Here is a 72089-nt window from a genome sequence, read left to right on the forward strand (position 1 = left end):
TTCATCGAGTACTTCGCAGATCTTTCGAGGTTAGTTTTCGCCTTTATTTCTTGTTTTTGTTATCCTCTCGTCATTTTTCTCTTTGTTAGCGGCCGACCTCTTAGTACTAGGTAAGGGTTTAAAGGTTTTATTTAAGATTTTTCCGCCGTTCATCTTTTGTCGGGGCGGACGTCCAATCGCGTCTTTTTCTTCATTGTTGGTCACCCCTAAGCCGTGCTTCGTTCACTATGCAGAAGGCATGGCTAGAACCAAGCAAACGGCAGATCCTACGCGTCTGCGCTTGCGGGAAGAAGCATCGACACCTCCTAGGGAGAGATATTCTTCCACCGCCCCGGCAGTCGACGAAGAATTTGCCGAACTCTTTCAAGAGATCGACGAGTATGTCGAGGCGGGGGAGCAGGCGGCAAGCTCGTCGGAGGGTACAGCGAGCCAGGCAGTGGGGGAGCCAAGCGTCGCTACATTGTCATCGGCCGCCGAGGAGCAAGAAGCTGCTCCCCAGCTTATTAGGCCCAGAGGACGGGAGGAGGCCCAATTGCTTCCGTCAGAGATTCACCCAGACGTGGGCTGGATGCGGTGGCTAGACAGGCACGGAGCCAAGATGAGGGATGACCTCTGCGTGGGGGAAGGGTACCAAATGCGCGTGCCGGCCGGTCTGGACTCGACCGTCAGCCTGCTTGCCGAGGGAGAATTCCCTGTGTATGCCGCGTCCATCAAACTCAGCATGAGATTCCCTCCACACCCCTTCGTTGTGGAGGTGTTAGATGGTTTTAATATTGGGGTGGCCCAGCTGACCCCCAACTCATGGGCGGATATCTTTGGCTATATTGCCAAATGTGCGCTGAACGACGTGGAGCTGTCCTTCAACGCCTTTCTGCATCTGGTCTCCCTCTCTCGTTCCCCCAGTGCCGCCAAAGGGTGGTTTAATCTGAGCAGCCGTGGTACCTACCAGACAGTGGTCGGCAAGCTCAGCAAGTGGCATATGTGGAGGAAGAGGTGGGTCGTGTTTTACACGGACGACCAGGAGATGTATGAGAGAATGAGCCGCTGGAACTGCAACGCCAACTTCATGGATCGTGACGAGCCCCTTCCACCCCTTACTGCCGAAGAGTGGGATCAGATAATGGTCCTGTTCAGGGCCAACACTTACCACTTAACAGTGGATAAGAGTTTCCATGTGCCGGCCGAGTGGTTGCCGCACATTAGCCAGTTTCGGAACGAGGCCTTTCTAGCGGCCGTAGGCTTAGGATATTCCATGACTCGAGGTTGTATGCCAATTTATGTGCCGCTCTGCCTTGGTCTTATTCATTTTTCTAACTTTGGATTTCTTTTGTTCACAGAGGAAGGAATGAGCAAGTTGTCGGCGGCGGATACCGGGAAGGGCGATATGACCGATTGGATGGAGGACATCTATGAGGCCAAGATGCAGAAGGCCAAGGCCGAGTTGGAGGAGAAGATGAGTATTCTCTTAGGTTGTTTTTGCAAGTTAAGCTTCCCCCGTCCATTGTCTACAGTGGACGTCTTTTTAGTGACGAGCCGATATCCTGACATGTGACCCGTGTTTGCTAAGGTTGGCCTCGTCACTTTTTAATGACGGGCCCCTTTGTTAGTGTTTTTCCTGTGGTTGCCAAGGTGCGCCTCGTCACCTTTTAAGACGGGCCACCCCCACCCCTTTTTTTTACAAGTGACTCGTGGTTGATAGGGTACGCCTCGTCATTTTCGAGACGGGCGTCCTTTTTAATGACGGGCCACTTTTCTGTGAGTGTCTTGCACTTGATAAGGTACGCCTCGTCATTTTTAAGACGGGCGTCCTTTTTAATGACGAGCCACTGTTTAGTGACTTGTGATTGATAAGGTACGCCTCGTCATTATGGAGACGGGCGTCCTTTTTAATGACGAGCCACTATTCTGTGAGTGACTTGTCATTGATAAGGTACGCCTCGTCATTTTGAGACGGGCGTCCTTTTTAATGACGAGCCACTATCTTGTGAGTGACTTGTGATTGATAAGGTACGCCTCGTCATTTTGAGACGGGCGTCCTTTTTAATGACGAGCCACTATTCTGTGAGTGACTTGTGATTGATAAGGTACGCCTCGTCATTTTGAAACGGGCGTCCTTTTTAATGACGAGCCACAATCTTGTGAGTGACTTGTGATTGATAAGGTACGCCTCGTCATTTTGAGACGGGCGTCCTTTTTAATGACGAGCCACTATTCTGTGAGTGACTTGTGATTGATGACGAGGCCCAATATTTGACTGTCCTTTACTTTCTTTTTTAGCAAGCTAAGGACGCGGCTAGGGCGTCAGGGAAGAAGAAGGGGACGACTCTGTCCCAGCTGAAGAAGAGAGCTGTGCCAGCTGGCTCGGAGACTCCGAGTACCTTCAAAAAGCCAAAACCCCTACCCTGCCGTCTCATGAAGAAAGACGAGTCGAAGGTTGCTGAGGGGGGATGCCCTGATGACGATGAGATTGGCGTGGACAAGCCGTCTCTAGTGGTGGACTTGGTGTCCAAATCGAGGTCCGGTGGGCATCCGGACGAGCTGGAGGACCCTCTTTCTGGAATCCCGGCCGACGTCCGCTCTTAGATACCTGCGGAGGTGGCCCGCCGAGCTAGGTCATCGGGCGGTAAGTATTATTCGAACGTCGTTCAGACGTATCGAGCCTCCTCTGGCAGTTCTTCTTACTCTCCGCGTCATCCTAAGGCCGTTGTTTTTCCTATAGCCAAAGACAAAGGGAAGGATGCAGCTGCTGCAGAGGACGAGAACGTACCTGCTACTCCCCACTATTCGTCAAAGGATAGGGTGGCTATATGCCGCAAGGTTTTTAAGGCCGTCCCCGCAGAGTATGTTGCTTCTCTTCCTGGCCGCAAGACTGACGCCCAGTTTGGTGCGATCCAGGCCACTCTTCTCGACGTAAGTCTATTTCCAACTTGCTTGTACTTGTCTTCTCTTTTAGTCATTTACTAACATGTAGCTCCTTTTGCAGTTGTTCTGCCGCATGGAGTTCTGTAAGAGTTGGAAGACCCGCACTGCTGAGGAGCTCAAAGCTCAGGTGGCTGAGTCCACCCACCATGGCGACTATGCGTTCAAATCCATTGAAGAGGTCCGCCTGCAGATGCAGACGACCATAGACCTTCAAGCAAAGGAGGTGGCTGCGTTGAGATCTGACAAGGCCGAGCTGCTTAAGAAGATCTTGGCGCAAGATAAAGACATGGTGGCAATGGTCGAGGAGGCCAAGACAGCGGCGGCGGAAATACGGACGCTTCAGGACCAGTTGCGGGAGTACCCTCAGGTCAAAGAGGCGGCTGAAGAGGCCGAGCATCTTCGTGGGGAGCTAGAGACGGCCAGATCGCAAGTTCGCACGTTGCGTGAGCGTCTCCTGGAATCCTATGATCAGGGGGAACAAGCGACCAAGGACGCTGTTAAGCACGCCTGGGAGAGCCACATGTCAGAGTATGATCTTGCGTGGTTCCAGCGGCGAATGGAACATAGTGCCGCTGTGTTGGCTGCTGAACGTCTTGGTCAGCCGCCCCCTGAGTTTGTATCCTCCGATGACGAGGACGATGCGGCCGCTCCCTGATTTGCTTCCTTCTGTATTATTCCAGCAAAAAATTTATTTAAGTGTTCTCATGCCTAAGGGCAAAAACAATTATTTTGTTATGTTTTGGCGCCGCTGGCGTCTGTACCATTGTGCCTGCTGAGCACTCAACAATTTGTTTTGAATATTTGGCCACCTTTGCACGCCTCTTGCGCGCGTTGTTCTATAAATAGGCTATTTTTGTTCTTTTATCTCGCATTTATTTGTTCTTCATAATTTGATTATTCCTTAGTCTATAGGCTTAATCAATAGGTATGGTAGCCAAGGTGCAACTGAGTGTACACTAAGCACGTTGGTGCCGCAGGCAACTGAGCATGCGCTAGGGACTACTATGGTCGTCTCTTTCTTTGGCGAGTATGTCTATAACGTTATTGATTGACGCGAGTCAATCAATAGGTATGATTGCCGCTAGACATGCTCGTCAAATGGTCTGGACGGCCAAATATTCGTGCCGCCGAACTTCTGAGCAAACAACCCCTGTTTCGAAGTTGTTGGTGCCGCAGGCAACTGAGCATGTGCTAGGCCTCACTGTGGTCGTCGCTTTCTTTGGCGAGCGTGTCTATAACGATATTGATTGACGCAAGTCAATCAATAGGTATGATTGCCGCTAGACATGCTCGTCAAATGGACTGGTCAGCCAAACGTGCATGCCGCCGCACTTTTCAGCAAACAATCTGTCTCAAATTATTGGTGCCGCAGGCAACCGATCATCTGCTAGGCACTACTGGGGTCGTCTCTTTCTTTGGCGAGCATGTCTATAACGTTATTGATTGACGCAAGTCAATCAATAGGTATGATTGCCGCTAGGCATGCTCGTCAAATGGACTGGACGGCCAAATATTCGTGCCGCCGCACTTTTGTGCGAACAACCTGTCTCAAAGTTATTGGTGCCGCTGAGCTTTTGAGCAAACAACCTATGTTTCAAAGTTGTTCATGCCGCTGAGCTTTTGAGCAAACAACCTATGTTTCAAAGTTGTTCATGCCGCTGAGCTTTTGAGCAAACAACCTATGATTTATGGTTTATTTGTGCCGCTGGCACTTACTATGCCGTACTGGTCGGCCAGCGGCTTGCTATACTGGGAAGGGAGTTGGATAGGTGATCAGCCTACAACTTGGTGCTAATCTGGGCCACTTCTTAGGCTTCAAACAATTAGTCTTGCCGAGAGTTTTTGCTAATCTGGGCCACTTCTCAGGCCGTCATACAATTAGGCTTTGGTTATGCATTGGAGTGTATATTTTTATATTCATTGTTCGAGCAATAAATATTGTGAGACAAATAGAGTAGTGTTATTTATAACTTTGCAAGGCGAATTTAGCCGGTTACAAAAGTAATTACTACCCTACTATGAACATTAGAGGCCGCCCCTTGGGCAATGGATCGTGGTAATTAAGACAAGGCTTAGCACATATCTAGAAGAAATACTTCTTGAGATTGTCGGCATTCCAAGTGCGCAAAATAGGGCGGCCTTGCATGTCTTGAATGCGGTAGGTTCCATCTCTAACCTCATCATAGATCTCGTAAGGTCCCTCCCAAGTGGGCGTCAGCTTACCCTGTTCATTTGCTCGTCCTGTGGACTCCATTTTCCTGAGGACAAAATCTCCCACTTTGAGCACTCTATTAGAGACTCTCTTGTTGTATTCTCTTGCCATCCTTATCTTGTACAGCTGTTGTCTGAGCGCTGCATTTCCTCTAACCTCGGGCAGAAAGTCCAAGGCTGCTTTCATTGTCTCCCAGTTAGCGTTTTCGTCGTACAGCATGACTCTCAACGTCGGTTCACACATTTCTATGGGCAGGACATCCTCGGCGCCATAGGCTAGCAAGAAGGGTGTTTCACCTGTTGAATTCTTAGCCGTAGTGCGGATGGACCATAAGACATTTGGCAGCTCATCCGCCCACAGACCTTTGGCTTCGTCGAGCTTCTTTTTCATTCCTTCGGAGATAATTTTGTTGAACGCCTCAACCTGACCATTGGCTTGGGGTCGTCCGACTGATGCAAAACAAGTGTGTATACCGTGTATGCCAGCCACTTTCTCAGCTTAGGCGTCTCAAACTGGGGCCCATTATCAAAGACGATAGCCTGTGGAATCCCAAAGCGAGTCATGATGTTCTTCCAAATGAATGCTCTCACATCAGTAGTTTTTATGTTTTTGAGCGCTTCTGCCTCCACCCATTTGGTGAAGTAATCAACAGCAACGATGACATAACGCCTTCCTCCTGGTGCGGTCGTAAATGGGCCTAGAAGATCCATCCCCCATTTAGCGAATGGAATTGGGCTTGTAATGGGCGTCAGAACTCGTGCTGGTTGGTGTATTAGGTGAGAAAAGCGCTGGCATTTGTCACACCTCTTGACCAGTGAGATTGCGTCCTCCTTAAGAGTCGGCCAGTAATAGCCGGTTCGAAGTGCCTTTTCAGCCAAAGCCCTTCCACCAATATGCGAGCTGCACAACCCCTGATGAAGGTCTTCTAGAATTTCCTGCCCCTTCTCAGGTGTTACACATCTTAACAAAGGATGGGAGTAGGCCTTTTTATAGAGGGTGTCGTTCCACATTTCAAACCAAGAACATTTCTTTTGAAGTTTTGCCGCTTCCCTTGAGTCTTCGGGCAAGACTCCATTCATTTTGAAGTTCACTATGTCATCCATCCATGTGGACGTTCTGTCAAGAGTTTCCACCTCCATTTGCTCAACACTTTTGTGCTCTTTTACCTCCCAAAACACGTGCCGAGGGGTATCACAAGACGCGGAACTTGCCAACTTTGACAGGGCATCAGCTTGGTTATTTTCCGAGCGAGGGACTTGCCTTACTTCAAAACTTTTCAGTGACTCTACTTCCTGATGGACGGCCTGCATGTATTTGACCATAGTCGGATCCCTAGCTTCGTAGGTCCCATTAACTTGGCTCACAATCAGTTGGGAGTCAGATAGTGCTACAATATCCTCGGCGCCTGCCGCCTTACACATTTTAATGCCACAAAGCAGAGCTTCATATTCGGCTTCATTATTCGACGCCTGGAAGTTAAATCGCATAGCATACTCAAAAGTATCTCCTTCTGGGGAGTGACAGATTATCCCTGCTCCACATCCATTCTGTGTGGATGAGCCGTCTACATACACTGTCCACACCGTGTTTGTATTCTTGGCAAAGTCTGGCCTCGTCATTTCAACAATAAAGTCGGCACATGCCTGCCCCTTGACAGCTTTCCTTGGCTCATAGGTGATATCAAAGGCGTTCAGCTCTATTGCCCAATTTAGCATTCGTCCTGACGCCTCCAGCTTTGTGAAAGGCAATTTGAGCGGTTGATCTGTGTAGACCACTATTTTGTGAGCTAAGAAATAAGGACGGAGCTTTTTGCTGGCCATGAATAGAGCTAAGCCAAACTTTTCCACTGTAGGGTATCTAACTTCAGCATTTTGAAGAACATGACTGACAAAGTATACCGACATCTGTATTCCCTCCCTTTCTATCAGTAGAACGGCACTCAACGAGTGCTCGGACACAGCGAGATATATGTACAAAGTCTCTCCTAGCAAGGGGCTAACAAGACGAGGCAAGGTATGTAAGTGCTCCTTTAATCTGACCAATGCCGCCTCGGCCTCGTCCGACCATTCAAACTTGGCCTTCTTTCTGACAGACCTGAAAAAGTAGTGGCACTTGTCTCCAGCCCTGGAAAGGAATCTGCCCAGGGCGGCCAAGCAACCTGTGAGCCGCTGGACCTCCTTCACTGTCTTTGGTGAGCTCATATCAATTACTGCCTGGATTTTGTCTGGGTTGGCTTCAATTCCTCTTTCATCAATCAAGAAACCTAAGAATTTGCCTGCCGTCACCCCGAACACACACTTCTTAGGATTCAACCTCATGTTGTAAGCTCGAATAGTCTCAAATGTCTCCCTGAGATCAGTTATGTGCGCCGCCCTCAGCTTACTTTTTACGATCATATCATCAATGTAAGCTTCAATATTTCTGCCGAGCTGCTTAATGAACACAGTGTTAATAAGACGCTGAAAGGTGGCCGGTGCATTCTTTAACCCAAACGGCATCACCTTGTAGCAGTAAAGGCCTTGTTCAGTAACAAATGACGTTTTTTCCTGGTCGTCAGGCCACAACGGAATCTGATGAAACCCTGAGTAGGCATCCATAAAGCTCATCATAGCATGCCCTGCTGTAGAGTCGACGAGCCGGTTAATCTTGGGCAATGGGAAACTGTCCTTTGGACATGCCTTATTGAGGTTGGTGTAATCAACACACATTCTCCAGGTACCATTAGATTTTTTGACGAGGACCACGTTAGCAACCCAGTCGGGGTACTTACTAGGCCTGACGAACCCAGCCTCCATCAGCTTTTGTATTTCCGCGGCTGCCGCTTGATTTCTATCTTCCCCATGGTTCCTTTTCTTCTGACGAACCGGTTTAAAGTTTGGGTCCACATTCAGCTTATGGACGGCCAAAGCAGGGTCAATACCCGGCATTTCGTCCACCGTGAAAGCAAAGATATCTTCAAATTCTCTCAAAAGGTGGACCAACTCTGCCGCCAGCGGGTCGTCAGGAGAAATCCCGATGGGCACTACTCTGTCAGGTTTATCTGTGTTTAAAACCACATTGAAATGGGCCCCAACAGGCTCTGGGCGTCTCTCTTCCATGTGCCCTGCTGAGATAGTTAATGTTTCTTTGACGACCTTGGGTTGCGTGTCGCCACATTTTCGTTTGATGCTCGATGTCCCTTTCTCTTCACCAGTCCCCCATGCTTCTGGACTTAAGGTGGTTAGGTAGCAATCTCTAGCTTGTTGCTGGTCACCATGTATAGTGCTGACACTCCCATCGTCACAAATGAACTTAAGAAGCATCAGATGAGTCACAATGACAGCCTTTGCCCTATTCAACGTAGGACGCCCCAAGATGATGTTATATGCCGTCAGATCTTTCACTATGAGAAAACGGACATCCATTTGCCGAGATTCCTTTTTATTTCCCATCCTCAGAGGAAGGGTAATTATGCCGACTGGGTGGATGACACTACCTCCGAAGCCTATAATGTGATAGTGGATTTTCTCAATCTTTGAGGAATCATGTTGCAGCCGATTCAAGCACTCTAGACTAACTATGTCCGACGAACTTCCTGTATCAACCAAAATACGCCTAACCCTCAGGTTAGCAACTTTTAACTCAATTACCAAAGGATCGTCATGCGGGGTGGAGATTTTCCCACGGTCGGCCTCGCCGATTTCAACTTTTGGAAACGGGTCAACTGTGGCCTTGCCGGACAGCATCACTTGCCCCAATCGCTTGGCATAATCCTTCTGGCCCCTCATGGTCGGCCCGCCGGCGGCCAATCCTCCGGAGATGACTGCTACGCACTCTGGGTCGGTACGATTCCCATCTTCCTCCGAGGGAGGGGATTTGTTTTTCTTGTAGAAGGGTTTGCCATAACCTCCCGTGTTCCTGCTGATATAACTCTTTAAGAATCCCTTGGTGGCTAGGCCGTCCAATGCCCTTTTCAAGCTCTTACATTCATTGGTGTCATGCCCAATGTCACTGTGAAAGTGACAGTACAGTTTGGGGTCCCTACTTTCTGGTGGCGACTTCATGGGAAATGGACGATCAATGTCATATTTGGACCCGACGTCCATCAGAATTGTGTACATGTCTGTGTTATACTCAAATCGCTCCCGATCATAAGTTCTGGGCCGTTTCTGACCTACCGCTCCGGGGGCCCTGTCTGACTCTTTTGCAATAGCCCACGTCCCGTTAGGCCGGTTCTTCTTTTCGAATTTCTCCTTTTTTGCCGCTAGCTCGGCGGTATCACTTCCTCTGGGATCTTTCGGGACGCTGCAAATCTTTGTTGCATGAATGAAGGCCTCGGCCTCATCCAGCACTTCTGCCATTGTTCGGACGCTTTTCTTTACCAGATCAAACTTGAAAGAGCCCTTTTTAAGCCCTCGAATGAAGTTATCGAATGCAACACCATCTGGCAAATCCGGAATTTGCCCTGCCTCTAGATTGAATCTTTTCACATAACTCCTTAGGGACTCGTCCTTCCCTTGCTGAATCCTACTCAGATGCATGCTCGTCTTCTTCTCTTCCTTGTGAGCCATGAACCGAGTAGAGAACAATAGCTCGAGCTCCGAAAAAGAGCGAATAGTTCCGGCTGGAAGTCTCTCGAACCACTTAGAGGCTACTCCTTTGAGTGTGCCCGGAAAATACTTACACCAGGTTGAGTCAGTTGTTCCTTGGACATACATGTGATGCCGGTAAACCAAGAGGTGCATGTCCGGATCTGTGGTACCATCGTAAGCATCAATGTTGGGCGGCTTGACTTTGGGTTCCCTCGGGGCTCTCATGATGGAGTCTGCAAAAGGGGTGGTGTGCCCTAGGGCCATGTTGGACACCCCCTCCTGAATGTGATACACAGGATCTTGACGCCTTGAGTAGGGTAGCCGTTGGGAAGACTCGCGTCCGCGAGTTTGACGGGTTGGACGGGTGACCCATGGACGCGCCTGGCTCAGATGCGTATAAGTTGGATGAGTGAGAGGTCTATCCGGCATGACGGGGGTTGACCCCGTGTCAGAAAGTTCAGACTCAGAGTCAGGTAGTTGCTCTGCGCGTGGCTGCTCACGTCCTCGGGACGTTTCTCCGATCAACCGCCGTGGCACTCGGCGTGGTAGGTAAGACATTGCCTGATTGGGCTGACTTGCTGGCGGCTGTCTCCTCAGGTCCTCGCCTGTCAGCCTAGTCCAGACATTTGGGGGGCCCAAAGAAAGTGTTGGCCTATTGCTTGCCGGCCTCTCATGATTTGCAGCCACAGCAGTGGTGTAGATCAGCATACTCTTCTGTACCTCAGCATTAACTGTCTTTCCCACATCAGCTTGGAACTCGGCCAAAATAGCCCGAAGAGCACCCACAGAGACAGGCATATCAGGGTTCTCTTCTATTATCGTATCCACCCGAGGGTCCAGGTGTCCTCCAGGAGGGGTGCGATTGGCCTGGTCGTCCTCCTCGCTGATCACCTCTACCTCGGCAGTGTGACGAGGGGTGTGCCCGGCCGCAAATATACGCGCGGCATCTTCGGTGATTCTTGTGGCCGGCGTATGATGCTCAGTCGGCATTTCTCTTTCGAGGGGTGGCCGCTCTACTCGCGTAGGCCGCCCAGTATCGTTGTCCTGTCGTTGATCTTCCATGTTACCGTACCTCCCCACAGACGGCGCCAAATGTTGTGGGGTTTTTCCGGTGAGATACCTTGGAGGTTTCTTGGTAACTTTTAAAGATTAAACAAGATTGTATTTTTATAGAGAGAGAAAGTAGAGAGAAGGCAGAGCATCAATTGCTCTAGAATGTATTGATTGTGACCCCTTTTTCTAGGGAAGTGGGAATATTTATAGTACTAGGTTTTTGGGGGAATGACCTAATATTCCCCTTACATGATTGGCTGGGGAATGGGAGGAGGACACGTGTCCTTTCTCCTTACAATTCTCTGGTCCCTTTTGGCAATAGTGGGCTGTTTGGGCCTATTGTGCTTAGTCATTCACTTGGGATACATACTAATTAAGCCCCTTTCCAGGTATAGGTTTTATACATACATTTATACACACTTAAATACATACATTGTAGATACCTAGATTAATACTCATGCCTCGGAGTAGACTTCGTATGATTTCTGCTTAGGGGGCGCAATACGTGCCATGTGTCACGTCCTCATTGGTACACGAAGGCGCGGTAATTTTGCCCACAACACATGATACAATATTTAAGGAATTGATGATGGAAACACTTAACCTGATTCATGATCAACACTTGACAATCATGCAAATAAAAATAAAAATAAATCGAATTAGCTAAAAGAGTTTGTAATAAACAAAGGGATGGGGGGAAAAATTGGAACAAAAATTACACCAAAAATGTGCTATCATTCGGCTTTTTAATATAGAATAGACATATCTTCTTATTCCGGTTAATGTAAAAATAATGTTATTATTTTGAAAAATATTTTTTAATTGCGAAATTTAAGCAAATTCCGTAACCCTTACTTTTTCACAAAATATTCAGAAAATAAAATAAAATAAAATAAAATAAAATAACAAATATTGATGGTTTTTAAATTGAGTCCTTAAAACAATATCAACGGAAGAGTTGAGACCTTCAAATAATATCAATGGAGGAGTTAAAGGCTTAAAACAACTTCAATGTAAAAGTGGAGAATTCAACATCTGACGAATATTTATGAATGGATTTTTTGGATAAAACCACCTTTTAAAGTTCAACTTTTTGAAATAACAACCTTATATGTTTTTTTTTTTAAAAAAACCACCTTAAACTTCCAAAGTTTAAGAAATCACCACCTTCTGTTAACTTCCGTCAAATATTCTGTCAAATGTTCCGTTAACTTCCGAATGTTTGGCCGTTGGATGTGGGCCCACTGACGGAACATTTGACAGAAGTTAACAGAAGGTGGTGATTTCTTAAACTTTGGAAGTTTAAGGTGGTTTTTTAAAAAAAGAAACATATAAGGTGGTTATTTCAAAAAGTTGAACTTTAAAAGGTGGTTTTATCCAAAAAATCCTTTATGAATACATAGAAATCAATTTTTGAAGTTAGGTGTAAATCGGAATATTACCAGATAAATTAATGGAGTTTTATGTTATAAACTGATGAAATATTAAGGTTTGTGTCCATTTGGGTTTGAACATTGTACACGTTTCTTAAGTTATAATAACAAAATAACAATGGTTTGATAAAAAAAAATGTTTAGTAATGACAATTGACAATATTGCCATAAAAGCTTCTTTGAAGGTTCTTCAAAATAATCTTCAGTGATCGTTTAACTTTGGTACTGTTTTATTTTAGTTACATTATTTACAGAGAAGAGGTTTTATATGCAATTTATAAGAATAACAGGTAACAAAGAAAACAAATTAATTTTACCCACCAATTATAAACAAACAAGCCTTAACTCACAATAATAGAATGAATGGTCAAGATTTAATTTACATCATCTAACGCTCCATATTTAAGCTAAGGTTTTTAGTAATCGTTGGTCGACGACCTTCGTAGAATTTGTGGGTTTGAGAACATCCCCGTACGTTAATATCAGACAATTCGCCCCAAATTTCTTCAAGATAGTCTCGGAACAAAATTGTTCTTTATCCAACAAACCTAAAGGCAAAACTCGTATAGAAACCGAGGCCGATTCTACTAGGTTACGAATTTGTACAGGTTTTTCAACTTGAGCCATAGAAAAACGAGAGAAAGAAATTGGGAATGAAGGATTAAAGAGAGCAACTAGTTAGAATATTGAAGAAAATGAGGCATTACCGTTAAGATCACATTTCATAAAATCGTTTGTGAGAAAAGAAATATGCAAACAATCATTAAATTTTTTAGGCTTTCAGTAATGAAAACATTAAAATGGTGTACCATTATCATCATAGCTTTGGAAATGTTGCATTCATCAGGTTCACATTTGTGTTTTTGATTGTGGAGGGCTGTATCTAGAGCTTCTACATATGAAAAATCAATTCAAGCTATTCTACACATTGCTCCAGAGCTCCAGAGAATAAGCAGACTTTTCTGTTTAGTCCCACTGGCTCTCATTAAAGTTTTAAAAAATTGTAGCTCATATGTTTCTTAAGCATAATTTTCCTTCAATTTTTCCCCGAAAAAGTAAAAATAACGTCTTATGTTTTACACAAATTTAAAATTTTAATATATCGTTATTTTTAATTTGTATCTCATATTTAGATAACCACACATAACAACTACAAATAAATTTTATTTCAATAAAAGTATTTCTCAATTATAAATTATTGTTTACGAGTAATTCAAAATATTCCGTAAACAATTTTAGTAACATGCATATGTCATAAATCAAGCGAATTAATCTAACCTGTTTGAAGACGTTGTCACTTAAAAATATTACAAAGAAACATACTCCTTCCGTCCCATATTTATAGTCTCGTTTGACCCAAAATACGAGTTTTAAGAAAAATGTAATATAATACATGTAAAATTGGAATGATGATTGAGTTGCATGGAAGAGTGGAATAAAGTACATGGGAAAGAGAATATAATACATAGGAAAATGAATACAATACATGGATGAGAGAAAACTATTGTGACCCAGTGGTTTGTTTACCCACCTGATATGTGGCAGGAGGTCTGTCTAATCTTTGTACCCAGTTATTTCCAAGACAAATACCCGTGCGATGCAAAGATTATTTTTTCTTTCGTGTTCTATTTGGCATTATTATATATTTTTTGTCTAATTTTTTTTTAATCCATCTTAAATATATGTAAGACGGGTGGTTCAGAATTTAGATGATTGTCAACATCAATTCTATCATTATTATTAATTATGTGGACTATATATACACTATATTTAAATTGTCTATTTTGGAATATACAGAATCCACACACCATGTAAAATTCTTCAATGAGGACGATGTCAAACAATTCTTTAAATCTAAAGTTTTACGGAATGAAACCTTGATTATATGGAGAGTATATTAGGGTTGTTTTTTCTAATAGTTGTTTAAAAAAAATCATGAAACCATACCTCGATCATTCTTAAAATATATTTTGTATACGTTAATACCCTACACGATACACGAAAATATTAATACAATTTATTAATTAGTGCTATAGCAAAACCAAACAACAAAGAACAAATAAACCAAAAAAAAAAAAGTAAACATAGTTACTTAGGGGCGGGGGAGGCCGGGAGGGGGAGGGGATGTGAGGTTTATAAATACACTTATATATACAACTCTTACCAACTTCGATGCAAGTCTAATATCTTAGGAATCATAATTATTTTAAACCGAAAATTATCTTTTCAAGATATTTTCAATTTTATCTTATATTTTTCCAGATTTTTTTTAACGAAAAATTTCAAGACTTATCTTAAAATTTTGTGTTTTTATCTTATTATTTAAGAATGGAATTACCATTTAATTTTGTGACATGAAAATCATATGTGGACGCTCCCATTACTTTTGTAGGTGAACACTTCATCAGATTTTTAACCCATAATTTATTGAAAAACTTGATGAAAATAATTGTTATAAACTTTATAATAAGAGCAAAAAAATATTATTGGTCATGACTTAGGTAGGTAAAAATTGTCTATTTCGGAAAATACAGATTCTACAATGAGGACAATGACAAACAATTCTTTAAATCTAAAGTTTTACGGAATGAAACCTTGATTATAGGGAGAGTATACCACACCTGGATCATTCTTAAAATATATTTTGTATGCGTTAATACCCTATGCGATACACGAAAATACTAAAACAATTTATTACTCAATGTTATGCATTAACGTACCAAGCAAAACCAAACAACAAAACATACCTCAAGAACAAATTGATAGAGTATAAAACTAATCTTGGGGCTTCAACCATCATCTTAAGCTTTTGGTTGAGTTGGTCCTTTGACATGGTATCAGAGCCAACGTGACGCAAAGGTCACGGGTTCAAATCTCATCCACCCCTCCTTTCAAAGTGGAATATTTCGCGCTAGGTATGAAGAGGCCTATGCTGCATCCACACTTTGGGTTTTCATGTGAGGGGGCGTGATAGAGTATAAAACTAAAGGGAAATTTCTTAGACATCAAAGTTCTGAAATCGTGCAAGTTTTATAGAAAAACACCATATACCTAACAAAATTGTGTGGGCGACGACGACTATATTAGCCTCAACATTTCTCCCGTTAAAGATCTAACTCGACATGGTGCACATAAGTCTATTTGAATTATATCCATGATGACAGCGGTTGCATGGAAAAGTATAGTATATGATTAAGTTTAGGTGTATTTGGTGAAATAACTGCAATATTTATGGTGATGATCCCTGCCAAAACAAAAGCAGAGAAGAACAAAGAATAAGCAACATATTTCACACAAATAGCTTTATGAACCTAGATTTTCACCCTTCATTAATCGATTGCAGTGAATTTTAAGCAATAGTCGTAGGTGCTAGCTATTAGATACTTTTTTTTTTTTTTTTGACACTGGCAAAACACTAGCTATAATCTATTACGAAAACTCAACCCTTCCTTCCTGCACCTGTTAGCAATATTATGAGCACTTTTCACTCTGTCCCTGTCTGCCTTTAGAATTATGCATGTGTTGAACGTTGCTGCTAGTCTCTTGATTTCGTTGATATCCCAGATAGCCTGGACGACTATACCATCCTTGTTCAGCTTCAAGTTCATCACCAAGTTGTTGGAATCTGTGAGTAGCATAACCTCATTAATGTTCTGCTCTTTTACCCATTGCATAGCGTGTAGGCAAGCCTTGACCTCTGCTTGGAAAGCTGTAGAAGTACGCCCGTAGCTCCCTCCTCCATCCCTATAGCAATTATTGTCTTCCGCACCATCTTTGTACGCCCATCCCCAGCCAGCCTTCTTTGTTTTCTTTGCCCACGAGCCATCAACCTGCAAAACAAAGTTAGGAAAAAATTCCTTGTTCCTTCCCAAACTGACCAAGTGAAAGCCTGGGGGATGAAAAGGGTCCTTATCCTTTGACTGATTGCCCATGCCCTCCCATCTATATCCTTGTTGGAATGATCGCAAGAGTTTTATTTCCTCTTCAGTTTGAACTAAACAGACCTTGCATGACCCCCCATGTTTCGAAAAACCCTTCCATTCCTAGTGACCCACAAGCTCCGAAGCATGGCAACAAAGGCTTCGAGCTTGGTGTTCTCTGCTGAATCCTTGCTATAATAGAGCAGGATATGTCTCTGAATCCACGTAGTAAAGCTTATGGATTCATTATCATTTGAGTGGACTTGTATTCGGTAAACTGACCATACCAATCTAGCCACACTACAAGTCTGGAAAACATGATGCAAGGACTCGTCCTCACACCCACAATAGCCACAATGATTGCTAACATCAAAGCCTCTCCTTTCCAGGTTATGATTAACAGCTAAGCCTCCGTACATAAGTTTCCACATGAAAACCTTCCATTTTGGCAGAATATTAATTTTCCAAATTATACGTAGAGCCTTCAAAACATCTTCAGAAATTCTATCTTCCTCCATGATCCTCTTCTCAACTAACATAGCGTAACCTGACCTAACCGTGAAATTTCCTGAAGGATATCCTTTCCAGAAGATAAAATCTGTAGCAGGTGTATGAGGTAAGTCCATCGCCAAGATATCCTTGGCGTCCTTCCATTCAAAACATTGCCTGATTAAAGACACATTCCATGTGTTGCTATGTTGGTGAATGAAGTCCTCCACCTTCCATCTTCTAGAGCGTGCCAAAAGTTGATTCGAACGAACCATTGGGATTCTTCCCTCCACCCATGCCATACTAGCTGCTAGCACGTCTTTTCCATTTCCAATCTTCCATGCTAGACCTTTCTCGAAGATTGAGGAGGCATTATAAAGGCCTCTCCTGCCCAGTGAGCACCTAATCTTTGTACGTCTTTGGAGACCCTTCTTGCAAACACAACACCCGCTAGTCGAGAAAATTACCTTAGAAACCAAAAGGTTGTGATCTTTATGGAGCCTCATAGCTTGTTTAAATAACAAGCTATCGTTCAGAAGCTCAGACGATCGAATACCTACTCCTCCCATAGCCTTTGGCTTATTAACCAAGCTCCTTTTCACCCAATGCACACCCCTATCCTTAGCACCCGCCCACCAAAACCTACCAATGAGAGAATCAATTTTATTCGTAATTGAGGGCGGAACTTTTAGGCATTTCATAACGTGGGAAGAAATAGAAAGAAGAATGGTCTGGATTAGAATTAACTTGGTTGATTGGGAGAGGTATAGTGTAGACCAACTTAAAATCTTCCCCGCAATTTTATCCACAACAAATTGGAAATGTGATGATTTTTTCCCCTGAATGTCAATAGGGACTCCTAAATGGTTCCCTAACTGGGAAACTTGCGGCATTTTGAGTATTGCCCGAAGACTCGTTTTCTTTTCAGTGCTTGTAGATGGTGAAAATTTAACAAAGGACTTATTTAAGTTTAGTTGCTGACCTGAGATTTTACCAAACCTAACCAGATTCTTCATTACTGCACTACATGCCCTTTCATCCGCTTTGAAAAATAACATGACATCATCCGCGAAGAATAAATGTGAAATCGACGGTGATCGTCTTGAGATTTGAAGCCCTTTGAATAACTTTATATCCTCTGCTAATGATAGCATTCTAGATAAAATATCCATGCAAAATAGGAACAGGTACGGAGAGATAGGATCACCTTGTCGAAGGCCACATCTGGGCTTGAAAGGAGATGAAGCCTTTCGATTAATCAGAGTTCTAAACGACACCGTACTAACACATTGCGAAATAAGTTGTATCCATTTTGCTGAAAAACCATATGCATGAAGAACCTTGAGAAGGAAGGTCCAATCCACCCTATCATAGGCTTTGGACATATCTACCTTTATAACTGCCATATCCGCCTTTCTTGAATTAACCATGTGAAGAAGTTCGTGACTCAGAAGGACATTGTCCTCCATATAGCGACCCGGAATAAAGGTGTGTTGGTAATTGGAAATCAAACTTGGCAACACCTTTTTTAATCTGTTCACCATACATTTTGAAATGCATTTGTATATTGTGTTACATAAACCGATAGGCCGAAAATGACTAGCCAATTCCGGATTCGAATTCTTTGGGATCATAACTAAGAGAGATTGATTCCATTCCTTGAGCAGGTAGCCCGTGTGAAAAAATCTTAGAACGCTCTTAGTTACTAAATCACCAACCGTCTCCCAGTATAAAGAGAAGAATTCCGCCGTTACTCCGTCTGGTCCTGGTGATTTCGAACTATGTATACTCAGCATGGCTTCCTTGATTTCAGATTCTGAAAATTCTTTATCCAGTGCGTCCTTGTCTCCACTACTTAGACACGGAAGCGCTAACTGACGTAGCGTGAGATCAATTTCCTCATTGAGATTGTTATCTACAATTGGATTAAAAACATCCAAAAGAGATTCCATGATCACCTTTGCCACTTGGTCTTGGCCTTCCACCCACACATCCTCTTTATCTTTAATCGATGTGAATAAAAGTAATGAAATTCAAAGTAATGACCGAAGAAGAGAATAAAAGTAATGAAATTCAAAGTCTAATATCTTAGGAATCATAATTATTTTAAACCAAAATTTATCTTTACAAAATTTATCTTTTCAAGAATTTTCAATTTTATCTTATATTTTTCCAGGTTTTTTTTATAAATTTCATTACTTATCTTAAAATTTTGTATTTTATTTTATTATTTAGAAATGGCATTATAATTTATTTTGTGTTATGGAAATCCTACATGGACGCTCCCATTGCTCTCCAAAAAACTCCCATTAATTTTCCTTGCAATTAATCTAATATATATATATATATATATATATATATATATATATATATATATATATATATATATATATATATATATATATATATATATATACAGATTAATTGCAAGGAAAATTAATTGTAAGCAATTCGTTATGTTTTCATGGTTGATCATCCTGAAAATTTATCTTGTGAAATCGAAACCGAACAAGTTTAGCGGAAACGAGAACTATAACAATGTCTTTGAATATGTTTTTTGAAGTAAATGAGCATTGTGAAAGGGATCATGTCAAGTGGACCGGACTATTTAACAGTACGTTGTGAAACCGAACATGTTAGGTGGAAGTGAGATCTTTAACATTGTTCTTTAATTGGAAATGAAAAATCAATAAAACCATATACAAATTATGAAGAAACCATTGTGATAAACTTTCCATTCATTTGAAACCATAATGGTTTGATTACAAACAAGCCATCACACCGAAAGGCAATACAACGGATAATTACTAAAACCTAGCTTCGTACTTTACTAAAACACCAACACCCTATCATCCTATTATCTACCCAAATAGCTTCGTGAGGGTGAAGTTCACTACAACAGACACAATTGCACATACACCGATCACCCCTACTAGATTATTTTGAACCAAATCAGATTTCATCAACCCCCATTCATTCTTGTACCATGAACCTTCATCATGCCCTTGTTCTTCTTCAACCTTTCGACCTCTTCAGCAAGCCTAGCCTTCTCTTGCTCAATACATGCCATTCTGTTCCTCATAATGGCAAGATCAGTTGAAACCCTATGCTTTTTTACTACTAGCACATTAGTAACATCCCTCTTCCAGTCAAGTATACCTTCATCAACCCAATCAAATTTATCGCAACCCCTTTGTCCAGTTTCGGGATTGTAGAATTTGCAAGCCACGAACTTCCTTCTCGAGGTTTCATGAGTCCACGCGGTCCTCTTTGCTACAGGAAAACCACAACTACATCTAACTTGCTTCAAAGGTGTCATGGTCCTGCAATTCCATCAACAAAACCGAATCAATTCACAAAATTGTGGTTAAAAACCCTAAGTTTCCTACATTAAAATTAGGCAAAATTAGTGAACAAAACTTACCAAAAATTAGTGGCAGAGTGTCGAAAATCACTTAGTATATAGCAGCAATCTACCAATTTCATGCAAATGATAAAGCAAGAAGAGAGGAAAAAAAAAATTGGTGGATGATGAAGAACGAGGATGAAGAACAGAGAGAATGTTGTAATTTTTGGGTTTTATTTTGGATCCAAATGGGTTTAAGTGAGGAAAATGGAGGGAAAGTGGGTGCAATAAGTAAAACCGGCCAAGTCAAACCGGAAAAATGAAGGTCAACACCTGAAAATGCAAAAAGGTTGCCTTTTGCAAATTATTTTTACTTTTAGGTCTGTTTTTGCAAAAAAATTTATAAAATTTTGTTTTTTGCAAAAAAAATGGTTATAAAAGGTTGTTTTTGGCAAATTTGCCTATTTTATTTAAGAACTTATGGAAACTTATAAGACCTTATTGGAACTTATATGACCTTATTGGAACTTATAGGATTTTATTGAAACTTATCTGAACTTATCTGAACTTATAGGACCTGAAAATAAGGTCCTATAAAACAAGGCCGTAGAGTTACGTTGTGCAAGTGTCGGCAATGTAGGCCACATACCAAGCCTGAATGATCTTACAAGAACTTATGAAACTAAAAAAGTTATAGAGATGTCAAAAATATGTAAATAAAGATGTTTTTGAGTTTTATTGCCTTACTCCGTATTATAGTATAACTCATACTAAGGCTCTGTTCTCTTCATCTTATTTTCACTTATTTCAGGTCTGATAAGATAAAATAAGATAAAATAAGATAAGATAAGTTCAGGGTCAATAAGATAAGATAAGATAAGATAAGATAAGATAAGATAAGTTCAGGGCCAATAAGATAAGATAATATAAGATAAGATAAGATAAATATCACATAAGGTTACACTATAAGTTTCAATAAGATAAGGGTCAATAAGATAAAATAAGGGTCAATAAGATAAGATAAGATAAGGGTCAATAAGTTCAGATAAGATAAGATAAGATAAGATAAGGGTCAATAAGATAAGATAAGATAAGATAAGATAAGATAAGTTCAGGGCCAATAAGATAAGATAAGATAAGTCAAATTCAGGTGAAGAGAACACTACCGTAGTATGATTATATGAATAACATATAGTACGTATATACTATATTAAAAGGCGTTTCTAAAGAAATTTATGTGACACGTGACACTCTGTTTATAAGTCATTCACTTTATGCGATATTTACATACATGGAAAAAATGGGAAATACTTCCTCCGTTCTTATTTAAATGACACAATTGTACTTTTGGCACTATTCATATAATATACTTTGACCATCAATTGTGATTTATACTTAACAAAAAACATATTCATGTGGGGTCTTGTTATAATCGTCTCATCCTATAGTTTTATAATATCAAATTTTTATAATTTTTAACCATTGATAATAAAAGGTATTAATGGTTGAAATATTGCATTGGCAAACGTGACAAAAAAAATGTGTCATTTAATAAAGAATGGAGGAAGTATGATTTGCATAAGATTTGAACTCCAAACCTCGTGTTTAAACAATAACGTCTTTATCACTATAAGACATGACATGTTTCATGTTATCATTACGAAAATAAAAATAAATAAATGCAAATGTTATTAACGTAATAACCCGGGGCATCGTCCGGGCCCAAATACTAGTTAAAAAAAAAGGCGAAATTCTCACCTCAAGCTGCCCATTTGGCAACCTTATTATTCATCATAATAATGAATTATTGAATTATAGTATAAATATGAAATAATTGAAACATAACCCTTATGGGCCTTATTGATCATGCATAGACAACACTTAATTAGTATTGTTAACAATTTACATGCTCATGTAATTATTTTTAGTTAACCAAAGTGCATTGTTTCCTAATCTGCCCTTGACGTCCGGTAAGCACACCAATGGCTCCCATCTTTTCCATAGACGTAGCAAACTCATCAAAGAACCTTTCCGAGTTAAGAAACTCTTCGGTGATTTTACGGGCGTTAGCATCGTCGAGGAGGGCGGCGTCGGACATGAAAAGACCCTTATGTTCCTTTAATATTTGGAAGTAATGGTTGTCGAAGGAGAGGGAACTTTTAGGGTCTAATTCAAGAGTGGTTGTGGCATCACTTGGTCCTTTACATTGGGTCCTTAAGAAATCAGCATAAGATGGGTTTAATGAAGGGTCTTGATCTCCCTTTCCAGTGAAGTTAAATAGCCTTGAGCTCACAAAGTTACAACGACTTACTCCAATTGTATGCGCACCTTTAATATAATTCACCACAATAAAACAAAATATAATGTAGGTACGTTAAAAACTCAATTTGCTTTGCTGGACAAATAGTAAAAGTTAAATAACATAATTAGTGAGTGGCGCAAACGATGTCTAAATAATTTGTTATTTTTAATAACGTAAGATAAAGTCAAAACGTGGTGAAGAGACGGATTTGTGTCTTGTTATTTTATTCTTTTAAAGAATGTACCAGACTATTTTAGATCTTAAATAACTTTGCATTTTAATTTTCCGTTTTGTGTCCATTTCATTCACATGATTTTCATTTAACGTAATTAAGTGACATACCTGATAATGCCACAAGATCACGAACAGATAGGCCCTTTATGGCGAAGTTGTTTAAAAGGACAGGGAACTTAGAGAATGAGGAAGGAAGATTTGCTTCAGCCTCCGATGCCAATGATGTTGTTCCATCTCTTCTGCCGGTGGGCACCTCCCACAAGGGCCTCCCATACTGGAAAAAGTTGAACACAAACCTTGTTTATTTATTGATCTACTTAATCGCAGATAAGGCTACAAACGAGTTGAGTCATGTTTTAATTTGTTCGAGCCAACCTGGAGTCGTCCTTGTTAAAAAAGATTATCAATACTACATAGTTAAATAGAGATTAAGCTACGTATTTAAATTTCTTAGAGCTATAGAATCTTGTTAGATTTGTCTTGAAACATTTAAAATATCAAACTTTTATGTTTTCTTACTAATTATAATCAAATATATTAATGTTAAAATTTGTGTATTGTCATCGTGAAATCTTAAACGGTGCAATTAAAAGAACGGAGTAAGATATAATTTAGTTAAACTTACTTGGAGAGAAACAGCGTCCCTGGTAGCAAGAGCCAAGATATCAGCACAAGACACAACATCTGGGCACTCTTTCTCGATCTCCTCTTTAATATCTTCAACAACTTCGAAACCTGCTAAGTTTCGGTTGGCTGATGCTTCTTTCTCTGATTGAGAACCTTTTGCTGAGTTTAATAACACTGAACCATCACAACCCTGCATGCAAAATTATTATTATTCTAGGAACTGATCGATGGTGTAATTTATCCAAATAAAAGCAGGGTGATATAATAATTCGTCCACCATCGTAATTAACTAATTAACCATAATGTTATATTATCTACACAATTGTCTCGTACATGACTATCGAAAATGATAAAGGTCGCAACATGCGATCTTTAAGCCGTGTCACAATGATGACATAACATGCTTATGTGTCATGATTTAAATTGGAAACTAAAATATTTAACTTATATAATTTATTATACATGTTTCAAAAAAAAGTAGAGAAATCTTAATATTCTAATTTGTTTTTTTTTTTTTTTTATCTCGAATACCTTATTTACATATTTTCATAGTAAAAATATTGAATTGATAGTAAAAATAATTTGATGACGCATACCCTACGTGACGCCTATGTGTACCAATTAAATTCCGACACGTAAGATTGCGCAACTTGCGACCTTTATCGTCACCCCATGACTATTACTAGATTGATCTCTATTCTTCTCCTCTCAACTCATGGAACCACAAATTGAAAAAACTTAATTATGGCAAGCTTCTAGTTCAGCTGAAAAAACTCAACTTATGCGTATACGCGCGAGATGAAAAATCAGAGTACGTATTAAGTTACATGCAAACTAATCATGTATATATAAATAAATTTATCAACTTGTTTAGTTAGTTTAATATAAATAAATTGATAAAGTAATGGTATGAATAACATAAAATATATGCGGTTATCATTGATAAATAATAAACAAAATACACATACCCTGACAAAACAATCATGGAAAAGCACTCTCAGGAGCTTTGCAGGCAAGTCTGGGTTACTAGAGACATGTCTCTCAGTAACCGTCTGCACAATCTCTTCTGCACGAGGACAATTTTCTCCATAAAAATTGATCGCTAGACCGCCATTGTTTTTGTGTTTATCCTTTCCATGACCGTTACCTTTACCTTTACCTTTATCTTTGTCTTTATCGTCATGCAATTTTTTCTTACCATCAGAAATGACAAAAGTAGTACAAATCGCTATGATAAATACCAATAACAAAACCTTGTTAGCCATCTTCAATCAAATATTCGATCAGGAAAAAAAAATCCTCTCGAAAATCAACCCTAAAAAAAAAATTATGTGTACAACTTCAATACTTTCGTAGCTTATTATTATGGTCTTAATAATAAAACTACGTTGAAGTTGCATGGTTCTATACTTCCATTAGTGGCCTCCTTATATAGCACTCAGATGGAATGTTGCTCAATAAAAAGTCACTCTAAAAAAATTGGATTTCTTGAATGTGAAAAATGATTTCATATACGCATCCATTGTGAACTTTATCGATCACTTTACAACTATACCTTACTTATACGTGAATTAGGCAACGTCAACGCCGAATGTTGGTTGACTTTAATATACTACCATTCAATTACTTCCTCCGTTCCACAATAGATGCGTCGTTTCTCATTTGCGCACTATTCATCAATCAACTTTGACAATCATTTTTACACTGTTGTGTAAGAAAAAACATAGTCAAGTGAGATCTTGTTAAATTCGTATTAATGCAAGGATTCCAAATATCAACTTTTTATAACTTTTACTTATACGCATTTAGAGATATTAATGTTCAAAGAAGCGTATTGGCATACGTGCAAATAGAAATGATGCATCCTTTGCGGAACGGAGGAAGTAGATAATACACTGTGCATATCAAAATAATTCCTCAGATAGTTTAGTGGCCAAGGTATAACGGCTATCCAAGTTGACGGTTTCTAGATTAAAAAAAATCATTCTAATTAATCCTACATGGATGGTAAATTTATAATTAAGTTTCACTATGATTTATACAGGGAAATAAATTTTTGGTAGCGAAACTACCGTTAATATATTAAGACCTACCAAGGGAGGTGGAATGTGAGAGACATGACGGTTTGGAATAAAGCAACAGTTTTCTGGTAATCAACGGTTAGCGGTAATTAACTGGTTGTATTAGCTGGTTTGAGTAATTGTTTTTATATTAACTGGTTTGACTAGCTGGTTGTATTAGTTGGGCGTACAAAAAAATGTGTGGTACGAAATTATAATGTAATAGTGGTTTGATCGCGTAAATGACAAAAAGGAAATTGGGTACTTTTCATTAGGAAGGATCGAGTGAAGGACTAGATTGTTATTTGGACGCACATACGAGTAATCTCAAGTGGGATTGTATTGTCGAGTGCGTCGAGGCGGATATCGGGCATGCAACAACAAACACATATCAACTAAAAGACAAATAGCTAAAAGACAAAAAAGGAAGTACCATTCATGTAAAAAAAGTATCATTCTAATACCATTCTGTAAAAAAAAGTACCATTTGTGTTTAGAAAAGTACCATTTAATTTTTTTTTTGTCCTTTTTCCTATTTTGTCTTATGTTCTGATATGTATTTGGACACACATATCAGATATGTGTTTTTACTTCCTCTTGTATTGTCCCCCTAAGTTCTCCAATTGTGGGCATGAGTGGAGGAAGTAAAAACACATATCTGATATGTGTGTCCAAATACATATCAGAACATAAGACAAAATAGGAAAAAGGACAAAAAAAAAAATTAAATGGTACTTTTCTAAACACAAATGGTACTTTTTTTACAGAATGGTATTAGAATGGTACTTTTTTTACATGAATGGTACTTCCTTTTTTGTCTTTTAGCTATTTGTCTTTTAGTTGATATGTGTTTGTTGTTGCATGCCCGATATCCGCCTCGACGCACTTGGCATGAGTGTAATTTGACAATTGATATCAAATCATTCAGTTAGAAACACTAGTATTACAGTATAAGACTATAAGGTGCGTTTCCTAAATTAGCGGGTTTAGCCGAATCCGCCATTCCTAATTGCTAATCACCAAACACCCCAAATTAGCAGATTCACTGGTCAAATCTCTAATTTATCTAACTAAACACTCTTTAATCCTTTCATTGCCAAACACAACCTAAATTTCACTCTGAATTAGGCAATTACCCCATATATTAGTTTTTCTCACCCTTCTGTTCCTCACATATATTCACACCATCTTTTCTTACAATAAATAATTGACCGACTATTAATTAATTACAATTAAGAATTAAGCACTTATCCAACACATAATAGTCTTTTCGTTTCCCCTCAAAAAAAAAAAAAAAAAATACTCTTTCCGTTTCATAAAGTTCTGCCTATTAGGAATATTGACATTATTCACATTAGAAGATAATCTATTAAATTTGTTATAACATATGAAAAAACATAGTCATGTGAGATCTTGTTTGATCGTCTAAATGAATACTTTAACAATATCAAAATTTTAATCACAAAACAAAAAAGAAACTTTACCAAAGTTTTACGGGTATAATTTTTACTAACATGTACTTTGAGATGTTAACTATACATAATGTGCATTGGCAAAAATGTGAAGGAAAATTGGCACTTTCAGGAAAAAAAGAGAGTATATATTACAAAGTGTTTTAACAAATTCAACTCAAACCTGAACGGAGTAGATTTTTTATAACTAAACGTCCCCATAATTTTAGTTGTTAGTCATCCAAAAAGACAAAAAACAATTAAAATAAAATAAAAAATCAACACAAGATTCCAAGAACAATTGAAGATTTTGAACATGGGTCATGATAAATTGATCCAAGCTTAGGCCCAGATTTAATTAGTTGCCTGCTCAAAATCATGAAAGTTATAAAGGGCAATATAGTAAATAACAACTAAAGATAAAAAAAAGTAGGCCCCTCCCCTCAAAATTTGAAAAGCGGGTGTCCGTTTGAATCCCACCTCCCAACAAAAGCATCCCAAGTTTAAAACAACAAACCAAAAACAAAACTTCCCATTTCAAACCACACTTTCTCGTCTCGACTCGACTCCCATTCTCTCTCCTCACAATCAACAACTAACACACAAACAAACCCCCATATGACAGGCCTTATAATGGTTACAAAAGGCGGAGGTTGCGGCGGAGGCGGTGGCGGTACAAAAAGTCCAGCACCAACAAAAGGAATGACAGACGAGCAGAATCAGCTGTCATTAGTTGCATTCCTCTTAGCAGCATTGAGGAAATCAATGGTTTCTTGCCGCGTAGATCGAAGAGAACAAGTTATCTCAGCTGTTCAACAAATGGAAATTGGTTGGCCTACTAATGTCAAACATATTACTCATGTTACATTTGATCGTTTCCAGGGGTTTCTTGGTCTTCCTGTTGAGTTTGAAGTTGAAATCCCTCGCAAAGTTCCCAGTGCTAGGTAATTTTATTGTTCATATTATCCAACCCTAAATCTTGATTTTTATTTGTTCATGGATCTGGGGTTTTTGCAATTAATTAAGGGGTTTAATTAATTTGTACTATGAATTTGAATTTGGGTGCAGGTTTTTCGTGTGAGTAATAAATTGGGGTGTGAGATTGAGGGCTCAAATTTCTAAGTTTGGAAGAGTTGTTAGGAGTTTTCCTCATTTATGACTTTTAATGAATCACTGGCCCCTCATACTTTGGGCACAATTTCAAAAAACTTAACTACTCCTTTTGTTAATTGTACAATTCATTTTAATTGTTTAGTTAAAGGTTGCTTTCTTTTACGAGTAGTACATTACGGTATTCTAATTTCTACATTACTGTATAATCGTGGTACTGGCCTTTAAACCCGTGTAATACACATGATCAAGAACGATATACTGCATGTATAACGTTTGAGATAACAAACGGTATATTATAGCCTCGTTTTATACTTAGACGTAGTATATAAGCTCCTTTATTCATGTTAGCTTTAGACTGAAGTATGGTATAATGTGTAGTTTCCTTGAAGTGTTGGGCTTATCATAATAAAGTAAATATTGTCAATTCATCTATATGGTAGTTTGCTTCAATTGTTGAATTGCCCACTCTTGCCGTAGTTTCGAATAAAGGGTTTCATTAGCATTATGACGCTATGTTATAAGAATTTGTTACAAGTTCCCGAAATGGTATGAATATGGTGAAGAACTTATTACAAAATAACGAAAATGGTATGAATATATAGTGAACTAAGTGAAGAATTCATCACAACAACATATAACGCAAATACCCTTTTGAACTTGTTTAACGATAGTATAAAATGTAACGTTCCCTAATTTTTAAATTATAATGTAGTACTTCCTTCGATGCTTTATTGTGTAACATACCCCTCTACACGATATTTAAGAAAGTGGTACTTGAGTGGGACCACAACCACTTTCGTCACATTACTTATTTCATATTAGGTTTAAAAGTGTAACTTTGGGTAAAAAATGTTTTCATTTTAGATGTGTTGCAACTATTGTGACATTTCCATTTTTGGGAAGTGTTGCAATTATATAGAAATGGAGGAAGTACTGATTTTGGCGGATGGAGAAAAATGACGAGGTTCTATAGTTGTTTCTTGGAGTGAATGAGCGATTAAATAAAAAATGATTGATTAAATGGTTCTTTGATTTATATGGTCCTATATGTAGATGGTATGTTGATAGTTGCAGAGAACAAGTCTGATATTCAAAAGTTGAAGATCTCCTTAGTACAGAGTTTGAGATGAAAGACTACTATGATAATTTTTTAGTGTCATATCACTCATATGACACAATGCTTCTAAGAAATTGTAAGATGTTGTAGTGAATTCAGCCCTTAGGATTTTATGTTATCGTCAAATGAAGCATTTTATCAAACGAAATACTTTTGCATTATAATTTGCTTGGTACTTGATCTGGTTTATACCTTCTTCAGTGTAATGTCAACTTGATACTGTTATTTGGATCGATTAGAAAATAATGGTATGATAATTTTGAGTATCATATCATCCATATAGCATAATGCTCCTAGGTGTAAGTTTAAGATGTTGTAGTGAATTCAGCCTTTAGGTTTTTATATTTTTGTCAAATGAAGCATTTTATAGCACACAAAGTATACTACATTCTAATTTGCTTGGCACTTGATCTGGGTTTGAACCTTCTTCAATGTAATGTCAACTTGATATTGAGTCTGCATCTTTGCAGTGTGAGCGTATTTGGTGTTTCAGCAGAATCAATGCAATGTGCGTATGATACCAAAGGAAATAGTGTCCCTTTTATACTACTGCTAATGCAAGAGAGGCTGTACTCACAGGAGGGTCTCAAGGTACGAATTTGCTAGTTATACTAAGTTCATTTCGACTTCTTTTTTTGTCATCTGGCTTGAGGGGTTTGTTGTGTTTGCAGGCAGAAGGAATCTTTCGTATAAACCCAGAAAATGGTCAAGAAGAACAAGTTAGAGATGAGATTAACCGGGGCATTGTGCCAGATGACATAGATGTGCATTGTCTAGCTGGCTTAATTAAGACCTGGTTTCGGGAGCTCCCTTCTGGAGTATTGGATGGTCTTTCACCGGAGCAAGTTCTTCAATGTAACAGTGAACAAGATTACTTCTTGCTGGTAAAACAGCTTAAACCTATGGAAGCTGCACTTCTCAACTGGGCTATTGATCTTATGGCTGATGTGGTCGAGGAGGAGGAATTCAACAAGATGAATGCCAGAAATATTGCAATGGTTTTTGCTCCAAACATGACTCAGGTATAAGAAGCCTCTGTGTTCTGTTCATTTAGTCTAGCATATTGGACCGAAACACTTAAAAAATAAAAAAACTCAAAAGTACAAAGAAACTCCACTAATCCACTCGCAATTGCTAATCATGGAAATTGAACTCATTTAAGTTTATTATCAAGCAGAACAGTAAATGGTGTACAATGTATTTGTTTGTTAAAGTTATTCTAGCTGATATGTTATGATTTGTTTGATGCAGATGTCTGATCCGCTTACAGCTCTAATGCATGCTGTTCAAGTCATGAACTTGCTCAAAACCCTCATAACTAAAACTCTAAGGGAACGTGAAGAGGTTGTTACTGAGGGTAACTATTCACCTATGTCATCCCATTCTTCAGGCCAGGAGAGTGATGAGGAGTACAACAGCCAGCAGGAAATGGATACAAGTTGTGAGTCAAGAGGGCCTGGTTCTGATTGTGATGAATCTGCTGATTATAATCACAATGAAGAGTATGAACATGAAGATGAAGGTGATTCCTTGAGAGAAATAGGCGGTAATACCTTGAGCGAAATAGGTGGTGGTTCCTTGAGAGAAATAGAAGAATGTTTCCTGAGGCAATTGGATAGAAACAAGATAATTAGCAATCGGCAGGATGAGGCAGAAACAGTAAATTCTGACAGTAATTCTGACAGTGGTGAACGTAATACATTTGACTCAAAAAGCTTATCAGAAAGATACGAGAGTGTAAAAGACGTGGAGATGGATCAGCTAGTCGAGACTGCATCATCGATGCCCTTGCTCGTGAACAGTTGACACGAGCATAGACGACCCTCTATACTGGTTATGATGGTAGTAGCCTTGAAACATTTGTTTGACATATGTTGTTGTATGTGCATTGTTGTTGTGTTTGTAAATTAGTTACCCTTACCGCGTTAGGAAGTTAGGATTTCATCGTGTCAAGGAGGAAATATTAGGACTGGTTTGCTTCAAGTAGTCAAGGTTCAAAGGTTCAGTTTGCCACTGACCTTGATTTTCTAGGTTTTGACCATTTTACTGGGTTGGAGTTTGTAGTACGTTAAGGACTGAAGACATTCAAGTCACACTGTAACTTAATTGTATGGTTGTGTTGAAATTAGTTTAAACAGATCTATTCTGCCTTTGAAATTCCAGCATTTGAAAGGTAGCAGCCTTACTAAGCATTCTTTGTTGCTGTTGAAATTGCAGTCAGTTGATTAAAAAGAGTAAATTCTCTGCTAGTTGTGGTCTTCTGTAGCTTGCTTCGTTTGATTTGAATTCAAGGTTATCGATGTTTTTGACCAATTTTTCTGGTGTGAATTTTCTGCAACTTTACGGTTCAGTCTTCAGCTGAATTCTACATGTTGAAATTTATGTCCAAGTTGGTGTGAAACTATGAATGGCTTCCATAGATTTTACTACGTACGTATGGTCGTGTATAGAACTATTCTTTCAACAAAGTGATCACAAAATTGTCAATACGCAGTAATTTTCTCTTAAACGTAATCTGAAGCCTCCATGCTACCTCAATTTCACTAATTTGTCACACGTCTTCATACAATGCATATGTTTTGTTGAGGTCCTAAATGAAAATACTCACATTTAGAGTTATCCCACATTGGAAAAAAATGAAGATACACCAACTTATAACCTTGAGGAACTACTTTTTTCAATTTTAACTGATTTTGTGATGGAACCTCCTCTTAAACTCTAAAAACAAGTGGCTTTTTTTTGGTAGAAAAGGGCAGGAAATTAGATTAAAATAACGAAGTGATGAATCTGTATATGAGTTTTACTTTAATTAAATCATATCATGTTTCACCAAAGTTATTTAATTCCCACGTAGGATTTGATACTAGTGTATTGTGCATAACATGTTTAATCACATAAATAAATTTCGAGTGATTGGAATGAATTATGAATAGCTTGTACACCCATGAATCAAATTATCAATCTCATTCACTCACTTGATTTCACATATTGTACTCTCTGGCTTTGTCCTTCTAAAATCACTATCCCCAAACTTTTTAATCTGCCTTCCTTTAATCCCTTTTGCCGTAATCTGACCTCTGAGTTACAATAGAAGTCCATCATCAAATCTACAAGATACCCGATTAGCAAATCATTTTCTCTTCCTAGAAACCTGGTGTATTATAAAGAACATACTCGTTAACTCGTATCGACTTTAATCTCTCTTTCCTCGGGTCTGGATGAACTTTTGGGAGGCGATCGATTTCATCGTCATCTCGCAGCAACAATCTACACAGAAACGACGAATTATCACAAGAAAATGTTCAGAACTAATTATGGTGTGACAACGTTGAGGACATGAAGAAGTTAAGATATCCTACAAAGCCTAATAAAACTAAAAGTTCCCACATAGAAAGAGAGTCGTTTATTTTCTTTGTTTATATATCCGTATGAGCACTAGACTTATCGCTGAGCTCAGTAACGTGAGCTTGTGACCCAAGTGGGAGCATTAAGCTGATGGAACAGGATTTCAGCTCTCTGGGTCGGGTCTCTGTGGTTGGCATTATGCTGGCTCGCCCTCTCCAAGTTGAGAGTTGGTCCATGTGGGTCGGGCGAAGGCCTGATCTTTATGGGCCTTAGAGTGGAGGGGACTGCGTGAGGCTGGTTTCACAGAGCAACGAAAACCTCCCGCTCTTGTCAGTGGAAGGATAACGAGCTTGCGCTTCCTAGGCCCATTAGTACTTAGTTACTTAGTTGGCTGATCCTCCAATGGACCATCACTTTTTTTTTTACATTTTAATTTTATACAAAATACACCAACATATTTTTAATAATTTTTTTTTTTTTTGCCATTACCAACATATTTTTAATAAAAGTATTTTTTTAAAAAAAACTAATAAAAGTATATTTTGATATAATATAAAAAATAAATTAAAAAACATTTATTATTTTACATCAAGTAATTGATCTATCTTGTTGAATTCAAAATTACAACGATAAGTTTGGAATAAAAAGTAAAAGAGAGAACGCCTCCACCTTATTCCCGATCTATGTGAATGGTATCGGGATTGTTTTTTAAAATCAATGTAAATAGGAATTTTATTTTGATTTTAACAATATCTAGAGAATTTGTTCCCGCAAATAGGAAATTTATTAGATTTTGAATACAAACTCCGAATCATTGACATTCAACCATGCAACGAAATGTGCCATTGATAAATCAAAACTCCATATATAACCAAATTTGGTAAATATTATTGTGGTTTTCATGTTTTAGTTTTTAATTTTCCAACTATAAATAAAAGGAGCCTTAATTCACTATCCTATCCAATTTCATTTTCTTTTCAAATATTCGATCCAATATAACCTTTTGTCCCTCTTAGTTCCTATATCCAATAAATCAAAAGGACTACTCCCTCCGTCTCTTTTTGTTCTTTATGTTTGTTATTTTTCACGCGTTTTAACGATTAATTAATTTGCATCGAGGTTCCTCAATTTTTTTTTATTTAAACAAGATAAATTACGTTTATTTATAATGTTTTCACATTTATCAAAATTATGATATTGGGAAATGAGAAAAATTTAATGTCCAAATGGAAAAGTGTGAGAGATTAAATGACCAAATGAATTTAATTGGTTAAAATAATAATTGGACACAAATTTTGATAGAAAACTAAGTTATTTACTCCCTCTGTCCCTTAATACTCACACCGTTTTGACTTTTTGCACTATTCACATAATTCACTTTGACCTAATTTTATTTCTAGTATATGAAAACAAATGTTAGTATAAAATATATTGTTGGCTTCATCTTAATATATATTTTCAAAATATTAATATTTTATAAGTTTTTATAATATGTAGTTAAAGATATTGGTGGTCAAAGTTTTGCATTGGCAAGCGTGTCCAGTCGAAACGGTGCAAGTATTAAGGGACGGAGGGAGTATGTGATAATATAAAAGGAAATGTAAAGAACATTTTGAAATACCCAAAAAAGAAAATATAAAGAACAAAAAGAGACGGAGAGAGTAGGTGATTCCACATTTCCAAAGACCATATTAATCTTGAATTATAAGTGATGAGTCTTTACATCAGTTGTTTTTGTTTGCCATCAATTTTAGGTGCTTAAAATCATGACACCTCAACTTAACTAGCTACCCTATTAACTGTTTACAGTTTAAGAGTCAATGGTATTTTAAACTTTTGTCCAAATCTCCAATGCTGTATTTGACTGTTGTTACTCCTTAAGAATGAAGTATTTGACTGTTGTTACTCATGAAGAATTAATATGTGCTCTTTGTCAGTCGGTGTGACAGACCGTGTGTTCAATCTAATACGAAGTAATAAAGTTAGTCGAGTGGTGATCAATGTAACAACTATGACTAATATCAATAGTATTCAGAACAAACCAACATAGAGTTGGCTCAAGTGGTAAGCAGCTTGATGCCCCTTAAGGGAGGTCTCGGGTCCGAGCCTTGCCGTATGCAGAAACTCTTGTAGTGAGACTCACTCACCATAAGCAAGGTGTGCAATACGGGTCGAATTCGAATGTAGTCGGAGCTACGCTCCAGTGAACCGAGTGTGCTATGCGTAAAAAAAAAAAATAGTATTCAGAACAAGCTAGCTTATATCTAAAAGGTGGTGTGGCGTGATAAAATATTACAACTTTTTGACATCAAATAACTTACTCAACGAGTCATTATTCCACCAATCACGTACTTACTTTGAACTACATTAACATATATTTAGTCATTTTTCATTGACATCCTATACTGATTACACCTAAAATGTGGAAAATGACAAAATAAAATTGAACACACGAATACTTTGATTCTATAAGAAAATTCAAATAAGACTTAATTAATACGGAGTAGTAATTAGTTAGTCCGTTTTTAAAGTTAGAGACAATACTAAGATCGAGACTACTCCGAATCTTTTGTCATACTAAAATTTTGAAAATTTACAATAACCCACATACGTACTATGATTCTAGCAAAAAGTATTATTACTTAGTCGGATTTTGACTTGAAATAAAATACTTGATTAACTATTCCTAAAATAATACCATGATTCTACTAAGAGACTATCTTTTGCATGCTAAATTTACCCTTTGATCCCACAATTCGGATCCGTTTTTTTGGTAGGAGGACATTTTTGTAATTTAGGACTGCGCGCAAACTTTCCGGTTTAAGCTAAGTAGTATGTTGTGGCAAGAATTGTGAAACGTACATACGTTGTATGGAGTAGTTTTTAAGTCTTCATTGCGATTAAATTAATTGTCACTAACAATTAGTGATATTTCATCATGGAAATGTCCACTTATTCAAACATTCTAAAATAATATACTTTGTACTACATATGAATAAATGTAAAATGAATATCGCTATTAGTTTAAAACTACAGAGATCTTTGATCAAGGACCATTTGAAAAGTCATTTTTCAATATATTTGACTGATTAGTTGCACCGTTATATACTTCCTCCGTTCCTAAATAGTTGCACCGTTTTGACTTTCACGTTTGCCAACGCAAAATTTTGACCATCAATACTTATAATTATGTATTAGTAAAAATTATAAAAAGTTGTTATATTTAAAATATATATTAAGACAAACCTAATAATACTTTGTATAATAATTTTTAATTTTATTTATTAATAGAAAATTGAGGTCAAAGCAAGACAAGTGAATAGTGTCAAAAGTCAAAATGGTGCAACTATTTAGGAACAGAGGAAGTATTTTATTACTTTTAAGTGAATCTTGTAGTCGTTGTAAAAGTTAGTACAATTTTGAAAGTGATGAACAACTGAAAATTGTAAAGAAAAACACACACACACAAATAAAAAAATAACATTACTTAAAACCTTTTAAAAATATTTACATTAAAAAAAAAGCAATTACTAAGAAGAAAAGAAAAGATGAACCTTTTGTTACTTTTTTGGGTTGAAGAATACTTACAAATTTCGATTCAAAATAAGAACAAAGAATGCTTAGGAACATTAAGCATCTTTGTTCAACACGTACGGTTGACAATATTACAGTGTTGATCCAACTATTCAACTAAATCATTCTCTACCTGCCTTTGGCCTCTTGGTTGGTGGGAAGGCCAATTTCGGGTTTCCAACTTCAGACCTTTCCTTGAAGAACCACAACCATACCTGGCTATTTACTTTTTTCTGTCGAATCCATCAACTGTCACATTCCTAGTTCAAAAACGTGACAATTGATTTCGGACAGATGGAGATCTTCCCCTAAAAGAACCACAACGACATCTGGTTATATACTTCTCAGTCGGATCCAATTGTCACATTACGAGTTTATGTGTGACAATTAATTTCGGACCGGACCCACGGGTATATGTTAAAGTCCCCTACTTACACGAGGAAATTAATTAATTAACAAGAATGAATTGAAAGAATCAAAAGAGCCTAATTAATTAAGAAGCTAAGCAAGTCTCCCAAAAGAGCCTACTCCTTTCTTTTTCACTCAAATTTTTCCCTTCAATGGAATCAATACATGACTTCCTTGAGCTATTACGACTATTTGCCGTTGACATAACTTCCGATGTGCACTTATAATCTTCTCTTGATGAGTAGCTTATTTTACTACTATACATGATGCCTTCTTTTGAACCCTTAATCACCAATTCACTATCACCATAATCATCATCTTTAACATTAACATGACTATGATGATGGGCACCAATAGTTCTGACCTTATGTGTCCCGGATGACCTACATAGGTCATTTCGAGACTCATTGATATGAGTATGGGATGATAATATATTATTATCATCCCATACATCATAACTGCATGACAATGCATCGTCATCATCATCATCTCCTTCCTCTTCATTTTCGTCATGACATGATGATCCCATACCCATACCCATACCCATACCCATCACCATCATCATGTTGTGATGATAATCAAGGTCGCACTCAGAATCGCCCGCCGCCTCATATAGAAAGAAAGGAGATAGATCTAAAACATGTTTCTTCTTCCTATCACCGATTTTTTCCATGACTGAAGTTTTTTTCTTGTAAGTTTTGATGAAGGAATGTCTAAATAGGCTAAGATATGAAGAATATTGATACTTATATATAGTAACAATAAGATAACCTTATACAACAAAAGCAAATGAAAGGTGACGTGTGATTGGGTTGCTTTTAATTATAATATTTTAAACGTTGCACTTTATCAAAATCAAAATAAAATTGACCTATATGTATAATTTAATAAATAAATAAAAAATAAAATGACAAAAAATGGTGGGTATAGCTTTAATTAAGCTTTTGTGTGGGAGACCAATCATATCATATAAATAGTTGGATATTGTTTAGGCAAACAAGTGTGATGGCTTTCTAGAAGAAGGCACATTTATTTGTAGGAATTCAATAAACGAAAAGAATGCCTAACCATCTAGAAGGATGCATCCCTGTTTTTGGCGTTTTCTAATTCACCATCACACTGTTTTTGTGCAATTTGTTTGCCATAAACACATTGCACTACTCTATCTTTAGATTATTTTTTATATAAAGGCAAGGTTTTTATGTCCTATACATTGTAAGGTCCTGTTTAGTTCACCTTATTTCTCCTGATCTGATCTGATTTGATCTGAACTTATTTTTTCTGATCTGGTCTGATCTGATTTTTCAGAATTAAGTTTAAACAAAAATCTATATTTATTAATATTAAACGACTTATGTGTAAAATAACAAATTTATAATACTGTTATTATTTATTTGACGTTGCTCATGATTCAACTATTCCTTATATTAGATAGACCTAGACATGATCTAGATAGATCGGTTATGATCTGGATATGATATGTACATATCGTTTCTGACTTGTGGATGATATGTACAAATTTGGTTCTGATCTGGACAAATCAGTACAAATTTAGGCATGATCTAGATAGATCGATCCGAATATATGGGTTATGATCTACACGTATGCATTTTGATCAGGAAAGATCGATTTTGATCTGGACATGATCTTTGTATATCAATTATGATTTGGACATGAGCTATATAGATCAATTCTGATCTGGACATGATTTGTACATATCAGTTTTGATCTGGACATGATCTGTAAAGATCAGTTCTGATCTGGTCATGATCTGGACAGACCAGTTCTAATCTGGACATGATCTGCATAAATCAATTATGATATGGACATGATCTCTGCAGATCAATTCTGATATGAGCATAATCTATACAGAGTCGATATCTAGACCAGTTCTAATATGGACATATCAGAAACAATATGATCAGATCATGTCCATATCATAACTGATTTTTACAGATCAGAACCATTATATATCCAGACCAGAACCAGTATGTCCAAATCATGCCTTAAATAATACTCCCTTCGTTTCTTTTTGTTGTATCCGTTTCTATTTTAAGCGTTTCATATTGTTGTATCCATTTAGAATCTATTCTATTTTTGGACATACATTTTATCCTAAAATACCCTTACATTTCTATCTAATTACCAAAATACCTAAAGATTCTACCCATATTCCCACCTAATTTTCTCCACCCATAATATTTAATTCTTTTCCCTTCCCCATATACCCACTCTCTCACCTCCTTTATCACCCATCATTATCACTCCTCTCTCTTACCTTATTTCTTTATTATTTTCTCACTCCTTTATTTATTATAATCTCTTACACCCAATCATTTCTCTTACACCCAATCATTACACTTATACCCATACAAACCAATATTCCAATTTTCTTAAAAATCACACCAGATTCCAAATGGATACATAAAAAAGAAATGGAGGGAGTAGATTTTAATTGCAACGAAAACAACATTCTTTTTTATTAAAGCAATAATAGTAATAATAACAGTGAGATAAATATATAATAATAATAATAATAATAATAATAATAATGATAATAATAATAATAAGAATAATAATAATAATTTGTAAAATGTTTAATAATAATAATATAATAATAAGGGAGTGGGGCCTAGATTGTATCTCGGCTTCCCACTAATTATTTGTAAAATGTTTGACATTGTTAGCATTTGATGCATCTTTGGGGGGCTTCAGTTTGGAGTTGGGGTTCCAACAGGTGGTGAGGCTATTCTCCATGCTGTCAATCGTTTGGTTGAGGCTCGTGGGGCCGATGTTGGCCTCTCTATGTTATTGGTGGATTTTCAGAATGCATTCAATTTGGTTGATCGTTCGGCTTTGTTGCGTGAGGTTCGGCTACATTGTCCTGCTCTTTCGCGTTGGGTTGAATTCTGCTACTCTTCTCCAGCACGGTTGTATTATGGGGAGCATACCTTGTGGTCTTGTCAAGGTGTGCAGCAAGGGGATCCTCTCGGCCCTTTGCTATTTTCTTTGGTTCTACATCCATTGGTGTGTCGAATCAGGGACTCTTTTGATCTATCTCTGCAGGCGTGGTACTTGGATGATGGCACTATCGTTGGTGACAGTTTGGTGGTTGGAAAGGTCTTGGAGTTGATTTTGGAGGAGGGTCCTCATTTAGGTCTCCATGTTAATGTTGAGAAGACAGAGGTTTTCTAGCCTTCGGAGGACCCACGCAGTCGTCTAGAAGGTGTCTTTCCTACTGGTATTGCTCGTCCCGCGCTTGGTGTTAAGTTGCTTGGTGGTCCAGTCAGTACGGATTCCTCTTTTTGTAAGGAGTTGGTTTCGCGGCGGGTGTCGAAGACTGTTGTGTTGATGGATGCTGTAGCTAAGCTTAATGATCCCCAGTGTGAGTTGTTGCTTCTTCGTGCGTGCACTGGAGTTTCTAAACTCTATTTTGCTATGCGCACTTGTCCACCTCATCTTTTTGAAGCGGCCCAAGTATCTTTTGATGTGGCTCTTCGGGCTTCTTTAGAGCGTATCGTGACTGCTTCGGGACCTGGGTTCGGTGACTGGCAATGGCGTCTTGCTACCTTGCCTTATTCGTATGGAGGATTGGGTGTTTATTCAGCTGGTGATGTTCGGCATTATGCTTTTCTTGCATCCCGTTTGCAGTCCTCTGGTTTGCAGGATTCGCTTCTTCGGCTTTCAGGTGTTGATGGTCCGGGGTCGGCCTTTGATGATGCTCTTGGTCTTTTCAATAGGACCGTGGAGAGCGACCTTATGAGTAGCCCTAGTGAAATCGCTGCCCCCACTCTCATGAAGAAATTGGCAGACATATATTTCACGAAGGTTACTGCTGATGCGGTATCCGCCTACTCCTTATCTTCGCGTCATGTTGCCCTTTGGAAATCCCAGCAGGGGGATCACTCCTCAGCTTGGTTGCGGGCAGTCCCCATCTCGGGTTTAGGCCAGACTATGAACGGTAAGACTTATCGTTCGGTTCTTTGCTATCGGTTGGGTATTCCGTTGTTCTCTGATTCGACGCCGTGTTCTGCTTGCTCTCGGGTTTTCGATGGGGATATTTATGGGGATCATGCTGTGTCTTGTGCTGGGATCGTGGGTATCAAACATCGACATAATGTTGTTCGTGATACCCTTTTGGATATTTGCTATCGGTCGGGGATTTCTGCTCGAAAGGAGGTTGATGTTGGGCTGACTAGTGAGAGTGATGGAGCTCTTCGTCCTACAGATATATTGCTTTATTCTTGGGATGGCGGTGTAGATGTGTGTGTTGACTTGACTGGGTCTTCACCTATGACGCAATCTGGGTTGTCAGACTTCGTTCCGGGTCGGGTTGTGGCGGTTGCTGCGCAGCGGAAGCAGGTTAAGTATGCGGCACGTTGTAGGGCTTTGGGTTACGGATTCTTTCCTTTTTCCTTCTCTTCTTTTGGGGAGTTGGAGAAAGGGGCTGTTTCGTTGCTGAAGCGGGTCCAGACGTACTCCAGGGCTCAAGACATAGGGGCACGGGCAGCTGCCCACATTTTCAGCAGGATCGGGTTCGCCATAGCTAGAGGAGTGGGGGCCCAGATTGTATCTCGGCTCCCCACCAACTTCTTGTAGTTTACTTGATCTTTGTAGCTTGTTAAGCTTGTAACGTTTTGGTGGTTTCCCATAATAATAATAATAATAATAATAATAATAATAATAATAATAATAATAATAATAATAATAATAATAATAATAATAATAATAATAATAATAAGCTACAAAGATCAAGTGAACTACATGAAGTTGGAGGGGAGCCGAGATACAATCTGGGCCCCCACTCCTCTAGCTATGGCGAACGATCCTGCTGAAAATGTGGGCAGCTGCCCGTGCCCCAATGTCTTGAGCCCTGGAGTACGACTGGACCCGCTTCAGCAACGAAACGACCCCTTTCTCTAATTCCCCAAAAGAAGAGAAGGAAAAAGGAAAGAAACCGTAACTCAAAGCCCTACATCGTGCCGCATACTTATCCTGCTTCCGCTGCGCTGCAACCGCCACAACCCGACCCAGAACGAAGTCTGACAACCCAGATTGCGTCATAGGGGAAGACCCAGTCAAGTCAACACACACATCTAGACCGCCATCCCATGAATAAAGCAATATATCTGCAGGACGAAGAGCTCCATCACTCTCACTAGTCAGCCCAACATCAACCTCCTTCCGAGCAGAAATCCCCGACCGATAGCAAATATCCAAAAGGGTATCACGAACAACATTATGTCGATGTTTAATACCCACAATCCCAGCACAAGACACGGCATGATCCCCATAAATGTCCCCATCGAAAACCCGAGATCAAGCCGAACACGGCGTTGAATCAGAGAACAACGGAATACCCAACCGATAGCAAAGAACCGAACGATAAGTCTTACCGTTCATAGTCTGGCCTAAACCCGAGATGGGGACTGCCCGCAACCAAGCTGAGGAGTGATCCCCCTGCTGTGATTTCTATAGGGCAACATGACGTGAAGATAAGGAGTAGGCGGATTCCGCATCAGCAGTAACCTTCGTGAAATATATGTCTGCCAATTTCTTCATGAGTGTGGGGGCAGCGATCTCACTAGGGCTACTCATAAGGTCGGTCTCCACGGTCCTATTGAAAAGACCAAGAGCATCATCAAAGGCTGGCCCCAGACCGTCAACACCTGAAAGCCGAAGAAGCGAATCCTGCAAACCAGAAGACTGCAAACGGGATGCAAGAAAAGCATAATGCCGAACATCACCAGCTGAATAAACACCCAATCCTCCATAAGAATAAGGCAAGGTGGCAAGACGCCATTGCCAGTCACCAAACCCAGGACCCGAAGCAGTCACGATACGCTCTAAAGAAGCCCGAAGAGCCACATCAAAAGATAATTGGGCCGCTTCAAAGAGATGAGGCGGACAGGTGCGCATAGCAAAGTAGAGTTTAGAAACTCCATTACACGCTTGAAGAAGCAACAGCTCACACTGGGGATCATTAAGCTTAGCTACAGCATCCATCAACACAACAGTCTTTGACACACATTGCGAAACCAACTCCTTACAAAAAGAGGAATCCGTACTGACTGGACCACCAAGCAACTTAACACCAAGCGCAGGACGAGCAATATCCGTAGGAAAGACACCCGCTAGACGACTGCGTGGGTCTTACGAAGGCCAGAAAACCTCTGTCTTCTCAACATTAACATGGAGACCTAAATGAGGACCCTCCTCCAAAATCAACTCCAAGACCTTTCCAACCACCAAAGTGTCACCAACGATAGTGCCATGGTCCAAGTACCAAGCCTGAAGTTAAAGATCAAAAGAGTCTCTGATTCGACACACCAATGGATGTAGAACCAGAGAAAAAAGCAAAGGGCCAAGAGGATCCCCTTGATAATAATAATAATAATAATAATACTAATAATAATAATAATACTAATAATAATAATAATAATAATAATAATAATAATAATAATCTGATCTGATCTGGTCTGAACTTATTTGTCTAATCTGATTTGATCTGGTCTGGTCTGATATGATCTGATCTCATTAAATCTGAAATAAGTAATAAGGTCCTAAAATAAGGTGAACTAAACAGGGCCTAAGAATTGTCTTTTCCATATCAGAACCGGTCAGTCCAAATCATGTCCACATCATAATAGATCTGTCTATAACATGTTCAGATCAGAACTTATATGTCCAAATCATGTCCTGATCAGAACGGATCCTCCCAAATCATAACAGATCTGTCCATAAATGATATGTCCAAATCAAGATCGATATGTCTAGATCATAACTCATCCGTCCAGGTCAAAATCGACATGTCTAACCGATTTGTCCAGATCTTGTCCAGATCAGAACCCATATGTACATATTAGAACTGACATATCAAGATCAGGACCCAGATGTCTGGATTAGAACAGATCTTTCCAGATCATAACTGATATGTGCAGAACATGTCCAGTTAAGAGTTGATCTATCCTGATCATATCTAGACCAGAATCCATATGTCCAGATCATAACCGATTTGTCCATATCATAACCGATCTATCTAGATCTGTCTAATATAAAGAATATTTAAATAACGAGCCAAGTCAAATAAATAATGTGAAATTTTTAATAACAATATTATAAATTTGAATAAATTTATTTTACATGTAAATCGTTAATATTAATAATTTTAGATTTTTATTTAAATCTTAATTATGAAAAATTAGATAAGTTCATATTAGATAAGATTAAAAAAAAAGTGCATATTAGATAAGATAAAAAAAAAAAAGTTCAGTTCAGAAAAAATAACGTGAACTAAACATGGCCTAAAGCTTAATACGTCCATTTGGATACCAACATTATTATCAATAACCAAATTGCATGTGAATTTCCCAATTAAAAATACACCTTAATTAGTTTAGCTCCCATGCATATCCCTTCAATAATCTTGTAAATTGTGATATATATTGCAATTTTCGAACATTACAACTTCAAACTCTAAGCTAGTACTATAAACATATTACTTCCTCTATCCCCTTATGTTTACTTTTTAAAGTTTTGGTTTAGTGAAATTGACGAGAGAAAAAATCGATGATAATTTACAGTATGAGGCAAACTCGAAGAAACAACTCAAAAAGAAAAGTGAAGCATATGCTGTAGATAAGGAATGATCTAATTGCATTGGCCCATCCTCATAAAGATAGGACATATATATGGCTATATCTCCATAAACACATATGCTCAAGTTATCCCATATACATCAATTATACTCCCTCCGTTTCATAATGATGTTCCAATTTTACTTTTCATTTTTTTCAATGCACATTTTGTGAAATTTATATCTCTAATTATACAACTAATGATGTATTGACCTAGTAATTAAGACTGAGGGTATTTACCAAAAAAAAAATTAAGATCGAGGGTTATTGAGAATGTTGCTGTGTAGTTGTATATGTAGTTGTGTGCTCTCAGCAATCATCACATGGGAGTTGGTAAAAGGCTGCTTTCTTGTATTGATCCTAGGTAGATAATAAATGTGACTACTTGTCCTTTTGTACAGCTGTCACTAGATTTTAGTTTGTAGCCTTTGTATATAAGACAGCATGAGGCTTGCTGCCGTTTTCTTGGAACAACACAAACACTGAAATATAGAAAGAGGTTGAACCTCAAGAACACCAGAAATTCTGGTGAAGAAACCGAATTTATTTGCTGAAATTCTTTATGGTATCAGAGCAGGAATTGTAAGATCCTAAAGAAACTCGAGCTTTGCAAACAAACTAAACCCAAAATCCCTGAGAAAGTTTGAATCTTTCCTCTGAAATCATGACAGAAACAAACACAAACCTTAACCCTTACAAAGATCCCCTTTTTATTGCTATAAATGAGAATGCTGCAACACCATTGGGAAGCATCATTTTTGATGGGAAAATTTTCTCAACTGGAGTAGAAGCATACGCATTGCTCTAGGAGCAAAGAACAAGCTAGCATTCTTAGAAGGAAAGCATCCCAAGCCATCTACTGGAGCTGATGAGATCCAAAAATGGACCAGATGTGACTACATGGTTAGGTCTTGGTTACTGGCCACCATGAAACCTGAAATTGCAAGCAGTCTTGTGTGAATGCAGTCTACCAAGAGACTTTGGGAAGAAATAGTTGAGAGGCATGGACAGACAAATGCACCTCAACTGTTTGCTCTCAAGAAGGAACTTTCTGAGTTTCAACAGAACAATCTGTCGGTAGGTGAATACTATTGTAAGTTGAAGGAGCTTTGGGATCAGATTACTGAGTTGGAAGAGATTCCTGAATGCGCATGTGGTGCAATGGCAAAATGTGTATGCAGTGTGATGAAAAGAATGGTGGAGATTGAGAATAACAACAGGTTGATGAAATTTCTGATGAGTTTAAACACAGGATATGACCAAATGAAAACAAACTTCTTGGGGATGGACCCTTTGTTGCCAGTCAACAAGGTATACAACTTGGTGCTCCAAGTTGAGAAACAGAAGCAGATAACTGGTGAGATAAGCCTTGGAAATGAGATGAGTGCAATGGCTGCAAACAGACAACCCCAAAGCTTGGGACCTCTCCTGAATTTCAACAAGAAGGAATACAAGAAGATGAGAATAGAGAAGATTGAAAAGGATGCCAAAAGGTCTGAGCACTGTGGAATGAAAGGTCACTTGAGGGAGGAATGTTTCAAGCTTGTGGGATACCCAGAATGGTTCAAGAACAACCCCAAAGGAAAGGGAAGTATGAGGCAAGCAGCAAATGTCACAAAGAACTCAGAAAACTATGCTGGTGAAGAACCACTGAGCTTTGTTGAACACAAGACTGAGAGCAGTGGTGAGAAACTCACAACTCTACTCCAAGAGATGCTGAAGGCCATGGGTGAGAAACAGAATGCATGATCAAGCAGCCAAAGCAACTTTGCAGGTAATATGAAAGCTTCCAACGCTGTAGATGATACTAATGCTTATCTTTTCAATACTTGGTTGATAGATTCAGGTGCTAGTGACCATATGACAGGAAATAGAAACCTGTTAAGTAATCTTAGGACCCTAAAAAGTAAAGTTAGGGTAGGATTGCCTGATGGGAGCATTAAGACTGTGAATGAAGTTGGAAATGTCCAACTGAAAGACAAACTAGTGCTGAATGATGTATTTTACATCAGTGATTTCAAGCATAATCTGCTATCAGTCAGCAAGCTTCTACAGAGAAGTGACTTGAAGCTTTTATTTGATAAAGATGGGTGTTTGTTACATGACCTCTCCACTGAACAGAATCTGAAGTTTGGGAAGAATGTGAATGATCTTTACACACTGATTAGTAGGAATGAAGAAGATGAGAGTAGAAGGGAGAAACAGAAAGGAAAGAAGGTGTTAGCAGCTGCAGGAGAGAAGAGATGTCTAGAAGGAAGAAATTGTAATAAGTTAGGATTTTTGAATTTGCCACATGCTAGACTATGTCATGCTTCAGTGTCAAAAATGAAACATTTGGATTTTTGCAAATGTAAATACCTTAAAGAGTATTTTTGTGACATCTGTTGTGTTTCTAAACATCACAAACTTCCTTTTACAGCTAGTAAATCCATTGCAGAAAAGGTGTTTGATTTGTTGCATGTTGATCTGTGGGGTCCTTATAGGACTAAGGCACTAACAGGTGCAACTTATTTTTTAACAATAGTAGATGATTTTAGCAGGGCAACTTGGACACATCTCTTGTCCAACAAAGAACAGGTAAAGGAAATCCTAAATGGTTTTCTATGTCATGTAGAGAACCAATTCAATACTAGAGTAAAGATACTCAGAAGTGACAATGGAACTGAAATATTTCAGTCTGAATGTGGTAAGATGTTTACAGAAAGAGGAATCATACACCAAAGAAGTGTGCAAGGGGTTCCACAGCAAAATGCTAGGGTGGAAAGAAAATATAGATTCTTACTTGAGACTGCAAGAGCTTTGAAACTGCATGCTGGTTTGCCAAGTTACCTATGGGGTGAATGCATTTTGGCTGCCACCCATTTGATAAACATGTTGCCCAGTGCAGTCATTAACTGGGAAACACCATATTTCAGATTGATGAAAAAGAATCCAGATTATGAACATCTGAGAGTAGTTGGGATTTTATGTTATGCAAGTCCCCATAAGAAACCCACAGACAAATTTGCCCCAAGAGGGATCAGGTGCATCATGTTGGGTTACCCTTATTGTCAAAAGGGATATAAACTGTTAAATTTGGAAATTAACCAGAAAAATATTTGTCAGCAGGGATGTTGTCTTTAAAGAAAACATTTTCCCTTTCTTGTTGAAGAAAGGGAAAGATGATGAGAGCATAGGGTTAAGAAATATGTTGGGAGACCTTAACCAGGAAGTTGATAATTTAGATTCTGATGTTGCTAACTTTCTTCCAGAGTTAGCTGAACAGAAAGCAGAAATTGAAGAAGAAAACATTGATCAAGGAGAAATGGAGACAGAGGAGAATGAAGAAATTGCTGAGACAATCACTGAAACTGAGCAAAACCATGAAGCTGGGCAGCAGAGTTTGAGAAGGTCAACAAGGGAGAGAGGTGTTCCCAACAAGTTCAATGATTTCATCATTGATCTACCAGGGAAGAAAGAAAGGCACTCAGCTAACATGATCATAGCAAGATTGATGGAATCAGAATACTACTCAAATGAATATCTAGCTTCTCTGAATAATGTACTGAGTATTAAAGAACCAGTGCATTATGGTGAAGCTTGTGAGGATGAAGGTTGGGTAGCAGCTATGGAGGATGAGTTGAGAGCTCTAGAAGAAAATGACACTTGGGAGATGACAGATCTACCAGAAGGAAAGAAGGCTATAGACTCAAAATGGGTTTATAAGATCAAGTTTCTTCAGAAGGGAGACATTGATAAACTGAAAGCAAGACTGGTGGCAAGAGGTGACAAACAGATAGAAGGAAAAGATTATAAGCACACCTTCTCACCAGTGGCAAAATTCACCACTGTGAGAACTTTAATTGCTTTGGCCACAGCTCTCAATTGGGACATTCACCAACTTGACATCAACAATGCATTTTTGCATGGGTACCTAGATGAGGAGGTGTGCATGAAACCTCCAAAAGGATACAAAAAGGGAAGAGAAGGTCAAGTTTGCAGATTAAAAAAGAGTCTGTATGGTTTGAAGCAAGCTTCAAGGCAATGGAATCTTGAATTGACCAAGTTTTTCATTGAACATGGGTACACTCAATCCAAGAGAGATTATTCAATGTTCTCCAAATCCGTGAATGGAAAGGAGACCATTGTTCTTGTGTATGTTGATGATCTATTGGTGACTGGAAATGATGAAGCAGAAGTGGGATTGATAAAGAAAGAACTGGACAAAGCTTTCACTGTGAAGGACCTTGGTGATATAAGGTATTTCCTTGGAATTGAAGTTGCTAGGAACTCAAAAGGAACTATGCTGAACCAAAGAAAATTTATTCTAGACATTATGAGGTCCACTGGAACACAAGACTGCAAGCCTGCTGAATTCCCATTTCCTAAAGGAATCAAATTGTCTATTGAACAAGGAGAATTGTTGGAAGACCCTGAGATATACAGAAGAATCATTGGAAAACTTCTCTACTTGAATTTAACCAGGCCTGACATTTCATACAGTGTACAACAGCTAAGCCAGTTCATGAATGAGCCAAGAAAGCCACACCTGCAAGCTGCTATGCATGTGGTGAGATACTTGGCTGGAACCTTAGATTGGGGTTTGTATTATCCTGCACACTCTGAGATTAAGTTAACAGCTTTCTGTGATTCAGATTGGGGTAGTTGTGCTTTTAGTGCCAAATCCCTAACTGGATATTGCATTTTCTTGGGAGATTCTTTGATCTCATGGAAGACAAAGAAGCAGAAAACCACCTCCAAATCATCAACAGAAGCAGAATACAGATGCATGTCTCACACCACAAGTGAGATTGTTTGGTTAAATGGGATTCTTGAAGATCTTGGGTTCACTATCCCTAAGCCTATTGATCTTTTCTGTGATAACAAGTCAGCCATTCACTTGGCTCACAGCCCAGTTTTTCATGAAAGAACAAAGCACCTCAATGTGGATTGTCATTATGTAAGAGATCACTTACAAGATGACACCTTGAATGTGCTTCATATTCGATCTTTTCTTCAATTGGCAGATTTAATGACAAAATCTTTGAGTGAACAACAACACAAGCAGTTATCATCCAAGTTGGGAATGGTTCCCACAGTTCCAACTTGAGGAGGGGGTATTGAGAATGTTGCTGTGTAGTTGTATATGTAGTTGTGTGCTCTCAGCAATCATCACATGGGAGTTGGTAAAAGGCTGCTTTCTTGTATTGATCCTAGGTAGATAATACATGTGACTACTTGTCCTTTTGTACAGCTGTCACTAGATTTTAGTTTGTAGCCTTTGTATATAAGACAGCATGAGGCTTGCTGCCGTTTTCTTGGAACAACACAAACACTGAAATATAGAAAGAGGTTGAACCTCAAGAACACCAGAAATTCTGGTGAAGAAACCGAATTTATTTGCTGAAATTCTTTAAGGGTATGTGTACAATAGGTCTCATAATTGAATCATTTTGTCCCCACTTGTAATTTATATTGCCAGCGTGATTCTTCCGCACTACACAAAAAAAATCTCTAAATCAAACAAAATCCCACACGAATATGTTTTTTTCTTCTTATGTATAGAAAATAATTAAAATAATAATTTCAAATTGTGAATAATGTCAATATTTTAAATCATTATGAACGGAGAGGGACAGAGGGTGTGGTTTGTTGTCTTAACAAAATCTAGTAGAAATGTAGAATGAGGACGGTCCAACTGAGTTTGAGTCGGAGCCTTAAACAAACAAGTTGAATATAGCCGTCGCATATTTGAAACGTGGAAGCTATTCTAAAGTAGAGGCTTGCCTAAAATTATACTTATGTCACTCCTTTTACTTTTCTTTCTACTCGTATTTTTCTATTTGATTTTCAGTCACAACGTGACAATTACAAAATATAGAGTTAACATGAAAAAAGGAAAAAAAGTTATTTTTATTTTATTTTATTATTACACTATATTAGATTCATAAAGGGCAAATGATGTAAGCTAAACTAGATCTCATGACATGGATGTCATTTATATGATTTTAGTGTAACTAGCTAAGCTAGTTGATATCCTCGTATCCACAACTAGGAACGATGCTTACTCGATCTAATTCTATAAAATCTCATGTACACCTATTTAGACTTTGTTCTAATCACATAATCTGATCTGGTCTGAATGTATTTTGTAAGCGTTTTATATATTTTCTGCTCTTATTTGATGATTTAACAGTGTAAACAATGAGTTTATAAACCCTCATTTTCCTGATCTGGTCAAAATATTTTATTAGGGAAAAAGCTAATTGGTCTGACAGTGTGACAGAAAACTTAGCACATTAAAATTGCTCCATTTGATTCTTTGGCACGGGTGTTTTCTCTTTCACGATGAAAGGGGTAAATATCTTTATGAAAGAAATCAAGAATCTTTTATTTTTCTTTCCAAAATAATTCTAACATCAATTTGATGGAACTCTATAACATACTTCCTACATTTCAATATAGTTGCAACACTTCCCTAAAATGGAAATGTCACAATAGTTACAACACACCTAAAATAGAAACATTTTCTACCCAAAGTTACTATTTTACACATAAGATGAAGCAAGTAATGTGACTAAAGTGGTTGTGGCCCCACTTAAGTACCACTTTCTTAATTATCGTGTAGAGGGGTATGTTGCAACTATAAAGAAGCGGAGGAAGTAACACATAAGCCGGTGTTGTAGACTTGTGGGTTGTGCATTTCATCAAAGTCAAACTTGTTTTATTACACAAGTTTTAATCCCCCAAAATTGGCCATTGATATTGACATAAACCAACCGAAATTGGATAGGATAACAAACAAAATCTAGAAACTAAAGGTGGCAAAATCATGAAATTATGGACTTTGAGATGTAATTAACTTCCAGAAGTAAACTAATTAGTGTCTTGTAGGGCACTTAGTTAACTTAAGACATAATCAATCCAATATTAGGTGGTGGTTTAATTTATGCTAATCGCGCATTAATTGCTAATCCTGTACACTTTCTACTATTTACCAAATCATTGATTATTTTTTTTCCACTTTGAAATATTCAGGCTCCAGCTGTTTGAATTTGATCATACAAGTTTGAAGTGCAATAGGAGGTGAACTTGTGGAAAAAGGAAAAGGTAATGTACCTATCACTCATTCAAGTGGAGCATTTCAAAGGGGAAAATATGCAAACTCTTTGACTGTTGCACGCCTGCACAATTCCAACATAGATACCGTGGATGGAAGCAGTCGTATATGGAAAATTCTTCTGTCCGTTTCAGGATTAACAAGTAATATTTTGGACAGTAAATACTAAAATAGGCCGCTATTTATGCTGTTCTTAACAGCATAGTATTGATGAGGGAAGCTCAAGTTCTTACCATTCGAGCTGCCGTTTTCCAGTGTCTGTAACCAACGTAGATCATACCGCCTGTGACCTTTAAGCAAGTAAAGTAAATTGCATCATCAGGCTGTTAAATAATCATACTTAAAAATCTACCATTTGAAAAATACCGTCTGGTGTGAACCGGTTTAAAATGACATAGCTTTCAAACACATTCAGCGGTATTTCCCTAACTTCAACTTTGTTGATAAAATAATGTGAAACATTGTTAGAAAGTTTAGTGATCAACAAAAGAAAACCAAATGTTGCAGTGTGCAGTGCAATCCTATCAAGTGCATGTCAATTCACAGTTGTTGAAGAAACTGACGTGCTAAACCACGGAAATTGGTGTCAAGAATCACAAGAAACAAACAGGAACTCCACAAAACAAAAAGTTAATAGTTACTAATTAATAACATTGTTACCAAATCTAATCATGCAATTACTTTAACCGTGGCTAGATTTCCAGCAGCATTATCAATATTCAAAGCGCTTTACCTACTCATGTCTAGATCCAGAAATTCCTGTCTATTGAATTAGAAAACACTCACAACAAAGTCTTATCACGAGTCCTATTACTCCCTCCGTCCCGGAATACTTGACCTGTTTTCCTTATCGGGTCGTCCCTTAATACTTGACCTGTTTCTAAAAATGGAAATATTCTAACAATATTATATTATTTCTCACTCCACCCCTATTAACCCACCTACCACCTACCCCCTACTCCATACAAAAAATAATTAAAAATTCAACCTCTACTCTTCCCTAACCCCACCCCTTTACACATTTCCACTAACTACATTAAAATAATACCCACTATCAACTACTACCTATTAAATTAAATAAGTCAATTCAAGTCCCTTAAACTCTGTGCCGGTCAAACCGGATCGAGTATTCCGGGACGGAGGAAGTATTAGTTTGAACATCAATCATACTCTTATGCTGCGACTTCTGTGTGATCATGTCGATCACATATAGAAAAACAGACGCAGATATAATTTGAATCAGGTGTATCCACAAGCATTTACTGATCTTTCTCTTTTTATATCTCCTGCAGAGTGAAATCGGAAGAGAAAAGAGCAAGCATATTGCCTTAGTGCATATAAATAGCGCAATTAACAGAACTTGAGCACAGTTATACAAGAGAACATTTTCTCTCAAAAATAAATTTAAAAAATATTCTGCAAGAAAACAATAATGAAAGATATTACCTGATGCGAGAAGCCGAGAATTCTTCAGGCTGGCAAGATTAACACAAACTCTCATGAAACTAGCTTGGAGGCCTTGGACTTCCAACTTATATGGAAACTTTGGACGCAAAAGCACGCCAACATCCAACACAAGAGAAGCATTGTCAGCTGGAAGTAAGCGCTGATCAAGCAAAACCAGCAAATAACAAAAAGAAGTTCACTTCTTAGAGATGGGGATGGGGCAGAAGTAGTCAGTAATCAGTCCTGAAAAAATAATGAAGAAATGACCCTTTTTCTTTTCCCTTTTGCAGACATATACAGAGTCATAGCTGCAGGAGTTGTTCGAGGAAGAATCAATAAATTAAGAATCAAACATCCAAATGAATTTCATGATACATAAAATACAAGTAAATTGGTCGTCTTGGCACCAACAGCTACAAGTTTCTGGGATTTACATCCCAATGGCACTTTCAATTAGGGTGGAGCAGTGAAAACTGGAACTAGATTTCTCCATACCACCCGCATCTCTTGCCTGAATGAAGACTTTGTGGACGACAGTCCTCCAATGCCATGGAATACCCTCCTAATTAGAATGGATTGTTCTGTTTGTTATCTCGTTTTAGCTGAACCTTCAACTTCTTACCACCTAACTGAAAGCCATTCATCATACTAATAGCAGATTGTGCAGCTGCTTGTGAGTCATAACTGACAAACCCTGTGAAAAGCAAAACAATGAGATCCAAGCCTCCTGAGTCATTAGCTTAAAATATTCCTGCTTATGATTATTGCATACGTTGAAAAGAGAATACCGTACCAAAACATTTGCTGAGGCCAGTAGCTTTGTCGACAAAAACCTTAGCACTCAAGACCCTGCCAAATGGCTGAAACGCATTCGCCAATTCTTGATCACCAAATTCTTGAGGTATGTGGTAAATAAACAAATTAGCACCAGGTGGTCCTATATTAAAAAAAAAAAAAAAGATAACCTAGTTAATAAAAAGTGATCAAATGTGTAACACATAAAAACTTATCAGTTACTCCGTATCATACAGTAAAAATATCTAAAACACATAAACTCATAGTGTACAAAGGAAGAACCATTTATTTTTCTTTATAAAAAATTCTATGCTCTTTATCTGGTTTCACCTTAAGTTTTAGGAAGATGAAGTTGTATAGAAAAATCCCTAAAACTCAAGAACTTAATTTCAAAGGAATACCTAAAATAAAACAAGGTCTGAAATAGGAAATTATAAAACAAGAAAAAGAGCACGTTTAACAACCTTCGGCCTGACTTCCAGAACTTGAACCTGGACTAGGAGACGTTCCCGAGGGACTGTTAGCAACAGTTGATGGCATGGAGCCAGGAGAACTGTTAACAGGTCTGTGATTCATCATCCCTCCAGGAAATGCCACTGGATACTGAAGATTCGGAACTCCAGGATAACCAGATCCAACGTAACTTCTCGGTGCTACTCCAGGAGAGAGATCTGGTCTTACACCACGTAAAGCATTTCCTTGATTTACCGGAGGAACCATGTTATGGAATTGATTTTGCATAGGGGGCATGCGATATGGCATAAGCCCGTACCCACCAGGAGCCTGAATTTTGACAAGTAATGTACAAACAAAAGCGAGAAGAAACATCAAAATAAAGCCAGCAATAGAAGTACAACAACAATTATGAAACAAATAAGCAAATATGTGGTCATTCCTCAAACAAAAACTAGATCGGAAGAGGACTAGAATTTGACAATTAAACTTGTCTAGAGAACTAACCTGATAACCAAATCCGTTATATGGGGGACCATAACCCATCGGCATGGCTCCAAACAATGAAGAGTGTTGTGATGGATCACCATTTGACACTCTTGACTGGGCTTTCTGAGTCCTTCGAGATTGCCTTTCTTTCTCGGTATCGGCCCATTTTACTACCAAGGGAACATTCGAGCCCTAACAAAAAATAAAAATAAATTAACCATCTGATTAAAAAATAACAAAATCGAAAAGTTACCATCAAATGAAGAATTAACAATTCCAAATGATTCAATCTTAACCCAATTTTTTTCCAAAGTGCACTTATTAGATCTTTCCTAAATGATAACCGAACCCAAGCAAAGAGCTTCAATCTTGTCTATTTCCTTGAATGGTCGGGCCAGAATTGTCGAGGCCCGGACTGATGGTGCAGCAAGCTTTTCGGTGGTGCTCCGGGGTTATCTTGGGCCTTCTAGCTTGGTTTTGCCTAGAAGGTTCTAGCATGGAAGTGTCTAGAACTCCCCTATACAAATTTGTATAGAAGGATGTAGAAACCTCATTGTTCAATGGGAGGTGGGAACTTTCTAGAATCCTTAGAGAATACTCCTTAAGAGGATGTTATAGATTGTTCTAGAGTAGAACTTTCTAGGGATCCAAGGAGCCTATAATATAAATAGGCCCCCTCATTCATTTGTACATATCATCCAAGCATTTGTAAACACACTCAAGCAATAAACTTCTTACCATCATATACTAATGCATGAGTGGAAGGATAGGGTGAAACAAATAGAACTTTTCGGAATAAGCCAATATAGAATAATAGCAAAAAATACCCAACTCATAATGATATAGTCTATTCGGTTGCTTATAAATAATTAATAAACAATAATCATTTGAAATCTATTAAGATTCCGTCAATATCAATATAATTAGAAAGAAAGAATTAAAGCTCATCTATCACAATTGATATATCCAGATAAAAAATAAAAAACAATTGACCACGTAATATAAATGGAAGCGACTAACACGTCTGTTTAGTTTTGGTTATACTTGTCCAATTTGGGAGAAGCCTCATCATTCAGTTTGATTCGGGTCTATTGTAAAATAGGTTATCATTATAATCAGTCGATATTACCTAACATTATTTTGGTGGATAAGACAAAAAAAAGTATCACTGACAAATTAGAACTTTGGACAGATGGCAAAGGGTTTCTAATTGCGTAGATCTTGGAATATAGAATATAAGTCCGGGGAAGACGGACATATGAATGATGTAGAAATCAAAATTAGGACGACATTATATCGGTGATAAACCTACGCAAATTCCCGGGCAAATCATGCAAGCTTCTGGTGAGATTGATGAAGTTAATGTTCACAGGTAGAGTGCCTCAGTTTCTTACGTTAAATGCCACTTAAATTTCGAGGAAATTTCTACAAAGTAGCTATCTGGCCAGCTATGACTATTCTGTATTAGCCAAGAGAAAACACCTAATACGTAACTTATACCAGTGAGAAAGAGAGATAATTGGAGAAGGTGTCAGGTTAGAAGTGAGAAACTCTTGGTGGGTAACAAGTGGGTAACAACGGAAAAAGAGGGCCAAAGAAGAGTTAGGACAAGGTTGCAAGGCAAGACACGAGCAATCTAGAGTTCAAGGCTAAAGAAACAATACCAGATTAGGTTTCACTTCTGGCCTCCTGGTATCTCGGATATACTTTTACATACATTTTATTTTCTTTTTATCTTATCATTCACTATTTATTTAGTAAATCATCCATCTATTCATTTTAGTCTTCTTTTTCTCCTCTTTAAATAATTGGTAATATGCCTACTAAATTTGGTGTTGGCTTACGTGGTCACAACTTCTTATCTCCCCGTCCCCATTTGAATTTGTAAAACAGTTGGTGTTATTATTAATTACATAGTAATTATTGGTTACTTTTCTTATTTGTTCTTTCCCGCATCATCATAGTCATTTATATAGTACTCATCTATATTCTACGGAACTCCTAAGTTGAGGTCTTGACCTTTTGGTCTCCCCTTATGGAATACCTATGATGCCCCTTACTAAACGTATTACTTAGGCTACAACCCTCTTTTCTCTTTAAAAAAAAGTTTCATCTAGGCTCCATTTGGTAGGGTGTAAAATGATTTTCCCCTTTCAATTATTTTACGTTGTTTGGTTTAGGGATGGAAAACAATTTTCCATAAATCCCTCAAAGGTGGAAAACATTTTCCATTTGTAAGGAAGGGACACCACTTTTCCACTTTTCCACCTTTACTCCTTAGTCCTTACCCCCTCTCCCTTTTTCCCTTCAATCTTCACCATCTTCTCCCATTTTCTTTTTAGGAACCAAACAAAGGAAAACTTGTTTGGAATTGTGTTTTCCTTGAATAATGTTTTCCATGGAAAATCATTTTGCACTGAAAACGTTTTACACCAAACCAAACGGAGCCCTAGTTTTGCAAAATACACTTTTTATTCGTTATAAGGAAAATAAAAATACTTGTATATAAGGTCTTCCTAGAACATCCTTTTTAGTAATCTAGATAAGGTTTGTACATGGGGATCTCCCTAAGCCCGAAGGAAGTTAGAGACTATTCACATTTAATGATTTTTAACAAGGACATGCATTTAAAGTACTTCGTTTGTTTCTTTATACTTGCAACACACCCTCTTGGCATCCATTTAAAGGAGGAGATTAGATAAAGTAAACGAACAAATTAACTAAAATAATTGTACGATTTTTACAATGGATGAGAGGAAAGGGTTAGGTTGCTAAGATTTTGATTGTTGTTTTAATTAAACTGTACGCCTACTTTATCTAATTACTTCCTCAAATAGCGTGTCAGAAAGGTGTGTTGCAAGTATCAAGAAACGAAGGACGTAGCTTTTATTGTTTTTAACTACTAGATAAACTGAAATGATGTTTGAGGCATGTTTGTTAATTATCAACTTTGTCTTAATTAGTTATTTAGACATCAGCTTTTGGCCCCATCCACCATAATGCAAATATTTGTCACAAGGGAACCATCCTATTACAAAATGAGATTCAAGACTCCGATAATGTAGGTATGAAGAATTGAATAAACAAAGCTAAATGACTATGTCACATACTCACATGTAACCTCAGAGCAGTAACTTAGTCCACATAACAGTAATCATATGACTTAAAAGACCAATGGCAATGCACTCATCATGGTATTGTGTTAAATATACTATACCAAACAATTGCGAAATGACAGCTTAAAGTCTATAATGCAGCAGCTATTATGATTTGATTTGAACTGTGTAGAACCGAGATTATAGTCCAGTCAAAGCAAACTGTACACAATTTCCAACCAGATAAAGTTTGTTCTTTCACTACAAGAATGCAACAAAACACCAGCAAGACCATGGCCAGAACCAAATTATTACGAGCAGTACAGTTCCCCTGGGTAAAAATATTTTCAGCAGATCTCTCAAAAGTGAAAGACAAGATAACAATACAACTCACAGAGAAAGACAAACCTCCATTTTATGCTTTCCGTTAATAGCTTCCATGGCTGCAAGAGCTTGCTCCTTAGTCTCATACTTCAGAAATGCACATCCTGCCATAAAAGATATAACTGCTTAGATTTCCTCACAGTCGATATCCAAGTGAACTAAGATTTTGCAAGCACGGCATTAAGAGACAATGATAGATGTAGGGGAAAGAAACAATGTATAAATAAATTTGTGAAATTTCAGATATAAAATAAAATGTGGAAACCTTTGCTCGTTTGTTGAGACCCTCTCAAAATTTGCAATTCTTTTATCATCCCGTATTGAGAAAATAAAGCGGAAACCTCAGCCTCTGAGACATTCTTCGGAAGCATGCCAACAAAAAGTTTATGCTCTGAGAAAAGGTTTGGAAGAAAATGTCAACAAGGAATTAAGCTTGAGGCCTTTCATAAAGAGGAAAAGACATTAGATTCCAGCAAATCATAACAGACATCAACACATGTAAGAAGGAACTCAGGACAAGAATTCAATAAGACCTAGTCTTTCCAGTTCGCCATCTGCATACTTCACTTGCAAGGGACTAGATGCCTGAAGACAAGAAGCAGAGAATTTAAGATCCAGAAGCAATAAATAAAAAGTCAACAAACACAAACCACCAAAAACTTATGTAAGAACTAAGAGCAAAGAAGCACATATTGACATACATAACCCGATATTTATAACATATACAAACAGAAGAAAAACCAGTGCAGCCATGGCCCATGATGATGGTGAGAGAAGGCAGAGAACTAAGGAAGAGAAGCGCCAAGAACAGCTCAGACAACCACTGGTTTCTGTTCTGAAATACTGCAGTCAAGTTCACAAAAATCTTAAATTTAATCTAAATCTATCGGGCATCAGCGAAACCAGTAGCTGAAAGCGGCCTTTTAAATAAGATCAGCCTGCATGACATCTACCTGTATTCTGGCACCACAAACACAGTGATAAAAGAAGGTCTCACAGATATAAAAATACCAATATCACAAAGAACACACAGGTGGGAACAACTTTTTGAAGCACCATACACACATCCCTCTATCCTTCTTTCAACAACATTCTGACATGTTAAACTCACTTCAATGTGACCTACATGAGAAAAACGTGCAATATGACAACTCCCTGGACTTGGGTGACCTATTACTATTCTTGCAAAAAAAAAAGGCTTGTTATTTAGGACTCTGATGGGATCCTTATTCTAATACTGGATTGTAAGGAAAATGAGACAAAATTATATGCTAGATATAGGCTATTCATTTTCTGTACCTCCGTTATTTACCAAACAAAAGAAAGAAAGGAACTAGCAATGTTAGTGCCTGATAAAAATCACAACATGACTTAGGCAATCCCATTACCAAGATAAAAGCCAACAGTTTTGACCACCGAGAGAGTTTAACTGAGTCTATATTGTTGTTGAACAATGGATAATGTTGCATAGAAGTAGCATACTTATTTATGCAAAGACATATACTTTGGCTACTTTTATGTCAGAGATTCTACACAAAGATGTATAACGAATTCTCTTGTATTGAGCAGAATTTTAGAGTAAGACCTTGCTATGCACTTGTGAAGTATTTCTCCTTCTCCCTTCCCCCTCCTCCTACCCCTCTCTCGGTCTCTCCCACCAAATTCAGAACCTGATTAGTGGAGCATGCAAATCAGATCTTTCCAGAGCTCCACCTTTCAGCGAACCTTCACCGAAAGATAACCAAGCATAAACCAACAAACAATCAGTCGCAATCCCACTTCTCGGTGCCATCAACATTCTCCCCCAATCACTACCAGACCGAAGATATGAACTTTCCAGTTCACTTCCAATATAAAACCCACAAATCCACTTAAAAAATCCAACCTTCACCAACATACATTGTAAACAACCACAAGACAACTCAATTTGACAAGAATTCAAACATGCACACATCAATCAATTCACATTCACAAACATTACTTAAAACTTCCACAATGTGACTAAAGTCAACTAGCTCTTAAAAATCACAAAATTGAACAAAAAAAAACAAGCTAGATCATGTACACAAAGAAGCAAATACAAAGAGAGATCAAATCGAAAACTTACTCCAGGAAGTGTCTTCTTATTATGACAACCATCAACAGCTTTATCAGCTTCTTCTCTCGAAGGACAAATCACAAAACAACACCCTAACAAACAAAAAAATAACACAATTCAACACCAAAACACTCAAATCTGAGCTCAGATCAACCAAAATCGACTTGCATTGCTCGGAAAACCTCGGTCAAATCACCGAATCATAAGCAACTCCAAAAAAATCACTGAAAAACGTAAGACGAAACAAGAACAGAAAATGGAGTTGAAGAAACCTCGAGAAGATTTAGTAGCTTTGTCTTTGATAATATTGACTTCGTCAACGAGTGCGAATTCCTTGAACATAGCAAGTAACTGAGCTTCTGTCATGTGTTTTGGTACTTGACCTACGAACAACTTGACGCTCTCTTCGCTGTGCTTGCGCACCCCTGATTTTTGCTCCTCCGTCGCCGCCATTAACGCCTTCTTCCTCGAGCTTCAACTTTCTCTCTAGAAATGGTTTGATTTTCTCTCTCCTATGTAATAATAATGATTATAATAATAACAGTAGTAAACTGTGCTTCTTTCTCTTCACTTTGTTTGGGTCGTCTAAAAAAATGGCGTCTTTCTAGATTACAAAGTTGGATCTTCGGTTATATCATTATTTTATTCTAATTTATTACTCCTACTATAATTTTCAAAAACAGAGTAATTAAGGAGTTAAAAGTGGAAAAATCAAGCATAATCAAATATTAATAACATCTATAGGTCGATTTTGTCGTTTATAAATAGTTCTAATTTAAAGTTTATGTAATAGGTATTCTATCAGACAATCTGATAATATTTTAACCAAATTAGTTAACTTTACAATTTGGCGAAATTTATTTTTTATTAAATACTATTTAGTCTGACAGATAAAAACATGTCATACCGTATTTAAAAAAAAAATATTGTGATATTTTAGTTTGTATAAATTTTCATAAAAAATTGATTGTTTGATAGCTAATAAACCGTTTGGTATTAAGACTATTTGAAATATTAACGATTCTTTAAATGCATATTAATGAAAATAGTCTCGTTGCTAAGTTTGGATTTGGATGCTTAGATCTGAGACAGAGGGGCAATAGTTGTGCTGGAAATGACACAAATACCCTTCCTTGTGTTTAGGTGTTTTATCAATATTAAATTTATGGATAAATTAATTTACAGGGTGGATAAGGGGGAGTGGGGTCCACGATTAATTTGGTTGGAAACATTGTCATTGTAAGCAAGAATCATAAGATGTGATTTTAGATTGATTTGATTTGTCCAATCCCAAAGCTTTGTTTTTTCGGCAGTTGATAAAAGTGGAGTTTAAAAGAGACTTAAAACCCAAACATATGTTCTTATTATGACTTGCGGAGTGTTTATCATTCCTTTAAATCCTTTTCAATTTAAAGATCTTACTGCTATTTTTAGATTTTAATTCTTTTCTAGGAATAGTCTTTCTAACATTTATACTATGCCCGTTTGACAAATGATTATTGATTATCTAAGGTGTTGTTGCAATGTTGCGTACACCTGGTGTACAGTAAACTTATTGTATATCATGACAATTTTTACCCAACTTTTGTAGCTTTAAAAAAAATTGATTAACTTTTTATATTATTGAGTAATTTTTTATAGATAAACCTTTTTAAGGATTACATGATACCTTCATATGTATCAATTGTTTGTTGGTTCAATGGTAATTGAGATTGAATTTGGTAGGGAGAACCCGTGTTCGATCCCCCGCAACAATATGATTTTTTATTAAAGAGAAAAACTATATCACAAAAATTAATAAGCTTTAACCGTAAAAATCAATAAGCTTTAACCGTAAAAATAAGTACAATTACATTATGGAATCAATAAATAAGTTTTAATCGATAAATATAGCGTTAATTTAGGATAAGCAGTTAATCATATAAGTCTAAGTAAATTAGTTTGTACGAATATTAGTTTTTTGCTTCAACTAAATCAAAACTATTAAAATGTGGGTAATTGGGCTATAGGCTATAGCATAATCAGTTGATTTAAGGAAATATAAACTAACTAGTTAGTGGCTCGGGCGATGCCCCGTAGTATTTGATATTGTTTAAGTTTCTTTTACACATTTCAAATTCACTTATAAATTTCATTATATGGAGTACGTAGTATGTAGTTTGAGAATACTGTGAATTTTATTATGTATGCAGTTTAAGAATAAAATTGGTTAACCAACAATTGGTAAACTAAAGTTTTGAGTAATTTACATTATTTGTGTAAATTTTGGTCTATGTACTATTTTACTTATGACTTATACTCATAAAATTTTCAAGTTACAATTGTATTTTGAGTTACAAAATCGAAATACATTTGTTAGAAGAACAAAAGCACACTTGATTAGCTAAAAGAAAGCGCAATATTGTTTTTTCTATTATTTTCTCTGTTAATTTAATAGTTTTATGTAATGAATAAAGATGAAGACAAAAAAATTATTATCATAAATTTGGACATTTATTTTTTTTCTTTTTTTTTGACGGGGGAAGAACAATTTCATTAATAATAAGCCATACGGCATCTACAATGATAAAATAGATCTGCATAACACAGATTCAAAGAAAATACATAACTGTTACCATTAAAACAATTACTATTCTGCATCCTAAAGCACATCTCGTACTCCACCGCTTCTAGCTTGACGCGAGCAGTGATTTTCGATGATTTCACATCTTTCCAAGTAGAGCCCTTCGCAATATGCGCACGAATTGTTCTAATCGACGAGTTGATGATAAACTTTAAACCTGTATGAATCCAAATCTCCTTTCCAATTATTGAAACCCTAAAAAAATTCTCATCCATGAATGAGAATCAAGAACCTAGAAAACTCTAGGAAAAACCCAAATAAATTGGGAACAAATCAACGGAAAATAAACCAAAACAAGACAAAAACATGAAAAGAAAACAATGAAAAGCAAGAAAAAGGGTCGGAAGTAGTCTAATTTGTAGTCTAATTTCTTTGAAAATTAGACTACTTCCGACCTAAACGGCCAAGAAAACTAAAACCCTAAAAGAAGAGAGAAGAGAGAAAAAGGAGAGAGAGAGAGGAGCCTTAAACTAATTTACTACATAGTCGTCGACATTAAATATTATACACACATAAGAATGAAATTTCTCATTTATTAATTGTTTGAGTCCTAAGTTATACTGATGGATAACACCATGCATTATCATATGAGAGGGCATGAGTTCGAGGATGCATACCAACATATATTTTTAGTGAGCACACATTTCACAATAGTGTGTGCGTTTAACGTGGCGTGATGACATCATGTCACTTGCCAAGTCATCGCGACATATGGCATGGATTACACTTTGAGTTTTAATAATATATATAGATATAGATATGGCCATATTTAAGTTTGGATCTTCAATCCAATACTTCCCAATTTCCCATACACCACCAAAAATCCCAAAAACATCCCCCTATTTTCTACAGTTTTTTGGAAATACCCCTCCCCCCCCTTCTACACTCACCCTCCAAGATTCACCAGTTATCAGACTTACCAACCATCCACCCTTAGCTGAATTTTAGGCCCAATCTTACCTCCAAAAAAAAAGGAATAAATAAAACTAAGGCAACCACCAAATCAATCAGCAACTAATGCTTTTATTGGTGTTAAGACAGCCTGCATCACTGCATGGACAGGACAATACAGTTCATCATGACAGTTGCTCTTCATCTCCCAAATCAAGGTAATTGATTATCCAAACTTATCAATGAGGAAATACAAACTAACTGATAACTAAATTGAACTTGAAAGCGATATTTCCAGTCTTACACATATGAAGCTTTTGAATATAAGAAGAATATATGGTGATCAGATTATGCAAAACTGAGGGGGAGGTGTTTCTGTCACACCCAAAACCCCTTTAAATCACCGAAAATAATGGAGGAAAATAATCTTGTCTAGTCTAATTTGAAGCAGTGCGGCCAGAACTTCCCCTGAATTGCCTGAACTAAATGGCATGAAGTCCTGAGAGCTCTCGAAGCTTCTCACAGAGTATAAAGGTGATTGTAGTTTGTGGTCCCAATCGTGCGAAAATTGTAAAGCCCCTGGTGTAGAAAGAAAATAAACAAAATTTTCATTCATCTAACTGGTTACATAACTCAGACACAGCTACATTTCTAACAGTAGAAGATGATATTAAAATATCAGTAGAATTATCGGTTGAGAATAGCTGTGAAAAGACTGAAAACTCACCCTTTGTACAGAGCAAGAGGGCCCTCTGTACGCATGACCTGCAAAAAGGAAGTGAAACAAATGACGAAAATAAATACCGATTATATGACTAATTTGTCAGTTCAGCGCTGATATTGCCTGATAATGTAACATTTCTGTTTAAAACACATCCAAATTACAGGTCGAAAACAAATGCACATCAGCAAGTCAAGACCACAAAGGGTAAAAATGAGATCTCTTTCAAGTTTTAAGTTCTAAATTTTTAATTCCTTATGTGGTGTCCCTTATTTATCTTCCTATTTGTAAATGCACGGAGAATAAGAAAGATTGTAAGCTGTAGAATAAGAAAATAAAAGTGAACAAAAATAGCAATGAGAATGTGATTACAATTTAAGAAGAAAATGGGAAGATTATTTGACACACCCTAAAATAGAAAGTGGAAAATTAAATATGGAATGAAGAGAGCATTGGTAGTTTACAGGTTCTGACAACTGATATAATACGATAGCAATGAGAATATGAGAAGTAGAAACTAGCACTCCCTCTTTCCCACAATGAACATCCTAGCTAGTCAGGAATAGAGGAACAAAACCCATGTTACCAAAAGCAAATAGTGCCAGCGATGAGGAGACAGGGACCATTTTAAGTGTAGTAGTGAAATAACTACAGAGTGACAACTTAAGAAAAAAAATTAAAAAATTAAGAGAAGTCAATTTGGCATGGACCCAGATAAGTCCTCTAGGAGTAGAGAAATACCAATCAACTCCGTAATGATGTGTGTGGCGACTGAGTCCAAGCCTAGAATCCCCAATTATATCTTGATTAGTTGGTTATAATTCACATACAAGTCGCACTCTTATAAACACATACAGGCAGAATGTTCAGCCGTCACGGTTATTGTGATTTCAAACAGTTACTGAAAATCAATAGGAGCATAAAACATACTGCCAAACGCAGAAATAGCATCAAGACTATCTCAGTACCTGGTAGGCACAGTGAAATCCATTCTTATAATTCCCGCCACTTGATTCCCGTTGCAACATTAGACGGGTTTTGATCATATCTATGGGTGCCGTAAGCAGTGTGCTTGCAACACCAGCTATAGTACTTGACCTTCATTGTAAAAAAAAAAAAAACAAAGTCAGTCCCCAAAACCTATAGACAGTACTCTTTCAGTATAGCTACTCCCTTGATCCCAATATTTTAGTTCCTTGTGAGACAAACGTTTTTGAAGAGGACATTCACTGCATTTCAAAACACTTTCAAGTTTCAACTCTGTAACTTAATTTGCAAAAGAAAGTTAAATGAAGGAAGTTTTGTGAACCACTACCTATTAGTTTAACACTTTTGTGAATTGCTACCTTTTCAGATTTTTTTGGATAACACCTACCTTTATCTTACAAGATGTTTGAGTACCACTACCTTTTGACGACAAAACGTTAATTTTCTCCGTTTGTGAGGCCAACTTTAAGCGCAACTTTTAAATTGTTATCCCCTTCAATTCATAAAGAATAAGCTTTATTACAATCTAGTGGTTATTTCTTATATAAATCATAAAAGTATGACAATTCTAATGAATGTAGTTTCGAAGAATAGGTAGAGAAAAAGAGGGGAGAGGAAGAAGGTGGTCGCTGGTGAAGAAGTAAACATGGGTTAAACGGTAATTTCCAACAGTACAAAATGGAAGGAAAGGGAAAAAGTGGGACCCTCAAATGGAAAAAATAACATTTGCCGTTAAAAGGAAGTGATACTCAGACATTGTCGATTTTTCCTTAATAGGTAGCAATTCACAAAAGTGATAAACTAGCAGGTAGCGGTTCACAAAATTTCCTTAAATGAATGAATTGTCACACGGGATTTCAGATATTTATATCAACATAGTGTAGCTAAACTGTAAGCTACAACGTATGTAGCTGTCTTGTTCTGTGTTTACTGGAGTATAAGTACAAACTCTATTTCATTACTTGTAAGCATTTCACTTACATGACCATCATCAACAGCTAATCACGAAGAGCTAACAGAAGCTTGAAAGCAAGAGCACATTTTATATACGCAATATCATCAATAAAAAGCCTTGTCCCAAAATTATTTAGGGTCAACTAACATGAACCGTCATAAGGAACTGCCCGTGAAACGCAAAGCAAGAAAAGTAAAAGGTTTTGCTGAAGAGAGTAAACACGTAAAATTGAGGAAGTAAAGGTGAGGGTAATCACGAAAAATAGGAAACAAGAAAACAAGGTCGGTTTAAAAAAGAGATACAAAGACTTTAAGGGAAAAATATTAAATAAAATAAAAAAATAAAAAATACCCATATCATGGATCATGCAGAATATAAGCCACATGCTGAAATCATACTCAGAAAATTACTGCCAGAAAGATCATTCCTGGTATTTTGGACTTTAAGCTGAAAAAATGCACCCAGGAAAGTGGAGAAAGCCAGAGTCAGTGTTACATACATGAGGTGCAGAGAAAATCCTTCTTCAACAAAGCTCCATCTTGACAGAGCCTGTATACAGGAGATAAGTACTTCACTAACTTCAAAGATCATTAAGTAGAGTGAAACAACAAGTATCAGATGCTTTATACTATCAACGTCTTCTTTTAAATTGTTTGAATAGTAGAGGAAATGTTTTACTAACTCGCTTAGATTCATCATATGTTGCCAGCTGTGATGCAGTCAAAGAAGCAGCTCTTGCCATAGCAGGACCAACGCCTTTCCAAAGAGCAGTTATACCCTCTTCTGAAGCAATTTTGCGCAATTGGCTAATAGCACCTACTTTGATGCCTGAGTTCATTTGCAAGCGAACCTGTTGGGAAAAGGTACGTCATTACAAAGCCATTCGCAAAGAGGGAGATAGAGCAGAGTGGAAACTAGAGGGAGGGGAGCACAATTTAATCACCTTCAAGACCTCAGTAGGATTAGTCAGCGCAGTGGCAAAAGAACCAGCAAAGCCTCCAGCTACAAGTTTAACAAGGATATTTGTGGATCCAAACGCCATTTCGGAAATATATTTTGAAGGTTCATACAAACCCAATCGTAATCCTCCATATAGAACTGACCTTGTCAAAGCAGGTGTCAATCCAAGGTATAATGCACTGAATCCTTCATTTTTCAATATCTGGGTGAAGATATGTCCCTGCAGAGGTTTAAATTGGGTAAAACATTCAGTTGTCTACAATGACGAGAAATTTTTAAAAAATGGGGCCAGGGGGATAAGCCTTCAAAGACCTAGAAGTTTACCAATCCAGTTAGAGGTCCTCGTTGACCAACAAGTTGCATTTGAAGCCTTACTTTGAGAACATCTGCAAATATAGTATTATTATATTCAGAAGTGCCAGAAGATTCCCAAAGTTGGTCTTTTTAACGTACATTCAAGGTTCACCTGCATTACATGAAAGGAGAAAAGCTTCAAAGGCTTCACATCAAAGCACGCAAAGAATTCCATTCCAACAACCATCCAAACTATCAATAAGACCCATTAACACTATTAAAAGTCCTTACAACAAGATGAACAACAATGCAAAGATCTGAATATTGCTGCTTACCACTTGTAAACCCATCCATGTGAATAATCCTTTTCCCAGTTCTCAACCAATAGTGGCTTCATTGAATGGTGATAAGGCATTAGTTTTCTTTTTTTGAAGGGGGGCATAAGGCAGTGGTTAAACTCAATCAAAAAACCAGTTCCAGAATAAGTTTTACAACACACTCCTATCAGTTAGAAACTTAGAACTAACAACAACAACACTAAAGTGGTTGAAGCATGTAAGGTCAGAAAACCACAAGCATGAAAGGTGATGAATAACCCAAAAGACAACTTGCTTTCGTTTAGGCTCCGTATAGTTTGGGAAAATGCTTTCAGTGAAAAATGCTTTCCGTTAGAAAACATATTCCAAGGAAAAACATGATTCCAAACTAGTTTTACTTCGTTTGGTGTTACAGGATACTACTATCCTGCAATGATCAATGAATGATCAACTGATCATTGAGAAAAGAATGAAGATAGAAGACTGATTGAGGAAAGAAAACAGAATAAGAGATAAGGAAGAAATAGAGAGTTTGAGAGAAGATGATGAGAAGTTGTTGTGTATTAATCGATAAAATGATCCAAGAGATCATTGAGTACATTTATACAACTTCTTAGCTTGATCAATAAGCTAGAATACAACTGAATTCTATAACAGAATTCTGTTTAACAAAAGTTGATGCCACATCATCAACTAACTAACTAACTAACTGAAAGTCAATGAGTTGACTTCTTGAATTAGTTGATAGGTAAGTTGCCCCTAACAATCCTCCCTCCTTAAAAACCTTGTCCACAAGGTTTAAGAGACAACAAACTGAGGGTACTGAGCTTGAAAAACAGTAGCTGATTCCCAAGTAGCATCATGTACTTCAGAACCTTCCCACTGAACCAAAAACTGTACTTGATCTTTATTCTGAAACTTCACTACTCTGGAATTCAAGATAGCAATAAGAACCAAGTCAGTAGCAGAATGTTGGCCATGTAACCATTGAGGAATATGGGTTGCAACAGGCAGTGTTCCACGAAAAAGTTTCAACTGAGACACATGGAATACATCATGAATCTTGGCTGACTCTGGTAATTTGAGCTTGTATGCTACTTGACCAATCACAGCAGACACCTGGAAGGGACCATAGTACTTAGGAGCTAGCTTTTGGTTGTGCCTATGAAGAACTGTGTTTTGCCTGTAGGGTTGTAACTTCAACCAAACCCAAGTTCCCACCACAAAAGATCTCTCAGACCTGTTCTTGTCAGCCTGTTGTTTCATTCTAGTCTGTGACCTGAGTAGATGAAATTTGACTAAGTTAATCATGTCTTCCCTCCTTTGTAGACTCCTGTCTACCTCATCCACAGAAGATTCACCAGGTAGGTATGGTAAATGCACAGGTGGTGGTTGACCATACACAATTTCATAGGGAGTCAGCTGAGTAGCAGAATGAAAGTGGGTATTGTACCACCATTCAGCCACTGGCAACCAAGCATTCCAGTCTTTAGGTGTATCACTACACATACACCTCAAATATGTCTCAATACATCTGTTCACTACCTCAGTTTGACCATCTGTTTGAGGGTGATAAGCAGATGACAGCATAAACTCAGTTCCATGTAAACTAAACAAACCTTTCCAGAATTGGCTTAGAAAAACTGAATCTCTGTCACTAACAATGCTTCTAGGCCATCCATGGAGTTTGAACACATGGTCTAGGTATGCTTGTGCCACCTGAATTGCAGAATATGGATGAGACAAAGCCATGAAGTGACCATACTTACTAAACCTGTCCACCACTACAAAAATCACATCCTTTCCCCCAGATTTTGGTAATCCAGTAATAAAATCCATTGAGATATCAAACCAAACTGCTTCAGGTATGGGTAAAGGTTGTAGTAAACCAGGGCTAGCTGCAGTATCATATTTAGAAGCTTGACACACTTGGCACTGTCTAACAAATAACCTTACATCAGCAGTCAAACCTTTCCAGTAAAACAAATTCTGAATTCTCTTTGTTGTTAATTCTCTACCAGAATGACCACTCTCTGGAGAAGAATGCAACCAAGTAATCACTTTGGTTTTAAGAACATGATCAGATCCCAAAACCAACTTACCCTTCCTTCTAAGCAACCCACCTTGCCAAGTATAACCATCTACAGATTCAGCATTTTGTAACTTAGTAATAATGTCTTGTAAATGATCATCCAACACATAACTAGCTTGAATGAGTGCAGTGAGATCAGATTGAACTACTGAAATTGCTAGACATAGAATAGAAGATCCTTGTACCCTAGATAAAGCATCAGCAGCCAAATTTTCTTTTCCAGCTTTGTATTGTATGTCATAATCAAACCCCATAAGTTTGGACAACCAAAACTGCTGAAAGGGAGTGGATACCTTCTGTTGTAAGAGCCACTTTAAACTCTTTTGATCTGTCCTAATGGTAAAATGAGAGCTCATCAGGTACTGCTCCCACTTCTGCACAGCAAACACTATGGCCAAAAGCTCTTTTTCATACACAGACAATCTTTGCCATTTAGGACCTAAAGTTCTACTGATGTAAGCCAAGGGAAGGTTTTCTTGCATTAATACAGCCCCAATACCAGTTTTAGAAGCATCTGTTTCAACAATAAAGCCCTTAGAAAAATCTGGCACAGCCAATACAGGTGCAGAAACAAGTGCTTGTTTCAGTTTTACAAATGAAGAGTTGACTTCATCTGTCCATTCAAAAGCTCCCTTTTTCAACAATTCAATCAGAGGTTTACTAATCAAGAAATAATGTCTGACAAACTTTCTATAGTAACCAGCCAACCCCAGGACACTTCTTAATTCTTTGACTGATTTAGGCACAGGCCAACTTTCTACAGCAGCAATTTTGTTTGGATCTGTTTCAACTCCATTGGCAGAAATGAAGTGTCCCAAATATTCCACCTTATCCATGGCAAAACTACACTTACTAGCTTTTGCAAACATTTTATTCTCCCTCATCAACTAAAATACTTGCTTCAAATGTATCCAATGTTCTTCCTTGCTTTTGCTGTAAACTAAAATATCATCAAAAAAACACCAAAACACACCTCCTTAGAAGAGGTTTAAACACATTGTACATCCAACTTTGGAAAGATGCTGGAGCATTTGTCAAACCAAATGGCATTACTAAGCACTCAAAGTGTCCTGAGTGTGTTTTGAAAGCAGTTTTATACACATCTTGTTCTTGTACTCTCAACTGATGATATCCTGCTCTCAGATCAAGCTTACTGAAAACCACAGCACCTGCCAGTTCATCAATGAGCTCATCTATAACTGGTATAGGAAATTTATTCTTAACTGTCCTATTATTCAATTCCCTATAATCCACACATAACCTCCAAGTTCCATCCTTCTTTCCTACCAGAACCACAGGGGAAGCAAAAGGACTTGAACTATTTTGGATTACACCCCTTTCAAGCATGTCTTGTACCAATTACTCTATCACATCTCTTTGTTTGAGTGGATATCTGTAAGGCCTAATATTGACTGGCCTAGCATTTGGTTCTAAAGGAATAGTGTGATCAAACACACCTCTATGTGGAGGCAACTCTTCTGGATCAGCAAAGATATCATGGTACTGATCTTTCAATTCTTCTAAAGCATTAAAAGTTTGTGATTGATTTACTTCAGCTGAAACAGACATGAAGGTAATATCCCTAACTTGCAAAAGACATAGCTGTACTGCATTACTTATCAGTTTTGCAGATGGTGCTCCTTCCACTAGTTTCACTTTCTGTGGATGAATACCCTTTAACACAAACTGACAATCTCCTAGGCTGAACTCCATCAAAAGAGCTTTGAAATCCCAGCAAATTGGCCCCAAAGTAGCCAACCATTGAACTCCCAACACCATGTCACAACCTCCTAATGTGATCAACATCATATTTGCTGTAAATGTCTTACCCTGCATATCCCAAGTAAAACTCTTGCACACATGTTGACAGGCTAAGTGGTTCCCATCAGCCACAGTCACTGTTTGAGAAGGGATTGATTCTATCTTACAACCCATCTTCTTAGCTAATTCCAAGTCCAGAAAGTTATGAGTACTTCCAGAATCAATCAGCACATGAAACATCTTACTATGCCTGTTACCTTTGACCCTCATAGTTTGGAAGTTTTGATTACCAGATAATGCATTCAAGGATAGAATTGGATCTGTCAGGCTAACATTTTCCAACTCATCTTGCTCTTCCTCACTGGAATCAGAACTTTTGTCTTCATTACTGCTAGAAATTTCTACAGTGAAGAGTTGAGGTTCTTTGAATTGACATTTATGAGTTCTATCATAAGGTGCATCACAATAATAACACAACCCTTTTGCTATCTTATCAGCTCTCACATCTGCTGGGATATGCCTAAAATTCTTGGCATATCTTGGGTTATACTTAACTATTTGAGTAGGTTTAGTGTTTGGGGTGGGTAACAAAGCAGGTAGGCTAGAATTTGTTGAAGTTGGTTTGTTTGTACTAACTGGTATAGCTTGTATTGCCTTTTGAGAAACAGGATAGGATTTTGGTGTGTACAATTTTTGTGTAAAGGCTGCAGTCTGCTCCTCCTGTAATCTAGCAAACTCTACTGCTTCAGCAATAGTCGATGGTCTAAATGCTTTGACAAAAGGCTTGACGGTAGGATTTAACCCCCCAATGAAGCT

General features: G+C 37.8%; 6 protein-coding genes across 7 annotated transcripts in view; 2 read left to right on the forward strand and 4 right to left on the reverse strand.

Moving 5' to 3' along the window:
- Positions 1–15610: 15610 nt before the first annotated feature.
- On the reverse strand, positions 15611–20086 carry LOC130463546 (uncharacterized). The gene is made up of 4 exons (XM_056832706.1): positions 20025–20086; positions 19586–19923; positions 16225–18602; positions 15611–16021 (listed from the first exon to the last, which is right to left on the reverse strand). Exons 1-4 carry the CDS (start codon positions 20084–20086, stop codon positions 15611–15613), a joined length of 3189 nt encoding a protein of 1062 aa, XP_056688684.1.
- Positions 20087–21780: 1694 nt separating this feature from the next.
- On the reverse strand, positions 21781–24597 carry LOC110803978 (peroxidase 1-like). Its single transcript, XM_022009527.2, has 4 exons — positions 24078–24597; positions 23108–23299; positions 22591–22756; positions 21781–22274 (listed from the first exon to the last, which is right to left on the reverse strand). Exons 1-4 carry the CDS (start codon positions 24372–24374, stop codon positions 21871–21873), a joined length of 1059 nt encoding a protein of 352 aa, XP_021865219.1. The 5' UTR covers positions 24375–24597; the 3' UTR covers positions 21781–21870.
- Positions 24598–27124: 2527 nt separating this feature from the next.
- On the forward strand, positions 27125–30987 carry LOC110803970 (rho GTPase-activating protein 2). Its single transcript, XM_022009519.2, has 4 exons — positions 27125–27564; positions 29321–29441; positions 29522–29872; positions 30102–30987. The coding sequence occupies exons 1-4, from the start codon at positions 27239–27241 to the stop codon at positions 30654–30656; spliced, it is 1353 nt and encodes a 450-aa protein (XP_021865211.1). The 5' UTR covers positions 27125–27238; the 3' UTR covers positions 30657–30987.
- Positions 30988–44773: 13786 nt separating this feature from the next.
- On the forward strand, positions 44774–45562 carry LOC130463547 (uncharacterized). Its single transcript, XM_056832707.1, has one exon. It carries the CDS (start codon positions 44774–44776, stop codon positions 45560–45562), a length of 789 nt encoding a protein of 262 aa, XP_056688685.1.
- A 7033-nt stretch (positions 45563–52595) lies between these two features.
- On the reverse strand, positions 52596–60279 carry LOC110803967 (RNA-binding protein BRN1). Its single transcript, XM_022009516.2, has 9 exons — positions 59945–60279; positions 59682–59764; positions 58108–58159; positions 57840–57965; positions 57599–57678; positions 54114–54287; positions 53618–53936; positions 53152–53295; positions 52596–53052 (listed from the first exon to the last, which is right to left on the reverse strand). Exons 1-9 carry the CDS (start codon positions 60123–60125, stop codon positions 52925–52927), a joined length of 1287 nt encoding a protein of 428 aa, XP_021865208.1. The 5' UTR covers positions 60126–60279; the 3' UTR covers positions 52596–52924.
- Positions 60280–63298: 3019 nt separating this feature from the next.
- Positions 63299–72089, reverse strand: part of LOC110803972 (uncharacterized) — an 11870-nt gene continuing 3079 nt past the window's right edge. Inside the window, exons 3-9 of one of the 2 annotated variants that reach the window (XM_022009520.2) lie at positions 67134–67195; positions 66793–67029; positions 66532–66699; positions 66349–66398; positions 64876–65005; positions 63914–63951; positions 63299–63765 (exon numbers count right to left, since the gene is read on the reverse strand). In XM_022009520.2, coding sequence (XP_021865212.1) covers positions 63669–63765; positions 63914–63951; positions 64876–65005; positions 66349–66398; positions 66532–66699; positions 66793–67029; positions 67134–67195 — 782 coding nt within the window. In that variant the 3' untranslated portion in view covers positions 63299–63668. Of the gene's footprint in view, positions 63766–63913; positions 63952–64875; positions 65006–66348; positions 66399–66531; positions 66700–66792; positions 67030–67133; positions 67276–72089 lie in introns of both variants that reach the window. The other variant, XM_022009521.2, reaches the window with a different exon arrangement.

Source organism: Spinacia oleracea, chromosome 6 (genome assembly GCF_020520425.1).
Source record: "Spinacia oleracea cultivar Varoflay chromosome 6, BTI_SOV_V1, whole genome shotgun sequence".
Taxonomy (NCBI): Eukaryota; Viridiplantae; Streptophyta; class Magnoliopsida; order Caryophyllales; family Amaranthaceae; genus Spinacia; species Spinacia oleracea.

Excerpts from the sequence above, each read along its gene's own strand:
- LOC110803967 (XM_022009516.2), bottom strand. The coding sequence starts at position 60,125 with ATGGCGGCGACGGAGGAGCAAAAATCAGGGGTGCGCAAGCACAGCGAA. Across the intron at positions 57,966-58,107 it reads TGGCGAACTGGAAAGACTAG|AGCATAAACTTTTTGTTGGC; the intron begins GTCTTATTGAAT and ends ACCTTTTCTCAG. Across the intron at positions 57,679-57,839 it reads GTCTCAACAAACGAGCAAAG|GATGTGCATTTCTGAAGTAT; the intron begins GTTTCCACATTT and ends CTTTTATGGCAG.
- LOC110803970 (XM_022009519.2), top strand. The coding sequence starts at position 27,239 with ATGACAGGCCTTATAATGGTTACAAAAGGCGGAGGTTGCGGCGGAGGC. Across the intron at positions 27,565-29,320 it reads CGCAAAGTTCCCAGTGCTAG|TGTGAGCGTATTTGGTGTTT; the intron begins GTAATTTTATTG and ends GCATCTTTGCAG. Across the intron at positions 29,442-29,521 it reads ACTCACAGGAGGGTCTCAAG|GCAGAAGGAATCTTTCGTAT; the intron begins GTACGAATTTGC and ends TTGTGTTTGCAG.
- LOC130463546 (XM_056832706.1), bottom strand. The coding sequence starts at position 20,086 with ATGAAATTGGTAGATTGCTGCTATATACTAAGTGATTTTCGACACTCT. Across the intron at positions 18,603-19,585 it reads GGGCATGATGAAGGTTCATG|ATAAAGAGGATGTGTGGGTG; the intron begins GTACAAGAATGA and ends CATCGATTAAAG. Across the intron at positions 16,022-16,224 it reads GGGTCACTAGGAATGGAAGG|GTTGATGGCTCGTGGGCAAA; the intron begins GTTTTTCGAAAC and ends TTTGTTTTGCAG.
- LOC110803978 (XM_022009527.2), bottom strand. The coding sequence starts at position 24,374 with ATGGCTAACAAGGTTTTGTTATTGGTATTTATCATAGCGATTTGTACT. Across the intron at positions 23,300-24,077 it reads TCCATGATTGTTTTGTCAGG|GGTTGTGATGGTTCAGTGTT; the intron begins GTATGTGTATTT and ends TTTTGCATGCAG. Across the intron at positions 22,275-22,590 it reads TGATCTTGTGGCATTATCAG|GTGCGCATACAATTGGAGTA; the intron begins GTATGTCACTTA and ends ATTATATTAAAG.
- LOC130463547 (XM_056832707.1), top strand. The coding sequence starts at position 44,774 with ATGCAGTCTACCAAGAGACTTTGGGAAGAAATAGTTGAGAGGCATGGA.